Genomic DNA, 72089 nt, shown 5'->3' on the forward strand with positions numbered 1-72089 from the left:
TATTTACATAAAATTAAATAATACAGTATTACAAAAATGTGGATGGTGAGAGCACTCTATAGAACTTTACCCTTATTGCACATGAAACAAACACCACTCTTGTAGATCTAAAAACAAGGATAAAAAATATATAGGGTAATAAAGTAGCAGCTAAATATGTTAAAAACTGCAGATGGTTAAACTCACATGGTCATGAGCCACTTATAAAAGCTGGCTCAGAATAACAGCATATCAGATCAGCGTTTGTATACTCAGACTCCAAGCTGACTCCCCTCTGTGGTCCTTAATCCTTATTGCTTCAATTACTCCAGGATGCAATAAGTGATGAAACAAAAATTTATTGGGCACACTATAGGTAGCTGGATATAAGTAAATAAAAACAAACAATCTATTATAAAAAGTCCTCTGGACATAAATAAAACTCAACGCGTTTCAGCACACAGCCTTTATCAAGTGTTCATCTTCCTTCTTCTTTCTTGTTCGTTTAAATGCCCTCATTTGGCGCTCTTTTCATCCATGCATTTATTTATAGATTGTCATTCTAGTGTATTTTGTTACATATATATATATATATATATATATATATATATATATAAAACAAATTACAGTTAGAATGACATTACATATGTGTCTATAATTTTTTTTAAATTATTTTATTTATATGTTTTATTATTGAATTCATTTATTATTGTAATTATGCGTCTATAGATATATAAAACCTTATTCTAAGTCTATTTTAATACTAATATATGTAATTATATTAGTATAAAATACACTAATTAGGAAGTTACGTATATGATATATATATATATATATATATATAAAATTATGTTTTTTTGTGTAATAAAATATATATATATATATATATATATATATATATATATATATATATATATATAAATACTTGAAAAAATCAGCTTGCACTCACAGACTTGAAAAAGTGAAAAACAGGAATCTCTTTATTCAATAAAATGTCACACCATCGTCACACCAACGTTTCAGCCCTCGTTCAGGGCTTTCCTCAGTATGAACTGACAATACCACACTAACCTCTAAACTGTCTTATATACCCCATTAAAAAGATAACTCACCACAGGTGAAGTGTACCGGAGGGTCGGCGTCTCCCACAACCAAGTGTGCATGTGCCCGCGTCCAAGACCCGGAAGTATTGAATGCGAACGTGACAGGTTGCTATAGTTACCTTAAAGTGCCTAAACACACCATAGAGACACCGAACCGATCCCCAATAATATATAAAAGGAAACACCAAGTGCATAATCCAAAAGCACCACACTACTAAATGTCCTAAGTCCCACTTATCCACATGTAAAGAGAATCAAGCAGGTTAAATGGTCTTACATAGATCGCCTAAATGGCCAATGATATAAAGACTATTCATTAAAAAACAAATAAATCTATCGGTATAAAAATCCGAAAAGTACCAACCTGTGCCATATAGCCTGCAATAATGCCTAATATAAACTGCAATTAAAGACATATCATGCTAGAAGGAAATGATAACATACAAATTGAAACAAATGTTTCTAACATTAACATGCTACACAAGCCTATACATGTATATATGATAGTAGCAATAACGATAACATTGCCATCAAGTAATAGCAGTTTAGTCAGCTGAGACAATAAGTCAAAATAGTTACTCTATACATCAAATAGGACATACAAATTAGAACATAAAAAAGAACATAAAAATGGTGCCAACATTTTTTTTTTAATATAATTCATGGGATCAAACCCCTCAAAATATTGAGAAAAAAAAAAAGAAAAAAGTAAAAAATTAAAAAATTAAAAAAATAGAAAAAATAAATAAAATAACACTTCACTTATGGAGACGATGTTCCTCAAGCAGATGTTCAGATGCAAAATCCTTATATGAAGGGATGATACGATATAAGTTCATTTAGTCCATGTGGGGACATTGTATTTAGTTCAAAAATCCAAAAGGTATCTTTTCGTAACAACATGTTACTGCTGTCACCCCCCCTATGTGGCTGGGGTATGTGATCAATAGCCACAAATTTAAGTGTGGCCAGGGAATGACCAAACTCTAAAAAATGTTTCGCCACCGGTTTATCAGAGTGGCCATCACGGTAAGCAGTACGTATGTTGGACCTATGTCCCCTTATGGGCAAGTGATTTTATAAATAACAAACGGGGTCCGGCATGTTATTGTGTATCGTATATTGTAACGTTTGTTGCTGTGTGGATGATTGAAGGTGCGAGGCGGGACCATTACAACGATCCCCCCCCTTTGTCAGCAGGGCATATAACGATATTCGACCTACAATCAAAAGGCGTTGTCTTTTGGTAATGTTGTAATGTCCCTGATATTTGTGTTGCACAATCTGTGACGTCTCATACTGAACAGTGGAGAGATATGTTTTAAGATTGGCCTTATTCGTTTGTGGATCAAACAATAAATGGATTGTACTTAACGGCATATTCTTGTTCATCCCTGTTTGTGAATAAAAATATTTTAATCGCATAGTCCTTCCGAAACAGAAGCGCCCTTTGATTCTCCTGAAGTTCTACCTCCTGTGTGGTCGCTGTGTTCGGTAACCGGAGCTCATACGAACAGAGTTCTGTCCTCTGTATTGCTGTTTTCGGTAAGTGTTGTTCTCATGAACAGACTTCTGTTCTTCCTGTGTTTGGGAACTGGCATCCGTACAAATGGAGTTCTGACCGCAGTTTTGGTGAGTGGCGTTTGCACGAATAGAGGTGGCATTTTTATGAATGTGAGTGGTTGTCGTGGGTGGTTGAGCTGACTGCGCTGCCTGTGGGTTGCACTCCAACACAGCGTTCTCGTGGAGTGTGAGAGAGGTGCGGCGTGGGAGCGCAAGGTGAGTGTGGGAGTGAAGTCCTGATAGAGAGTCGCCTCTGGAGACTACCAGGACCAGGGCGAGAAGGAAGTTGGAGATGGATCCTATGGAGTAGCTGAAGAGCATTGACGTTACCTATAGGTTCCCAGGATCTCTCTTCTGGACTGTATACCTTCCAATGTATTAGATATTCAAGAATGTCCTGTACTTCATATTCGTGTTCTCCAGTGAAAATCATGGTAGATGGAGGGGGATGACCCAATCTGGGATGGTATTTTCTTTAAAAGGTTTGAGGAGTGATACATGGAAGGACAGATGGAAACACAGTGAAAAGGCTAATCCAAGTGAACTATGACAGGAAAGAAGATCTTCTTAATACGACATGGACCAATGTATTTAGGAACCAACTTCTTGGAAGGACAGGGTAGTTTTAGATATCGGATGGATACCCATATGACTTGATCAACTTGGTATTAAGGTGGTGTTCTTCTGTCACAGTCTGCATATGATTTATAGAGGCATTTACTATCTTGCAGTGTTTTTTGAGCACAAAGAAATCCTTGTGTTAATTGACTGACGTGAGTGGAGGCATCTGGAACAGTGGGTAAAAAAATACAGTCCTGGAAGGGATGTGGGTTGGAATCCGTAATTGAGCACGAAGGGAGAAGCATGTGTGGAGTCGTGTATATGCGTATTGTTTGCAAATTCTGCAGTAGTGAGGAGTTCTTTCCATTCGGTTAGCAGATGTGTTATGTAACACCAAAGATACGTTTCCAAGGTTTGATTTGTTTATTCAGTTTGCCTATTAGTATGAGAGTGGAAGGCAGTAGAAAGGTCAAGTGAGATATTGAGGGACTGACAGAAGCCTTTCCAGAAGTGGGATGTGAGTTGAGTTCCCCTGTCGCAGAGTATAGAAGGATTTCATGCAACCTGAAGACATGGTCATGAAAATAATTGGCTGTCTTTTTGGCAATGGAGAGACCATTTACTGGGATAAAATGGGCCATCTTGGTCAGGTGATTGACCGTAACCATTATGGTATTATATCAATGGGATTCGAGAAGATCAATGATGAAGTCAATGGTAAAATGATTGGTAGAGGTTGTAATAGACCTGTTGCTTTCATGGTTAGTGCCTTTGCTCTGGCACAGATGGTACAGGTACTCACATAGTCTATTACGTCCTGTCTAAGGGTAGCTCACCAGGCTATACCCAAGTTATATGTCTCCATAATAGTCACAAAAAGCTCTAGCTATGTCCTCTGTCGTGTCATGTTGAGTCCCATCTGCTGTTTTAATTTGTGCAACATATGTCTTTTGATGTTTGTCTTTTAGTGCTTTGGCCAATTCTTTCACATTTTTGTTAACATGTGCGTAAGTCAGGTTGACTGCTCTGTATGCTTTTACTATGAGGAGGCTGCACAGCTCCACTTTGAGCGCCGTTAGGTGTTTAGAGGCTTCCATTGAGGGATTAGATTTGTGATTCAACTCTGCTGTGTGAATAGCATTTGTAAGTGATTGGATCTGCGCTCCCTGCTCCTTTTTTATGCGCGCCCCCCCATTTGATCAGGATCCCTCAGGTTATGCCCTTGTGAGCCTCCCATACCCAGGAGTTCGCAGACCCCTTATTTTTTTTCCATAAAGTACAGGGGAAAATATTTTTGAGTCATCTAACAGGCATTTGTTTAAGTGCCAGGTGGTGCTGTTCTTACTAGTCCCTGTAATGGATAGCGTGAGGAATATTGGGGCATGGTAAGACCATGTGATAGGACCAATCAGCTATCTCTAAGCATCTGTAGGTGTCTGTCCCAGAAAGAACATATCCAATATAGCTGTGTGCTACCTGTGAATACTAGGTGAAATCCCTACCCTGGGGGGGGTGTGATCCCCCAACAGTCCACTAATTGCTTAGCATGGAGAGCCCTCTGAAGTAGCATTCATTGGTGCAGTTGTGTCTCTGTCAGCTGAGTGGTCCATCACAATATTCCAGTCGCACCCCATCACCACCACTCCTTCAGCAAATTTCTCTAGTTTCATTAGGCACGAGTTGATGAAGGGTTTTGGGTGCATATAAATTGACTAAAATTATCCTCCCTTTGAGGAATATATATCTCCCCTTGGGGTCTAGTTTACTTCCAGTGGACGTAAAGGCCATATGGGATGACAGCAGGATAGCAACTCCCCTAGACTTGCTTCCGTGGTAGTTGCCAAATTAGGATTGCCTAATCGTTTTAGATTTCAACTTGGGAGTCTGTACACCCCTAAAATGGGTTTCCTGCAGGAAAATTATATCCACCTTTTTGCCTCTCAATTTTGTTGGCCAGGACTGCGCGTTTCTAAGGAATGTTAAGTCCTCGGACATTCAAGGACATGAGTTTGGGTCACCCATTGTAGAATGGCCAGACATGTATGTGTGCAAAACTGATTGGACAATGTGGGGACCGGTACCCAGTGGAGGGGAAATTCAAACCAGGGTAACTATTTACATCAGGCATATGGATCATATGCATCGACAAGATGGTGTCAAGCCTGCTAAGGACCATTTGGACCCTGCAAGCTCCTTGTAACACCTCTTGGGGTCGTGTGGTCTAGAACTGTTAGGAAACTAGGCCTTCAGCTTATGATGTATAAATTATAGATCCATTAATACATATAAGACATTGTAACTTATCCTCAAATATTAACTAATTACTTTTGTAAGATAATCCCGGTTTTGCCGTGGTCAAGGCCCTTCTTGGCCCTTTGGTATATCATGGGCCGTGACCATGCAGAACTATATAAATGAAAGTAATAACAAACCTGACCAATCAGGTGATTGGACTTGCACCTTGGCACCATTGCAGTGGTTAACAGAGGATATAATGAGTTCCTTATGGCAATCAGGTCCCCGTGCTTTTTAGGTCTTCAGATAAATCCGTCCCAAAGGGGGTCTGTCATCTTTTCTTAGGGGTGCGCTGTAATTTCGCCCTCTGGGGCAGTTGCTTGCCTACTTCCGTAGCAAGTCCAGTCTTCCACAGTGTCCATTGGTAGACCCAGTGCTTGTTGAAATGCTGGGACATCTGTGGGAGAAGTGATTGAGTGTGTCTTTCCCTGACGGACAACCACTAGGGCAAAGGGATAATTCCAACAGAACTGTATGTTGCGCACTGTCAATGCTCTGGTTATTGGCTGCAGTGCTCTCCATGCAATTAGTGTGGATTGTGCTAGGTCTTGGAAGATCATTGCCTTGTGGTTGCCATATGTGATTTCTCTGAGCTGTCTAGCCTTTTGTAGGATTTCCTCCTTAAGGGGAAAATAGTGGAGGCGACAAATGTCCCTTGGCTTTTCATGTGGTAGGGCTCTCTGCACTGGCAGATCCAGGGGGGAGGGGGCAACGGAGCAATGGTTGTCCATCCCAGGTTCTCCACTGCCAGCTAATACAGGGCTGGCACTGTCCAAGCGCCAGCCCTGCAATGTGCCTTCAAGGACCGGAGGGGATCAGAGATCAGAGATCTCCCTCCCCAGGCTGCAGGCACCGTCTCTGGTCTCAGGATGTCATGAAGAAAAAGTTGGAATGAGGCAGGGGCATTGCAGAGACCATATGGCATCACTGTATATTCGTAGTGTCTGTATCGGAACCGAAAGGCAGTTTTCCATTCATGTCCTTCTCTGACACGAAGGAGATTATAGGCACCCCTTAAGTCCAGTTTGGTGTAGACTGAGGCTGTTTTGTAGTCTCTCGATTAGCTCAGGAATGAGAAGGAGTGGGTATTTGTTTTTGACTTCAACCTTGTTCAGCTCCCAGTAGTCCACACAGGGGCATAGACTACCATCCTTTTTCCCCACAAAAAAGATTCCGGCCCCTGCTGGGGAAGTGGAAGGTTGGATAAATCCTTTTGCCAAATTTTCATTGATGTACTCTTTCAGAGCAAGAAGTTATTTTTCGCCAAGGGGTATATTCTGCCAAATGGTATGGGGCCCCAGGTAACAACTATGGGGCAATTGTATTCCCTTCATGGTGGTAAAGTATGAACCCCCTTTTTGTCAATAATATCATCATAATCCTGGTACAACTTGGGAAGTAGAACCTCTTGACTTTCTTCATATCAATGTCCAATATGGATTGTATATAGCCCGTGGTCTGGTTGTTACGGAGGCATTGAGTGGTGCAGAGAGTGGAGGAGAAGGATAAGCTACCTGAGGTCCACTTGATAACCGGGTCATACTTGCATAATCAGGGAATACTAAGAATTACCGGGAATAGAGGCAAGGGGACAAGATCGAATACAGGTCCTCACGGTATGTTGTGAATGTCCACAGTGAAGGTATAAGTTTTCTCTCTTTCTACATTGTAATTCAGCAGGGGGTAGATGACCTTGAGTCAGTCCAATTCGCATTGGTTCTTTAGTCATGTGTAAAGCAGGGAGTGACTGGAACCTGAGAGGAGGAGCAAATGCCCTTACAGGCTGGGAGAGAGATAGGTTGCTCTCTCATGTCGTCTCTCATGTAGCCATCTGTCGAGCTGGATGGCCTGTTGCATAGAGTTTTTTAGCGAATCGCGAATACCAAAGTCGACAAAGTAATCTGAGAGAATCTGAGAGACCCAAGTGGAACTTTTTGATAAGTCTGATTTCATTCCACTGGGTATCTTTGGCATAGGGTTTGAAATCTGTGATGTATTCCTCTAGTGGTCTGCATCCTTGTCTTAATGCTCTGACTGCTGTCTGAGCAGTATCCTGTATGTTGGGATTGTCATACATAGAGGATACAATAGAGCCCCAGTTACAGATTCAAATGGGGAAAGCATTGGATTGGCTAAAATCTGCAAGGGGGCAGGACCAAATGCTGTTTTGGTCAATCAGCAGCACCTCATAGAGATGCATTGAATCAATGCATCTCTATGAGGAAAATTCAGCTAATTCAAGGGGACACTAAAAATTCAAGGGGACGCTAAACTGCAGAGCTGCCAACAGTGCATCACTGAGCCAGGAAGCACCTCCAGTGGCCATCTGAGGAGTGGCCACTTAGAGGTGTCCCTAGGGGCAATGTAAACACTGCCTTTTCTTTGAAATAAAATGCCTGCATATAATGATTATACTCACCAGAACAACTGCATTAAGCTGTAGTTGTTCTGGTGACTACAGTGTCCCTTTAAGTCAGGTTGGTCACTTGCTTCATTAGGATATTGAGCATTTCAGCCACGTCTGCGAGCTCCATTTTTGTTCTGTCGGGTTCACAGTTTAGGGGACGGAGCCCAAGATGCAGATGAGTGCTGAAGGCAATGAACCAAGTTCTCAGTACAAAAGGATCAGACGAAGAGAGTAGTCGGGGAAACCAAAGACCAGGACAGGTGGCACAGGTTTAGAAGTGATGATACAGGCAAGGGTCAAAATATGGATACAACAGGATAACCTTTGACAGCAAGACCAATTGTGTCAGGAACAAACAATTTAACATGTAGAGGTAGCGTTTACGTGGACAAAATTCTGCGCCCATATGTTGAGAAATTGCCGTCCTACCTTAGGGACACCAAAGACACTCTAAGTTGCATCACGGCAATCAGAGTGCCAGAGGGGGCCATCCTATGTAGCCTCGATGTGGAGGCACTATACTCCTCGATACCTCATACGGGGGGTATACAGCACATAGGATCGTTCCTCGAAACAAGAGGCTCTAGTCACTCATGTCATACCACCTTTGTCCTTGACCTTCTAAAGTTCATTCTGACCCACAATTTTTTCCTGTTCAACAACAAATTCTACCACCAGGTGCAGGGGACTGCGATGGGGATGTCTTGTGCCCCCTCCTATGCGAACCTGCACCTGGGTTGGTGGGAACAACATGTCGTTTATTCGGAACGTTTAAAACATTACATGGCCTTTGTCCACCTTTGGATAATCACCATCCCATTTAATATATGGTGTAAATCTTTTATGTTGACTAACGTATACTTTTACCAAAGTGTTGTATAGATGGTATTTGGTCCCATCTAGGCTAGCGAAAATTTCAGTATCTAATCCATCAAATTGTTGGCGCTGTTTCCAACTTGATGGTTCTATGCTCCACATTTGGTGGAAGTGTCCCAAAATTGAGTCTTTGTGGAATGCCACATTTGACTTAATTCATGGGATTGGTGGCCCCAGATTGGAGCACAAACCTGAAATCGCTCTTCTCCATATTTTGGATACTGAAATTAAGGAGTTTTATGAAATTATAATTATACATTGTTTACTAGCAACTAAAACTCTTATCGCAAGATCATGGAAAAATATTTTGATCCCTAATATTGACCAAGTTAAGGCCCAATTAATATACCAATTGGAGATGGAAAAAGGGATCCTACTTAACAACGACTACCCCAATGGGGATAAATTGACGTTTTATGTTAACCTTATTGACAGGATTAAAGGGCTGATGTGAAACCTGGTTATTGTTATGGGATTATCTATAGTCACTATGTATAATATAATAGTCGATAGCTGTTCCTGCGGTTATTGGCCATACTCTGTCTATACCCTGATCTTATAAGGAAAATAGTAAAATATGCTAAATATACTTATTTTCCTATCTCTGATATGGAAATATGGACAGGATTATTTAATGTTGCGTTTTTGATTAGCTATATATGTTTCCACATTAGCTATATATCTAGGTATGGGTTTCCTATAATAGAGAAGACCTGATATGTCAATAGTATAATTAAAGCCCATTCAAGACTCCAATTGGAGATGCTAAAAAGGCCTGTTTCTTATGAATAAATGCTGGTATTCTGTCGTTCTACTTTTAGCCTACTGACAGAAATAAAGGGCGGATATGATATTATAATAATTATTTGGGAAAACCCATAGTTTCGAAGTAAAATTGATTTAGGAATAGTCCTTCTTGGGATATCTGGCCACAATCTGATCAGGTTCCGATCATACACGGCCAACGGTAATGTTGGCTAATTAGTCATTTATACTTGAAATGGGAATTTGATCATGATAACTTAATGTTGTATTTCTGACCAGCTATAAAATTGTTTGTATGTATATGGGTTTTGGGACCCTTAAACTTGAAAAGATAGGTTATGTCATTAGTATATCTAAAATTCTGCACATATTTTTAGAGCTATATTCGAGATACAATTTGATGTCATTGGATATTCCCTTTGCCCTGTATTGTCTTCCGAGGGAGGTGGTTTTTTCTTTTCTGTACTACCTCCCACAGTGTTGTAATGTACTTTTTATGTTATTTATAAAAAATTAATAAAAAGATTCAAACAAAAAAAAATATGGATACAACAGGATAACCTTTGACAGCAAGACCAATTGTGTCAGGAACAAACAATTTAACATGTAGAGGTAGCGTTTACGTGGACAAAATTCTGCGCCCATATGTTGAGAAATTGCCGTCCTACCTTAGGGACACCAAAGACACTCTAAGTTGCATCACGGCAATCAGAGTGCCAGAGGGGGCCATCCTATGTAGCCTCGATGTGGAGGCACTATACTCCTCGATACCTCATACGGGGGGTATACAGCACATAGGATCGTTCCTCGAAACAAGAGGCTCTAGTCACTCATGTCATACCACCTTTGTCCTTGACCTTCTAAAGTTCATTCTGACCCACAATTTTTTCCTGTTCAACAACAAATTCTACCACCAGGTGCAGGGGACTGCGATGGGGATGTCTTGTGCCCCCTCCTATGCGAACCTGCACCTGGGTTGGTGGGAACAACATGTCGTTTATTCGGAACGTTTAAAACATTACATGGCCTTTGTCCACCTTTGGAAACGCTATATAGACGATATCTTGGTGATATGGACAGGTACTAAACAACTATTCATTGAATTTGTGGGGATTCTGAATCAAAATGACCTGAATTTACGTTTAACAATTGAAATTGGTACTTCCTCTTTGAACTTTCTAGACTGTACTTTCACCATTACGGACCAACTCGAGATCAAGACCTCCCTATATCGGAAACCCACGTCAACTAACAACATTAATTGGCGGAGTTACCACCCAATCCTCTTAAGAGGGGTATTCCAGTGGGGCAGTACTTGCGACTGAAAAGGAATTGCTCCTCTATGGATGATTTTATAGAGAAGGCAGCCTTATTAAGAGCAAGATTTAAAGCTAAGGGCTACCCGAACAGATGTCTGAAACAGGCATACCAAAGGGCACTCTTAAGCGAACGTGAGGTCCTCCTTGACAACAGTCCAAAACCATGCCCCCCCAAAACCATTAGGTGTGTGGCAAATTTTGATGCAGGGTGGGATACAGCTAAAAATATCCTGGCTAGATTCTGGCCATTACTTACTCAAGATAAGCATTTGAAAGATGTGATCCCCCCACGTGTCTCATTAACGGCAAAAAGAGGTAAAAATATAAAGGACATGTTGGTACCAAGTCATCTCTCAAAACGAAATGAAAACAAGCAGTGCTGGCTTAATGTATATGGCACCTATCAGTGTGGACGCTGTGTAGCCTGTCGCTACATAGATAGAGACTCTAAGTCCATAACTGACTCCTCTGGCACACATAGAATTCCAATAAAACAATTTTTTAATTGTAATTCAATGGGTGTAGTCTACCTCCTAACATGTAAATGTGGTAAAAAATACGTGGGGAAAACAATACGCCCCCTAAAAAGACAAATGATGGAACATATCCACTCAGTTTCATCTGACAGGGACACCCCTGTGGCTAGACATGCCAGAATACACCATGACGATACATCTAGATGCTTTAAATTTGCAGGGGTTGAAAAGGTCAATGTTGGGAAAAGAGGAGGTGATCTGGATCTGATCCTAAAAAGGCGTGAATGCTATTGGATTCAGACACTAGACACCCTATCCCCCAATGGCCTCAATGAAGGATTCACATTCACCCCCTTTATTGCATCATGATAATCCTTCGTATGGTTATATATATATTTTTGTTTGTCACCTTATAATTTATATAATTATTAGCACCACTATTTTATTATTATTTAATCCTGATTATTATCATTCTATGAACCTACTGACAGCCATTGTAGATTTTATCCCTGTTTAGGTTGTAGCATCACTGTAATGTCCATATCCTATCCTCAGGTCCAAAATGTACTTATAGGGGGTACTTAGGTCACATTTGAAATAAGTTGACAATATTTCTTTAAATGTAAAGCCACTGACTATTGAGCTATCCCCCTAAGGACCTGGGAACCATGGGGACTATTGGGGCATTGCATCTAAGAGCGATCTTAAGGATGATTATCATCACTTTGGGGCACCTATGAATAATTGGTGATCGGGTTTTACACAGCAGTCAAAGCCCATGGTAACGCAATACACTTGCGGTCCTGATCGGCACTTGGCTCCGCCTCTGTACCCTCAACCTTTTTTCAAGTGGTGCACTCTTACATGATTGACGGATCATTCACCAATCAAAAACAACCACGTCATTGGGATAAACGCCGCCTCTACTCACCGTTCATTGGCTGCAGAACATATTTAACACTAGTCCGTGGACAGTTCCACGTTGATAGCCTTTGAGAAAGGCGCTCTTTATAGCGCCGAAACGCGTTAGGCAGATTATGACTTTTTAACTCCACAGCACTGTTTTCACTTTCACATGGTTGGGGTGTGTTTCTGAGGGGGGGGAGATTGGGAGCCTGATCGGAGCGTTATGGAGGGAATTGAGAGCTTTACTTTGTTCAATCGACTATCTTAACTGAGGATGTACCTCATTACTAGTAGACAAGTATTTAGCTACTGTACAATATTGAGTTAGCCCTATCCTCTAGTGTAGCCGTTTCAACTGTGACGAGTATGCCTCCTTACCTTTAGCTAATACCTCCCTACTGAGGATTGATTCGATCTCAGCATTCTGTGGGGGTTCCTTATGCTATATGGGTTCTAGGAGTGACCTTCTATAGAGCCACTGTTTGTGTGCACCTATTTAGGCATTTTTTGAGAGCTTTCCTCTGTTCAAACGACTATCTTAACTATGGATGTACCTCATCACTAGTAGACAGCATTTAGCTACTTGGTATCATTGTGTTAACTTTATCCTCCAGTGTAGCCATTCCACTGTGATAAGTATGCCTCCTTACCTTTAGCTGATACCTCCCTACTGAGGATTGATTCGGTCTCAGCATTTTGTGGGGGTTCCTTATGCTATATGGGTTCTAGGAGTGATCTTCTATATAGCCACTGTTTGTGTGCACCTATTTAGGCATTATACATACCGACTATTTAAGCCTTTCCCTTGCTCCCTGAGCTATCTATTTATCCTCCCCCCTGTTCTTTGAGTGGGTTTATATATTTTTTACTCACCTTTTTTTCATTTTGTTCGTTTTATATTGTTCATGGTTCTGTATACCGATTAAAATATTTTTTATTTTCAATACTTTAGTGACAAACAATTCAGTTTTATATCTCATAAGTGTTCTCTGAGACATCCTGTCTTTAGTCTACACTTTTTTTCTTCCTTTTTCGTTAAACATTATAAGGGTTATCCCCTTTCGAGATATAAACTGGACACACTGAATCTATCCCTGTTCTAGGGATTTTTTCTCCCTTTTTCTTACAACAGGATAGTCACTGAAGGTCTTTTCACATTCAGGAGCACAGTACAACTGAGCAATGAGTAAAGAGTGTGGGAGGCTTCAATACGGAAAGTGGGGGGTCTTGTCTATTGAGGTTCCACCCTGGTCTCCACCTCCTGTACATTTAAAAGGCTCTGTGTCGGTGTGTGCACACCCTTTGGTTCTCCTGAAGTTCGCACATGGTAGCAGCGGCGTTCTCACAAACAGAGTACTATCTTGCTGTGCTCGGTAACTGGAGCCTGTACGAGCAGAGTTCTGTCCTCTGTATTGCTGTGTTCGGTAAGTGGTGTTCTCACAAACAGACTTCTGTTCTTGTTCGGGAACCGTCGTCTGTATGAAGTTCTGTCTGCAGTATTGGTGAGTGGCGTTTGCATGAATAGAGGTTGCGTTCGTATGAACGTGAGCTGTCGAAGTGGGTGGTAGAGCCGACTGTGCTGCCTGGGTGGTTGCGCCCCGACACGGCATTCTCGTGGAGTGAAAGAGACGCAGCGTGGAAGCGCGAGGCAGCGTGGGAGCGCGAATGTGAGAGTGAGGTCCTGATAGTTCAGATCAGATACTACTTATGTTTCCTTTTCTGTTTGGTTGTTTGCTATGCTATTATTTCATGTTTTATGTGTATTACTTTATATGCACGTATTTTCTTATTGCTGGAGATGGTTGTCCACATTGGCTTTCTTCTAGTTTTGTACCCTATTAACCTTTAATACCTTAATTGGAGAGTCACTGGGGCTTCCTATTCCCCTTTGGCTTGGAATTCTCCCTTGAGGTCCAGAGTGAGTGAAATCATGCTGCTCCACTTATCTTGACTCCTTACATAAGCATGCCCTTTTTTTTCATAACTCATGTACCTTACATTGAAACACCTCACACGGAACTACTGCTAGTGCAGCCATTGTGATTGCCCTAAGGCCTGCAACCAGCTGTGGCTCATCGGATGATGGACATCTCTGATCAAGGGACCAGGTCAGGAATCTTGTTCCTTCAACAACTTGACTTGGTCCAAGTCATACCAGCAGCACTGGGAGGAAGTGAGTTCAGGTCACTTCCTCCCAGTTTACAGAGAGAACTGCACAGGCTTGTAGAAGGCACAGAAAGGACTGATAAGGAAAAGAGAACCTGCACTAGCCCCAGACTCCCATCAGTCAGCAGCCAGATCCACAGGACCCCAAGGAAACCACACCCCTGCATCCAAAAGGTATGTTAAGAGGAGGGTGGCTAAAAATATGAAAAGTATAGCATCCATATGTGTATCAGTGTGCATGTGAATCTCTGTGTTTGTGTGTATCTGTGTTTGTGTGGCAGTGTATCTGTGCATACATCTGAGCATTCAAAAACCAACACTACACACAAATACATACCTACAGTTACAAATGACTTTATCAAAACATGCTTACATTCAAACACACAGACAATTCTCAAAAAGACAGCCCTACTCATCATTGTTACGAAATGATCCTTAGGACGTTCCTGAAATTGGGTTAATGCCATTCACATTCTACTGCAGTTCAGTGATGCACTTATAACGTAATTTTGAAATTTTAAATAAAACACATAATTGTAAAATACTTGCAGCTAATTTGTAAAGAAAGTCTACTAAGGGAAATAGGTAAACAATTACTGCCCTGTCTTTGCCAACTGTCCTCAAAGGTGGGATCAAGAGGGCAGGCAAGACAAGGAAGTGTGGTCAGGAGGTGGTGCCAGTTCCCACCAAAGGGCTTGTACCCAAATAGATTAATGAACCAAAGTAGCAGAGAAAAAGGAAAAATCCCCTAAGGGGTATTCCTGTGCTGGCAATGAAGCAACAATGACACTTAAAGTAACAATAACAATTGCCTACATGTCCTAGGGAGTATAGCGTGGATGTTAGAGGGAAAAGAAAAAATCAGAAAATCAAAATTATATAATGATAATAAGGGAACAAGAGTATTGCCTCGATGTGGTGCCCTCAGAAAATCAAAATTATATAATGATAGTAAGAGAGCAAGAGTATATTGCCTCGATATTGTGTCCTTTGTTACACTAATAGTAGTGATAAATCTTTATTGAATCTTTAATTGATAACAAAGAGACACGGGCTTATCCCTATATCCATATATAGCTGCAGGCAGGGGATACGGAAGACCCAGTAATTGTTGCTTTAGAGGAGAGATAGATTGCTCTCTATCTCAATATAGCAGACAAACCTATGGTATCTAGAGTGAGTTATTGCCAAGTGCTAGGCTAGTAGAGGAATGAAGTAGTGAAAATGAGAAAAAAATAATAAAATAAAAATATATAAATCTTCTACTAGAAAAACCTCTATGCTAGTCCCTAGTCTCCTGAAAACACCTTCGAGGGTGTTCTAAACTCAGTCTGAATCTGGGTATCTAAAGGAGCCACCTGCCTAATCAGCTTAAGCTTGCTCGCTAGGATTTAGCACTAAAAAATAATAAAGAATGGGTCTAGAAACCCATGGTGCAAGTAGATATTCTTGAGTGAATTAAGTGAATAAGTGCAGTAGTGAAGTGAGGAGAATAACGACGAGCTAATCGCCTGACGCGCGTTTCGGTGTGTAGCAACACCTTCGTCAGGGGCTGAGCAACTGTCCTGGCGAAAAACCGGGACTTTTAAATGCCCGTTAACCAATCGGGTCCAGGATTCCCCCCCTCGTCATCGGTGACGTGTACGGGATCTACCCGCGTCACGTATGACGTACCTATCACATGGTCCGGGGTGGCAACGGAGGAGGAGTCATTAAAAGGAAACGTCATATGATTGACGGGTTTGTAGTCTCTATTCGCCATAATCTGGCCAAAAGAGTAGTGACGAATCCCTTAGGCAGCTCCTTGCCACTTTTAAGTTTCTGCATTCTGACATGGATAAAAAATATATAGTATGATCGCTGTTAGAGGCATGGAGGTAGAACTATATGAGCCTCCTTCCAGGGTGGAATTGTCCACTACTATATTTAATTAAATGGCAGATCAGAAAAGCGCTTGTGCAGTATTAGTATTACATTTTTATGAAGATTTACTGTCATATTTGTCCCCTATCGAAGCCACTTTAAAGGTTATACACTATATATGGGTATTCAGTCCAATGCCTTTTTAAGGTAAATTCTGCATTGAATATGCTGGAGTGTATACTCTTGATATGTGACAACGTGTATAATTTAAGAAGAGTGGTTTATCTATGTGCAATAGAGATTTAGGGACATGTGTATTTATTATATAATCGTTCATATACTGTAAATTCTGTCAGCTGTTTATGTAACGTGGTATAATGGGAGGGTGGTTAATGCTTGGTTAGGCGGACAGATGCTCTATTAGTGATAAAGAAGTGCTTCATGTGAAAATAAAAAGATGATTACTATTTACAAGTGTCAACATTTATATTTAGAGATCATGTAATAAATGGGGAGTAGGTAAAACCTTCGTTCAGACCATTTGGCGACAGGGTTTGTAAGCGGTAAATCCAGTAACATTCCCGTTTCCTAATACGTTGGTCCCAATTGCCTTTCCTTTGGTCTTGTTTGATAAGTTCAATGCCTTGAAACCTTAGGACCGTGGGATCCCATCTATGTGCAGTTTTGACATGTCTAGAGACCGAGGTCTCTATGTGTCTTGTAGTTTTTACTGCATTCACGTGTTCAAGAATCCTTCTCCTGAAGGGGCGAAAGGTTTTTCCCACGTACTGCATTGGACATTGGCAGGTAACCAGATAGACCAAGCCCTTTGAACTGCAGTTGAAGAAGGATGGGGTGTCAACATTTTGATTTTTCGAGCTGTTTGTAAATGTTTTAGAGTCCTTTCTGATGAAATTACAAGCTTTGCATCTACCACATTTGTAGGTGCCTTTTAGGTTATTAGTCAGCCAATGTTGTGGCGCTATAGTCCTCTGGAAATGGCTGTGGACAAGGGAGTCTTTAAGATTCATGCCTCTCCTTGCCACTAGGGATACTTGTGGCGGTAAAACATCCCTTAGTTGTTCGTCCTGTTTCAACAGGGGCCAGAACCTGTGCATGATAGATCTCACGCAGTTCCATCCCGCATCATATGTGGCTACGCATCTGAGTTGTTTGTTGTCTGATTCCTTGGTTTTCCCATGTGGGGGAAGGGGGCGAGGGTTCTCATCTCTTATTAGACTCTCTCTGTCTGTTAAAAGGGCTCTATGGTAGGCCCTCTTCAGACATTTATTTGGGTACCCTTTTGACCTAAACATAATGCGTAAATCTCTGGCCTTTGATTTGAAGTCCTCAATGTCTGTGCAGTTGCGCCTAAGACGCAGATACTGTCCGATGGGGATCCCTTTCTTTTGGGGAGTAGGGTGATGACTCCTCCAGTTAAGTAAGCTATTTGTAGCTGTACTCTTCCTGAATAAGTTTGTTTTTATACTCCCATTGGGGTTCGGGATGAGTGTGAGGTCCAGAAAGGTTAGGGTGGGAATTCCCACCTCTGTAGTGAATCTGAGATTTAAATCATTTTGGTTGAGTGTCTGCACATACTGTTGGAACTGTTCCGAGGTGCCTGTCCATATAATTACAATGTCATCTATATACCTTTTCCAGTAATAGATGCATTGGGTCAGGTCACTAGGGGGGTAGTGAAGACTATCTTCTCTTCCCACCACCCCAGGTGCAGGTTGGCATAAGAGGGCGCACAAGACGTCCCCATAGCCGTACCCTGCACCTGGTGGTAGTATACTCCATCAAACAGGAAGAAGTTATGTGTCAGAATGAACTTGAGTAATTGAATTGTAAATTCGCTATGTTGGTCTAAGTGGGTACCTCTTTTCTGTAGAAAGTATCTGGTATGTTTCAAACCTAGGGAGTGAGGGATGGAGCTGTAGAGAGACTCTACGTCTAGACTACAGAACATAGAGTTTGGAGGCATCTGAATTTTAGCCAGTTCTGCTAGAGTTTGCCTTGTGTCTCTTAGGTAAGACGGGAGTTGAGTAACCAATGGTTTCAAGATTTGGTCCAGATACACACTTGCATTCTGGGTCAAATTATTGTTACCGGATACTATCGGTCTTCCAGTCAGGATGTTATGCTGTTTGTGTATCTTCGGTAAGCTATAGAACGTTGAGATACGTGGGCTGTCACCTAGGATGTAGTCGTATTCATTTTTAGAGATGAGATGATCATTCAACCCTTCTATTAAAATTATTCTTAGTTCCTCTTGGAATTTTGTGGTTGGGTCATGCTGTATGACCTTGTAAGTGCTCTCATCAGTTAATATTTTTTTAGTCATTTCTACATAATTTGGAGTGTCCATAATGACGACATTACCTCCCTTGTCAGAGGGTTTAATTGTAATTTCCTTGTTGTCTCTTAGCGATTTTAAGGCCCTTACTTCTGATGTGGATAGGTTGGAGTTGGGTTTAAAGTCTAGGTCAGTTGTGGTGATTTTGTCAATCTCATTGCTTACCAATTCGACAAAAGTCTCAATATATTTTGAGTCACCCAATTTCGGGCAATATTGACTTTTTTCCTCAAATTGGTGAGAGGATATATTGCTTGTTCACCTCTGTCATTTTCTTCTAGGAGTTCTGCTAATAGCATGGTCATTTTATAATCTCTCAAATCTAGACCTAGTGCCTTAGCTTTTTTCTCCTCAGAGAGGAGGTAATTTTTGTGTAGTAGGAGCTTTCGGGCAAATAGATGGACGTCTTTCACCCAAGTAAACTTATCAAAGCGTGGAGTGGGTATAAAAGATAGGCCTTTGCCCAATAAGTCTAATTCTGGTTGTGTCAACTTGTACTTTGATAAATTAACCACCTGATTTTTGTTCAGAATTGCTTCCTCCGATTGTATTGTCTTTTGGATCTTGTTAGTGGATGGGGGCAACTCTCCCCCTGTTTTTCTAAAAAAGTGACACCTTTCTTAAGGATTCCCCTGCTCTGATCGTCAGAGGTAGAGGCGGATGATTGAGAGTCCACTTCCGACTCGCTAGAATCGTATTCAGAGGTTGAGAATTGGTCTTTTTGGACCCTTCTCCTCTGGTATCTCCTATATACGTTGCCTGTTTTGAAGTCTTTGGTATCCCTCAAAAATTTGTGGTGTTTATGTTGTTTAATTAGGGATTGGAATTTTTCCAAATTATTTTGTAATTTGTTTTCATTTAAGCTATGAGTGCCCTTAGTGGATCAAGATATCATTAAAATTTAACTTTTACTAGTACGAAAAATATAAAAGAATTGGAGGAAAAAATAAAAAATAAAAAATATTGAAAATAACTTTTAGTGAATTTACAGTAAGTGTAAATGTATGTACAGCAAAACAAAACAAAAGAACCAAAAAATAAGTGCTAATCAAAATCTGTAAGCTCAGTGTGTGGTCCTTAGATCAACATGACTGCACTCTCTGAAGGATCCTGTTCACCACTCCTGTTATGACTGGTGCAGACTATATTGTGGGGTAGATCTATGCCATTGTGCATTATTCTTTCACCTTCAGTACACATTCGATTGTGATACTACCCCCTCCCTCTGTGTCTGCTGGCTATAACAGTTATTGTGGTTTAGTTTGGGCTATTTTAGCTCCATTTCTCATATGCAGTTGGTGGCAACATTCCACTCCGTTTACCAAGTAAATCATTACTGTTACTATTTCAGTTCTTACTGCAACTTTGTCTTGTTGCAAGCTAACTGCAACTTTGTTTTGTTGCAAGTTACTTATACCAGAGGTATCCTGAAAACTTATGAACAGGTCCTCTGTGTTTTTATGTATCTAATGTAGCTATATCTTTAGTGTATATTTGTACAGCACCTCATTTATGTATAATTTATCACTACAAAACTGCAACTTTGTCTTGTTGCAAGCTAACTGCAACTTTGTTTTGTTGCAAGTTACTTATACCAGAGGTATCCTGAAAACTTATGAACAGGTCATCTGTGTTTTTATGTATCTAATGTAGCTATATCTTTAGTGTACATTTGTTTAGCACCTCATTTATGTATAATTTATCACTTTAAAGAAGGAACCATATCTGCACTGTGACCATTGTAGACCTGTCAATAAGTATGCTGGATATCTTAACAGCGAGTATAGGTCTTTCTCTGCATAGGTCACAGGTTTGATTATCAGCACTTTCAGTGTTTGATTGTTTTTGTCTATTTGGTCGCTCACACGTTACACTGATTGCTATTGGACTATCAGTTGCATACAGCTACCATATCTTCTGTGTATATTTGTACAGCACTTCATTTAATTATGATTTATCACTAGAAAGATTAATCCTCATCTTGACTGTGATCGTTTAACAGGCCTGTCAAATACGCTGGACATTTTATCAGCGATTGAAGATCTCTCTTTACATAGGTCACAGTGCTGATTCATGCGCAGAAACTCGGCAGCAGCTGCCCATTAGACCCCAATTCAGTGTTCTCCGAATTGCACACTACTTGAAGTATCGAATGTCACCCACATTGCAATTTGGGGCAGATGTGCCGCGATACTATGTGCACAAATATACCATTATAATATAGGTATACGTGTATTCACCATCTAGCTTACAGATTTTGATTAGCACTTATTTTTTGGTTCTTTTCTTTTGTTTTGCTGTACATACATTTACACTTACTGTAAATTCACTAAAAGTTATTTTCAATATTTTTTCCTCCAATTGTTTTATATTTTTCGTACTATTAAAAGTTACATTTTAATGATATCTTGATCCACTAAGGGCACTCATAGCTTGTCTCCTCTTTCCTGTTACTACCCTGGTAGTCATTGTGGGTTAACCCCATCTTTTGAGTGTCTTTCCTGTAGCTTCCACCTTTTTTTCTTTTCTTCAAAATTCAACAGGGTTTCAATACCCACTCATAGGAAGCTTATTACATAACAACAATGACATCTTATCTTAGCAATGTCATTAATCCAGATCTCAGTACTAATGATATTAATAATGTGTTCTCCCTCGAACCCCTAATTAAACTTAACACTAATGCCATTAATGAAAGTTTTTTCGAAATACAGAATATGTATAAACAACAAATTAAGGGACATTGGGAGATCACTAGTTTACGGAAATATGTAGAGGACAGACTAGTCCCTAGAGGACTTAGGTCAGATATATCTAGACCAGATAAAGTGAAAACTGACACCCAAATAAAAGAGTGGAATGATATCCTTATTGATAGCTCTTTAAGACTAATGGAGTTTTTAATCAAACTCGAGGAATCTCATTTGGAAACCGTAAATCAGAATCTGCAGACAGAAATCAATAATATTAAAACATTTCAAACTCACGAGGATTTTAAACAAATGGAATCCAAATTGAACAATAATTTGGAAAATTTCAAAAAATACATCAGAGAGAAAAAACATCTCAAATATCAACGAGATCATAGAGACTTTAAGGAGGGAACTATCTTTAGACTGAAGAATACTAGGAAACGCTATAATAGCAGACAGAGTTCCACTTCAGGGGACACAGAGTGGTCCAATTCAGATCAGAGCCTAGAGAGGAAGGACAGATATTCGACCAGGAGTAGAAACCCTATACCAAGGAAAGGCATACTAAAACAAACAGAGAGAAATGTTTCATTTCCAGATCCACAGAATTATACCCCCTCAAATACTAATACTAACGTCTCCACTTTACTTACCTCTTCTCAACCTGGAGCCTCTTCTTCCTCGTCTTCTTTTTTAGAACAGGAGTGGCCTCTACCCCAGAGAGGCAGACTCAGGGACAGAAAAAGATGGGGGTACAAGACCAGCAAAGAAGGATACAAAAACCAATAAATCACGACAGTACTGATGAGAATCTTGTCATCAATCTGTCCACCTTCAAACTCACTAAGAAACATAATTCTCTCCTGAGCAAGGGCCTATCATTTGTTCCTTCCCCTACGACCAATATGTTTGACTGGGCGAAAGACACAAATCTTTTTGGACGCAAACTCGCCCTTAACATTATCCATACAAGACAGGAGCACAAACATGCCAGGGAATTGGGTATCACTCAGGAAGACTATCAACACGTTCAAACGATGATATCTCTCCTGGAGGAACAAAATGACAACCCACCCCTCACTACATGTAAACCCCCTTCATGGTACACCCCTAATTTTAAAGATGTATCAAATATAGATCTCTTTGTAAAAATGACTACCAAAGCCTTGGACTCCCTCCCCCCTCCTACAGAAGCTCCTAATAACCTAACCAAAGCCGAACGTGAAGCACTTAGAGAACTCAGTAAGAACAATGATGTGGTTATAAAACCTTCGGATAAAGGAGGAAATATAGTACTTATGGACCAAGATAAGTACATCGATATGTGTCTTGAACATCTTAAAGACAATACTCAATATCAAGTACTGCCTCAGGATCCTACAGCTACTTTCCTCACCGAATTAAAAATCTTGCTCACCCAAGCTTTGGAGGATGAACTAATCAAAAAGGAGGAATATCAATTTATGCTTCCGACCAACAATCCCACTATCTCAACCTTTTACTGTCTCCCCAAAGTTCATAAATCCCTAACTAACCCACCAGGGAGACCCATTGTCTCTGGGAACGACTCTTTAACTGAAAAAAATTGCAAATTTCTTGAACAACTCCTCCATCCATTTGTTACAAAACTTGAGTCGCATGTACAAGACACAAAACATACCTTGTTGATATTGGAAAACTTAGAGGTTCCACCCTACTCACTCCTTGCCAGTCTGGATGTGGTTTCATTGTACAATAACATCCCCCATGACAAGGGATTATATGCCACTTCCTACTTCTTACACAGATCTACTAAGTACAACCCCGAGCAAATTGAATTCATCTTAACTCTTTTGGAGTTCGTTTTAACACATAATTACTTTGTGTTCGACGGTTTGTACTACCTACAACTTCGCGGTACGGCTATGGGCACGGCTTGTGCCCCTAGCTACGCGAACTTATATTTGGGATGGTGGGAGGAGAACCTTTTCAAAGACACAACCACTAACCAATTTTCTCAATATATACACAAATGGTTGAGATATATTGATGATATTTTAATCTTTTGGACCGGTTCTTGTTCTAGCTTCTCTGACATGGTGAAGGTGCTAAACAACAACGATATTGGTTTACAACTGACACACGTCATTCATGAAACACAACTGGTATTTCTAGATCTCAGAATCTTACTGAACATGGATGGCACAATAGATACTGAGCTGTATAGGAAAAGCACTGCATCCAATAACCTTCTCCACTGGCGCAGTTTCCACCCTTACCGCCTGAAAGCTGGAATTCCATATGGACAGTATCTCCGAGCTAGGAGAAACTGTTCTAATGAAGTGTCATTTAAAGCCGAAGCAGATATTTTGAGGACACGCTTCAAGAGTAGAGGGTATCCCAATAAGATCCTCAAAAAGGCCTTTCAGAGGGCTCTCTCTCAAGACAGAAGTTCCAGCCTTCATTCTACTAAAGTCACCTCACCTAACCAATTGATTAGGTGTATAGGAACCTACGACAAGCAATGGCAACCTATCAAAGAGATATTTACTCGGCATTGGACAATCCTACAACATGACACTGACTTAAAACCAGAAGCAGTGGCATATCCCAACATCACGGCTCGTAGGTCAAAAAACCTCAGAGACTTTCTGGTACACAGTCATTTTGAGAGAAAAACACCGTCCAAGAACTGGCTCACTGCACCCGTGGGAATGTATAAATGTGGACGGTGCAAGGCATGTCCTTTCATAAACCAGTCCAAATTGATTAAGTGCACGAATACACAAAAATAATTTAAAATCAACCAGTTCATAAACTGCAGTACTACACGCGTCATATATGTCATCACATGCTCTTGCGGCATGCAATATATTGGAAAGACCTACCAAGAACTCAGGAGGCGCACTTTGCAACATGTGAATTCTGTTAAAAATCTACATCTGAGTACTCCAGTGGCCATGCATGTCAGAAATTTCCATGATGGAAACCCTAATCATCTATCTTTTCAGGTCTTGGAAAGAGTTAATTTAAACTCCAGGAAAGGCAACTTCAATCACATACTTCTTCGTAAAGAGTCCAGGTGGATTTATGAATTTAAAACTCTCACTCCAGGCGGTCTAAATGAAGAATTCAACTTCACTCCATTCATTCATTCACATTAGGATTCATTTAGTCAATAGAGCGTATGTATTTATTTTTGTATACTAATGCTCATGACAAGATTTGCCCCTTGTGACTAAGAATCCCTTATTAGATTACACATATGGTCTTATTTTTTATCTTAGTCTGGTTTTTCCTCTGTATTATTATTTTTTTCATCCCTTGATCAGCATTGAAGGGGTTAAAACCGATCTTTATAGCACTCCACGATCACAGGGATATAGACATTATATACACCATTTCTTAGTGTTTTTATTATGTCTTAAGTCCTCCATGGATATGTAATTGTCTCTACTTTTTGGTGTCATTTTCGCTCATAAGTTTGTGGCAGTTTATCAGTTTTCAACTGCAACATTTATCTATTCATATGTATTATCATATTCATTTGTTTCCTCTACAGACCCTACAGGGTTAATGATGATACTTATTCAATTAGTGAGCATCATCACTGACAATTAGTGACCGACCAATCAGAATCAGTGGGTCTCGTTTGAATCCACCTATCAGCTCTACCTATTACCTTTAAATAGCTGATACTCACCTCACATCGGTTCCCCTCTGATGAGTTGTGACGAAACGCGCGCGTCAGGGGCCATTGGATTCAGTGCAACAGCTCAGTGTGTGGTCCTTAGATCAACATGACTGCACTCTCTGAAGGATCCTGTTCACCACTCCTGTTATGACTGGTGCAGACTATATTGTGGGGTAGATCTATGCCATTGTGCATTATTCTTTCACCTTCAGTACACATTCGATTGTGATACTACCCCCTCCCTCTGTGTCTGCTGGCTATAACAGTTATTGTGGTTTAGTTTGGGCTATTTTAGCTCCATTTCTCATATGCAGTTGGTGGCAACATTCCACTCCGTTTACCAAGTAAATCATTACTGTTACTATTTCAGTTCTTACTGCAACTTTGTCTTGTTGCAAGCTAACTGCAACTTTGTTTTGTTGCAAGTTACTTATACCAGAGGTATCCTGAAAACTTATGAACAGGTCCTCTGTGTTTTTATGTATCTAATGTAGCTATATCTTTAGTGTACATTTGTTTAGCACCTCATTTATGTATAATTTATCACTTTAAAGAAGGAACCATATCTGCACTGTGACCATTGTAGACCTGTCAATAAGTATGCTGGATATCTTAACAGCGAGTATAGGTCTTTCTCTGCATAGGTCACAGGTTTGATTATCAGCACTTTCAGTGTTTGATTGTTTTTGTCTATTTGGTCGCTCACACGTTACACTGATTGCTATTGGACTATCAGTTGCATACAGCTACCATATCTTCTGTGTATATTTGTACAGCACTTCATTTAATTATGATTTATCACTAGAAAGATTAATCCTCATCTTGACTGTGATCGTTTAACAGGCCTGTCAAATACGCTGGACATTTTATCAGCGATTGAAGATCTCTCTTTACATAGGTCACAGGGCTGATTCATGCGCAGAAACTCGGCAGCAGCTGCCCATTAGACCCCAATTCAGTGTTCTCTGAATTGCACACTACTTGAAGTATCGAATGTCACCCACATTGCAATTTGGGGCAGATGTGCCGCGATACTATGTGCACAAATATACCATTATTATATAGGTATACGTGTATTCACCATCTAGCTTACAGATTTTGATTAGCACTTATTTTTTGGTTCTTTTCTTTTGTTTTGCTGTACATACATTTACACTTACTGTAAATTCACTAAAAGTTATTTTCAATATTTTTTATTTTTTATTTTTTCCTCCAATTGTTTTATATTTTTCGTACTATTAAAAGTTAAATTTTAATGATATCTTGATCCACTAAGGGCACTCATAGCTTGTCTCCTCTTTCCTGTTACTACCCTGGTAGTCATTGTGGGTTAACCCCATCTTTTGAGTGTCTTTCCTGTAGCTTCCACCTTTTTTTCTTGTTTTCATTTAAGTTAAAGGTTGGGTCCAGTTTAAATTGTTGTACCCGGTCTACCTCTTTTTCCACCTTTTTCTCTATCTCCTTTAATTTTTTATTTTCGTATTTACAAATTATTTCCATGAATTTAGCAGAGCATTGTCCTGCGGCCTCCTCCCATTCTTTTATGAAGTCTTCCTCTTCTATATGTGTATTTGGTGTTGTTGGAACTCTTAGACCCCTGGGAATTAGCCCTTTTTTTTAGGTAATTTTCTAAGGATGCTATCTCCCAGCTTGTCCTAATTTGTTGTTTATACAACTGGGTTAAGCTGTTGAAGCCTGCCGTAATGGAGTAATTGGACTCATCTGGTGGTAAGGTAGCTTCAGAGAAAATTAAATCTGCATCTTGACACCACTTAGACGCGTTTGGTAAGTTAGAAAGAAAACCTGCCATTTAAATCTTTAAAATAATGGATCTCTAATTACTGACCGATAGCACAATGGGTCTTGAACCCTAAAATGGATTATAGGTAAACAGTTACTGCCCTGTCTTTGCCAACTGTCCTCAAAGGTGGGATCAAGAGGGCAGGGAAGACAAGGAAGTATGGTCAGGAGGTGGTGCCAGTTCCCACCAAAGGGCTTGTACCCAAATAGATTAATGAACCAAAGTAGCAGAGAAAAAGGAAAAATCCCCTAAGGGGTATTCCTGTGCTGGCAATGAAGCAACAGTGACACTTAAAGTAACAATAACAATTGCCTACATGTCCTAGGGAGTATAGCGTGGATGTTAGAGGGAAAAGAAAAAAATCAGAAAATCAAAATTATATAATGATAATAAGGGAACAAGAGTATTGCCTCGATGTGGTGCCCTCAGAAAATCAAAATTATATAATGATAGTAAGAGAGCAAGAGTATATTGCCTCAATATTGTGTCCTTTGTTACACTAATAGTAGTGATAAATCTTTATTGAATCTTTAATTGATAACAAAGAGACACGGGCTTATCCCTATATCCATATATAGCTGCAGGCAGGGGATACGGAAGACCCAGTATACTGACAGAATTTACAGTATATGAACGATTATATAATAAATACACATGTCCCTAAATCTCTATTGCACATAGATAAACCACTCTTCTTAAATTATACACGTTGTCACATATCAAGAGTATACACTCCAGCATATTCAATGCAGAATTTACCTTAAAAAGGCATTGGACTGAATACCCATATATAGTGTATAACCTTTAAAGTGGCTTCGATAGGGGACAAATATGACAGTAAATCTTCATAAAAATGTAATACTAATACTGCACAAGCGCTTTTCTGATCTGCCATTTAATTAAATATAGTAGTGGACAATTCCACCCTGGAAGGAGGCTCATATAGTTCTACCTCCATGCCTCTAACAGCGATCATACTATATATTTTTTATCCATGTCAGAATGCAGAAACTTAAAAGTGGCAAGGAGCTGCCTAAGGGATTCGTCACTACTCTTTTAGCCAGATTATGGCGAATAGAGACTACAAACCCGTCAATCATATGACGTTTCCTTTTAATGACTCCTCCTCCGTTGCCACCCCGGACCATGTGATAGGTACGTCATACGTGACGCGGGTAGATCCCGTACACGTCACCGATGACGAGGGGGGGAATCCTGGACCCGATTGGTTAACGGGCATTTAAAAGTCCCGGTTTTTCGCCAGGACAGTTGCTCAGCCCCTGACGAAGGTGTTGCTACACACCGAAACGCGCGTCAGGCGATTAGCTCGTCGTTATTCTCCTCACTTCACTACTGCACTTATTCACTTAATGCACTCAAGAATATCTACTTGCACCATGGGTTTCTAGACCCATTCTTTATTATTTTTTAGTGCTAAATCCTAGCGAGCAAGCTTAAGCTGATTAGGCAGGTGGCTCCTTTAGATACCCAGATTCAGACTGAGTTTAGAACACCCTCGAAGGTGTTTTCAGGAGACTAGGGACTAGCATAGAGGTTTTTCTAGTAGAAGATTTATATATTTTTATTTTATTATTTTTTTCTCATTTTCACTACTTCATTCCTCTACTAGCCTAGCACTTGGCAATAACTCACTCTAGATACCATAGGTTTGTCTGCTATATTGAGATAGAGAGCAATCTATCTCTCCTCTAAAGCAACAATTACTGGGTCTTCCGTATCCCCTGCCTGCAGCTATATATGGATATAGGGATAAGCCCGTGTCTCTTTGTTATCAATTAAAGATTCAATAAAGATTTATCACTACTATTAGTGTAACAAAGGACACAATATCGAGGCAATATACTCTTGCTCTCTTACTATCATTATATAATTTTGATTTTCTGAGGGCACCACATCGAGGCAATACTCTTGTTCCCTTATTATCATTATATAATTTTGATTTTCTGATTTTTTTCTTTTCCCTCTAACATCCACGCTATACTCCCTAGGACATGTAGGCAATTGTTATTGTTACTTTAAGTGTCATTGTTGCTTCATTGCCAGCACAGGAATACCCCTTAGGGGATTTTTCCTTTTTCTCTGCTACTTTGGTTTACTAAGGGAAATGACAGTGAAGACTTGCTACAAATGTGCAACAAACAAATTAAGCTTACACCTCTTGCAAGAGACTGGTAACTCCTCTCCAAAGTTGCATGCTTTCTTGGTTCTCCACTTTGTACGCAATTCTAAATATTAGTATTCCCTACTTTAGTACACCATTAACTTTGAAACATAAATACCTTTAGAAATGATAACTTAATTTTATCTCGTATATCAATCCCAAATGAACACAAGTGCATTAACTAATGTATTGCATGCAAATAAGATAAGGTTACTCAGCAAATCTACACTCAGATTAGTACATTACATTTTAAATGTCTCAAGTCCATTTTCACTCAAACAGGGTTCTCAACTAAAGGGACCTTTTTGGGGAATTCAAAGTAAATTTCCATTTAACCCCTTAAGGACACATGACCTGTCATGATTCCCTTTGATTCACAAAGTTTGGTCCTTAAGGTTTTTTTTAAAGGCTAAATTTATTGAATAATTTGTGAGTTGCAAATACATAACTTACAGTTAAACATCGAGCAATTTTGAAAAACAAAATTGCTAATTTTCCTTCTATTTGGTATTTAATTTTTTTGTTTTATGCGCGAGTATGCAGGTGTTTATTGAGATGCAAAGAAACTTTGCAAGCATTTGGTAGCGCATCACAGATGGATCGTCATAAATGTGTTTTGTAAAACAGTTAGAACATCTAATGATTTAGCAAGCTATGCAAAATAAAGTAGAACCGGTTGTGACCTATGGCAATCCCACAAAACTGAAGATATTCTTTATTTGAAAGAAGTTTTTTCCATTATTAGTATACTATACTTCCATGTGTATCAATATACTGTTTCTACAATTGGTTCCGCATTGTTTTAAGCTTAACTTGTGTTTAAAACTGACCACATGAAGATTATGGCCGTAGTAGTAGTAGAAAAAAGTAGAAAGATAATGGCTGTAGTATTTTTAGTTATTTTTCTAATAGTTTTAAAACTATTGAATTCTGTAACCGCATTTTAAGAATCTATAGAACATTTTACAGATACAGACTTAATTCTAACCACAATCGATATTTCAGGATATTTGGTATACATTTTTGAGTTTCCTAGTGGGTTTGTCATTATTTTTATTTTGATCCCAGTCAATACAACTTTCTCTTTTCAATATTGTTTGTGACAATGTGCACAGTAACAATATGTTAACAATTTAAAGGGATTCTCCAGTGCCAGGAAAACATATTAGTTTTCCTGGCACTACAAATACCTACAGTGCCACTCTCCCTCCCACCACTCAACTCATGTTGCTGAAGGGGTTAAAACCTCTTCAGTGACTTACCAGAGTCCAGCGCCGATGTCCCTCGGTGCTGGGTCAGGGTCCCCCTACTCTCCTCGGCGGAGGAGACCTAATGTGCATGCTTTCCTATGGGGATTTCGGCGACGCTGGAGGTCCTCACATAGCGTGAGGACATACAGCATTGCTTAAAACACTTTTCGTGTTCTAAGAACACGGAAGTCCCTCTAGTGGCTGTCTGATAGACAGCCACTAGAGGAGGACTTAACCCTGCAAGGTAATTATTGCAGTTTATAAAAACCGCATTAATTACACTTGCAGGGTTAAGGGTGGTGGGAGTTGGCACCCAGACCACTCCAATGGGCAGAAGTGGTCTGGGTGCCTGAAGTGTCCCTTTAATAGTTCAGTGTCATTTCTATTCACAGGTGCTATACACTTTTCAAAAGAGTGCTTTCCTTTGTGGGAAAAATATTCATCCTCATTTCTTACACATACTTTTTTCAGTGTGTTATATCAACATGCACAAGCTGCTTTACATTGTCAAATGATATATAGCCAATTATGATGTAATACCAGGTTCCATAACATCTGATGTATTTAAAAAGAAAACATGTTAATTTAAGATTACTAAAAGGTTAAATACATCAAGAGTTTTATTCTCACCTGATGGTCACAATTTAGAAGAAATATTTAGACAGAAATGTTATCAACGATGGAGTTTGGTGATGGAGATTTAATTTCATTTGTGTTAATTGTATTCTATGTGTCCATGGTGTACAATACACTACTTGTTCTTACTAGAGGAAAGTCCTGATCTAAACCTAAAAAGAAAAAGGATTTGGAATATTATACATAATTCTATTATACATGAGCTTCTGGCAAAAATACCTCTAATGAGACAGAAAGGGAATATTTTTTATATACACCCCTATATACTTGTTTCCCTTCAGTGGCCATTGGAGTAACTAAATGACCTCCATTTTTTAAATATACACAGGGATTAAGGAGAGAGTGCAGGTTATTTTTTTTCTTTGGTTTTTACTATATGTATTAGCTGATGTGTACTGTAGTTTTTGCTGCCGCCCAGGAGTGATGGGAGTGAGCGCAGGACTTTTCTTTTTGTATTTGTACTCACTTTTTGTATCTCACAGCTAGGTTACAATGCTGCCGCCCATCCCATGTGTTCCCTATTAAGGGTTAATAAGTATATAGGGGTGTATATAAAAAAGACTCCTTTCTGTCTCATTAGAGATATTTTTGCCAGAAGCTCAAGGAAGCAAGGTAAAGGGTCAGAGTAGGACCCATCTAGGCGTTGACGTTGGCAGGCGGGCATTCCCTCCAGTGGCCATTGGAGTAACTAAATGACCTCCATTTGTTTAAATATACATAGGGATTAAGGAGAGAGCGCAGGTAACTTTTTTTCTTTGGTAATTGTTCTCTGTTAATTGTAATCAATTACATATATGGCCTGTCATCTCCCAGGTCAAGCTAAAATGTACTTATCCTCTGTTTCTATTTCCTCCTAGCTTCTTCCATCTTCCACTCTATCCATCCACAGAGCATTGTCATCTCAGCAAGCAATATTAATTCCTGGAGCCAAACGTTAAGGTGTTTAACATCTTGGTTGCCATACTAAGTTTCTTGCTTTAAATATTCTATGGTGAGAAACAAGCATTTGTTCAAGATACCCTACAAGGGTTTTTTTTCTTTTTCTTTCTGTTATTCTTAAGGTTATTTGCATTATATTCATATCTTCCCTGGTTGTTAACTTGCTATAGATTGTTGGAGGATTGGAAGGGTTTATTATCCCATATTGTCTCTTGTAAAGCCAACATACTATAATATAGCTTGTCAGTTGGTGATGGCTAATTATTTGTATTTTCATATTTTTACTACAGATTTACTGTAACATACTGTACAAATATTTCTGTCATTTAATGCCACAGTGTGACAGTAAAATAGTATGTTAATAAACATTTTGCTGGTGTTGGGAATTCATTTTTTTTTTTATTAAATGGGATAAATTTATGAAAGCATAATGTGCTGTAATTCATATTTGTATAGGGTCATTTCATTAGTTGGCATACAACTTGAGCATTTCACATTTATGAATAATTCATAAATGTAAAAGCTGTAATTGCTACCTTGATGAATTGAAATGTACTTTACAATAGATAATATATAGATCTAAACAGGTATGCTAAAGTTTTTCATTTTAATATTTATCGCTTACATTATGTATTGATTTACCAATTTAAGTAAATATAGGCAATTCTAAAATCTATTTGTTTAATTGAAATACAAAACTGAAGTCTAGTTCATTCCTACAGTTATCGTAATAAACTATGTTGTTCTATTTTCCTAAATGCTTAATACTGATTTCAGGCTTCTAATAGCTGATTCCATCCTTTGATAGTGGCAAACTATCATTAAAGCAGTTCATGGCAAGGTGCACAGCATTACTTATTGGAAGCACAGTCTGCAAATCGAAAAGCAATTAACACTCTGGTTTTCAATAATTGCCCACAGCATGAAAGGCTTCCAATATTAAGTTTCCACTGAGCTTAATCATAGTATACTTTAAATACTGATGTATCCTCAGGATCTCTGGACACTGGTACACGTGAGATATAATTGTCCGAATTTACAATCTATTTAAAAACAAAATATGTATTTCTCATCGCTACAGGTAGTTTTGAAGTATATTTTATTTCATTAGCTTCTGTAAAGAAATAATTATTGTTAACAATATCCATGTTTTTGAACTTGCCATTGATCAACAAAGTATCTATAATCTTAATTACCTAACCTAGCTATGTGGTATGTACACAGCATAACTATGAATAATATTTGTATTTATATAGTTATTTATAGTACTTGTGTAATAATTACCTCTGATGGCTGGCTAGTGCTCCAACATATTCATGTTTTCACTCTCTCTTCATATCCTACTGCCCAGAGAGATAGATTAAATGGAGAGCAAGTAGATCAGATAATCTCCACAGCAGGCCAGCTTTCTTTAAGACTAGATAAAAAATACAAAAATAAGTGCTCTCTATCTGTGAGTAAGCTACAATCCCCACCTAGGGATGTAATGGACCCAAATATAGCAGCAGCAAGATGGAGTAGGAAGTAGGACTAAGGTAGACTGGATATATATATATAAAAATGTATATACTTTATTGTAACAAATATTTAAAAGTGAAGTAAAAAATATATAAAATACCAGTCAAAGTAAAAAAAAATCTGTAGTTCTTCCTCACTTAACGCGTTTCGCCGTGGCTTTTTCAAAAGTGAATACTTGCTGCAGGGGGTCCTCGCGGTTATAAATCTTCTGTAATTGTAGAAATGAATTCCGGTGTGTATAGCGTGTCACTTCCGGTTCCGTCGTGATGACGCGGGCGGAAGTCCTTCAGGCGCTATTTTGGATATGGGCAAAAAGTCTGTGAGTGCCCAAAAGACGGCACAATAGTATACAGATGGAAATTATATGTTAGATAGGTTTCTTCACATAGATAATGATAGATGTTATACCAGCATAGGGGTTTAAACATAAAGTATTTAGAAAAAAGGCATTGAAATATTCCATGTGGGTAATTATTATTAGGCAGATGTCTGAATATCGGTCTTAATATAATAATTTAAATAATTTGGATAAAGTTATGGAAATAAATCACAGTTGTGGAGGTGTGCTCATTATTGACAATACCAAGTATATATTAAAGAATAATAGTGTAAAAGAGTGCAATAAAAATACATAAATATAAAAATAAGAACATTAAAATACTTAATAAATTATAAAAAATGGATCAAATCAAATTCTAGATTAAGCCCATTAGGATGGAGGGTGTCTAATTGGTAAACCCATTCCATTTCTAGTTTTCCAATATTTTTCATAATATCGCCTCCTCTCCAATGTGGCTTGTATTTTGCAATCCCTAGAAATTGTAAAAGTCTTTATTGTGTTGTAAAAAATGTGCAGATACCGAGTGATTTTTATAGCCCTTTACAATATTGCGAACACTGCTGCGAACACATATAATTTCCATCTGTATACTATTGTGCCGTCTTTTGGGCACTCACAGACTTTTTGCCCTTATCCAAAATGGCGCCTGAAGGACTTCCGTCCGCGTCATCACGACGAAACCGGAAGTGCCACGCTATACACACCGGAATTCATTTCTACAATTATAGAAGATTTATAACCGCGAGGACCCCCTGCAGCAAGTATTCACTTTTGAAAAAGCCACAGCGAAACGCGTTAAGTGAGGAAGAACTACGAACTTTTTTTTACTTTGACTGGTATTTTATATATTTGTTAGTTCACTTTTAAATATTTGTTACAATAAAGTATATACATTTTTATATATATCCAGTCTACCTTAGTCCTACTTCCTACTCCATCTTGCTGCTGCTATATTTGGGTCCATTACATCCCTAGGTGGGGATTGTTCCACCTGAAGCTGTTTACACTAGAGCAGGTCCATTGCTCTAGTATATGTAAGTAGGATCTTTTCTAATTGCGCTTTATATACATTTACAATCTATACCATTGGTTTCTTTTTATTTTTCGTCCTATATATTACGAAAATCCATATCTATAAGTCCACCTAGAAGACTGCATACCAAGAAATCCGTAGACGGGGATTATTCCCTCCAGGCCCCTGAAATTGAGCTTATAAAGCTCTCCAAAGTGTGAGTGAGAATTATATATTCCTTCATCATCCACTTCATTGTCAAAATATATTGCACTATTATTGTATTTTGTTTTTTCTTTTAAGCTATACCACCGAGAAGTATCTTCCATTACGTATGTAATATATATATTCTTTATACTGCTAGCGCTGTTCACCTTTATTCTATATATCTTTCTTTAAGACTAGCAGTTGTCTGTTATTTTTGCTGTGTCAGCTGCTAAATAAATGAAGTTCCAGCAATTTGCATTATGGCACTGCAGGAAAGAGGAGACAAGCTATGAAACGACATCGTGTCCTTTTAGCATAGAACACTCTGCCATTGAATGGGATGTCAATGATGAGGTGGTTACTGGAGCAGACAACAGACCACAATTTAATTTGCTCAACCATGCTACAAATAATCTATGGTAGAGAGTGAACTAATGGGTATATTCGGGTCTAAAGATACTAACCTGTTCATGGGGCTGGTAGTCCTAGGAAAGTGTTAAAAAATGTTGGGAAGAAGGAAGCCAAATGAACTGCAAACAAGTTAAGTGACCTGTCTCCAAAGCAACTTTTCTAGGGATAGCCTTTGCCTCCCTAATTCACTCCACTTTAAATGGAAAGCAGTTCGGAAAACTGAAAAATGTAACCCTGGGTAGAATAGGAGGTACTACCTGGATTGTGGGGGGGGGGGGAGGGGAGGGGGGGAGTGCATTGTGGGACTTGGTTAGGCATGGTTTTTATACAAGGCTTTTATGTCAAAGTCTTCTTTTCTGTAAAGAAGTATATTATGTATCACTAGTTGCTAAGCAAGTGTACTTGAACATTTAAATGGAATGCTACTTCTACACATATCCACATGTATAATTAATAATCAAGAAACGTAAAAGGTTACGGCAACATTTCAAAAAAAAATAATCAAAAAAAATCTGTATAGTACCCAATTGGGCATTAGTTAAGAGGTGCCCCTCCACCTTATTATGTTAAAAAACCCTGAAACGTAAAGTTAAAACTTACTTGGAATCCAGTGCCAAACGAGGATCTTCCACATACCATCCTGATATCACATCCTGTCACTCACTTCTTCTCAATGGTACACTCAAATGCTTCTCATAGAGATGAAAGACTGCACATACAGATTTCACAAAACAATCTGCAGATTTTACAAATATCATTAGTTTTATATGTGTTACGTCTCTAAAACACTCTCACATGTTATAGAACGAACTGCCTCACATACACAACAATATTCACAAGTCAAGATTTTGTGGTGTTTTTGAACATTACAGAATTAAATATAAGTCTTGCCTATTTCAGTTATTATACACTGAGATTTCCAGAATGGTTTTGTCTTTGAGACCATATGGCAGCCCATGAATTACCATTTGCAAAAGTAGCCAACCCAAGGTATTCAAAATGGATTATGTACATTCACAAACACTGGACATTTTTTACACTTTAATTTGATGCTACACAAATAAAGTTATTTTTATTTTTTCCTATTAACTAAAGACATACGGGTGACCATTTTTCTCTGAATTTCAAGTTGTAAATTGGTTCCAGCATGGTGTACCAAGGCATTAGAATGAAAGATTCATTTGTAAACAATGGGATAACAGTAAGTGCCCTCATATCTACATTTGATTAATATAATATAAATATGAATATGAATAAAAGTGGGGAAAAAAGTGTCCATCTATCTAGAATTTTTTCCCAATTGTTATTTTTTCATCAACCTAAAAATATACAGGGAAAGGGACTGAAAAGTTATTATGGATGTGGTAGTCTTATTAATCATATTGTTTCATGTGTGCAAATTCAGAAGCATGCCAGATTGCATCTGTCCATGAATGTATCTACCGTACCTTACTGAATTTAATATCATATAATCAATTGTAACAGTTGTGCTCTGTGTTGCATAGTGTGCATGATTTTTTTTTTATGTAATCAATTTTTTTCCCTATACCGTCCTGTTTTATAGCAATGCAAATGGATTGGTTTTATTTGGTAGCCTAGAAACATTATGATTCAAAGGATAATATTTGTCCTGGGAGCTCCAAATTAAATTTCACATCAAAATAGAACAGTTAGATGTTTAAAATGCCTCATTTACATTGTTCCTATACAATATTCAGGACAATTCAAGGTCATAATCAAAGACTATATATTATTTTTTTGTAGAAGTTATATATTCGCTGTTTTATTTAGATATTTTAAAGTACAATTAAATGAATACATTTATTTAAATGCAAATAAAATGGTGTGTTACTAATACTAACCTATATATGAAATTCTTAAAGGGTCACTACAACTTCCATGACCACTTTTGCTTTTAGAGTTTTAGACAAGAGTCCTCCATACCTATCCACAGGGGCTGATCATTGCTTGCAAGAACTTGCAGGGTTTGCACCTATGTAATAGGTGTTTGCAGATGTCATAAAACTTTGTAAAATAATAAAATGTGAGCAGGATATTGCTTTGCTGCAGAGGGATTTGGATAGATTGGGGGACTGGGCACTAAAATGGCAGCTGAAATTTAAAGGGAGACTATAGTCACCCAGACCACTTCAGCTCAATGAAGTAGCCTGGGTGCCAGGTCCCTCAGGGTTTAACCCTTCACATGTAAACATAGCAGTTTCAGAGAAATTGCTATGTTTACATAGCAGGGTTAATCCAACCTCTAGTGGCTGTCTTCCTCTCAGAGAAGAAATTATAACATTATACAAATATATTCGAGGCCAGTACAAACCATTATCTGGTAATCTATTCTATTCATTATCTGGTATTCTATGCATTTAGGCTGGAAGAAAAGAGATTTAATCTAAGGCAAAGAAAAGTTTTTTTTTACAGTAAGAGCAATAAGGGTATGGAATTCTCTGCCGGAAGAGGTGGGTTTTATCGGAGTCTATACAGATGTTTAAACTGCAATTGGATAAATACTTCCAAAAACAAAACATACAGAAATATAACTTCTAATTAGTGGGGTAATAGCTGCTTGATCCGAGGAGATATCCAACTGCTATTTTGGGGTCAAGAAGGAATTTTTTCCTAGTTTGTTGCAAAATTGGAAGCACTTCAAACTAGTTTTTTTTGCCTTCTTTTGGATCAACAGCAAAAACATATGTGAGGAAGGCTGAACTTGATGGATGCAAGTCTCTTTTCAGCTATGTAACTATGTAAATGCTTGTAGAACTTTAAAGAGATAGTATAGCCACCAAAAATACTTTAGCTTAATAAAGCAGTTTTTGTGTATAGAGTTGATACTCGGAAAATTAGTATATCATGCAAACGTTAATTTATTTCAGTAATGCAACGTAAAAGGAGAAACTATTATATGAGATAGATGCATTACATGCAAAACAAGATAGTTCAAGCCATGATTTTTCATTAGTGCAACGATTATGGCTTACAGCTCATGAGAACACCAAATCCACAATCTCAGTAAATTAGAATATTGTGAAAAGGTGCAATATGCTAGGCTCACAGTGTCCCACTCTTATCAGCTAAGTAAGCATAACACCTGCAAAGGGTTTCTGAGCCTTTAAATGGTCTCTCAGTCTGGTTCAGTAGGAATCACAATCATGTAGCTAGTAGGCTTGGGGGATGGGTTGAGGGGAGTCCGGGGCACTTAGTTTGCAATATTTTGGCAGGCCCGCATTTTGCAGGGCTTGCTGACCATTGCGCGCGAGCGGCAGCCATCTTGGATCTTGTGATTATCGCGAGATTCATGGCTGACATTTCCTTGCTCTATTCCATATCTGGAATCGCACGATTCGGATTTTAGGTGACCTGCTGGATTCTTACACATTCAACTTGGAGATCAACTAAAGGTACCTCATTAAGACTGGATTGCTACTGTACCTGTCAGCTCACAATTGATACAGGATTCCTAACAGTACTAAGGAAATGGTTGGATTCTCCCTGGAAACTGAGTGTATTTTATACTGCCTGAGTGCATGCACTATCGCCATTAACAGGGAGATATATATACTGTACAAATATTACTGTGGGTCTCCTCTGGGTCTTCATGGCACACCACCTGGGGTGACCCCCACTGATTTCCATGTCTTTCCAATATTGTGCAAAATACTAATGTGGGTGTCCCTTGGTTATCACAGCACACCACCTGGGGTGCACCCCAGCTAATTATATGCGGGATCTGCTGTGGCAGATTTTTAATGGACTAGTTTACTATTTTTTATTTTATTTATAAAATATTTTACCAGGAAAGATACAATGAGATTTCTCTCATTTTCAAGTATGTCCTGGGTCCACAAAACATTGCATTGATACATTAGGGTACAATAAAATTAAAAAAACAATATTAATACACAATATATACAACATTTAACATAAAACAGGTAGGGAATATAGAATCAACCATAACACGTGCATTCTGTTTTGAGGTATGTAGAGAGGGATCTCTTAAAGGACTTTAGGCTTTGGGAAGATTATAAAGTGTGCGGAAGGTCATTCCACAATTGTGGCACTTTGTAGTAGAAGGAGGATCAGGCTGCTTTTTTCTTTTGTATTGAGGTAGACTAAATAAAGTGCTGGTACTGGATCGAAGGTTATAGGAGGTGGGAACAGCCGAGGAGAGCATTAAACTCAGGTAGGATGGGAGCTTCCCAGAAAAGCTCTTAAACACAAGGCTTGAATGATGAAGGGTGCGTCTGGATTCCAGCGACAGCCAGTTTAGTTCTTTTAGCATGTCACAATGGTGGGTCCTGTAATTACATTGTAGCACAAATCGGCAGAACGAGTTATACAATGTATTGAATTTATTAATGTGGGATTGCGGTGCAGGTGCATATACTACATCCCCATAATCAATGACTGGCATCAACATTTGCTGTACAATCTCTTCCTTTACTGTAGGGCTTAGGCAGGATTTGTTTCAGTACAGGGCACCTAGTTTTGAATAAAGTTTGGATGCAAGTTTTTCTATGTGGAGGACAAAAGATATATAGGGGTCTAATAACATACCCAGGTATTTGAAAGAGTGGACTGCGGTCAGTGTGCTATTTGAATTAGTTTTGATGGATAGGTGGGAATTGTGTAATTTGTGTAATTTCGGTACTGTTCCAAAGATCATTGTGACAGTTTTGTCAGTGTTTAGGAAGAGTTTGTTTTTTGCAATCCACTTTTCTACCTCTCTAAACTGGTCTTGGAACACAGCCTCAAGCTGCGGTAGATCAGATTTGCTTGCATAGATTACTGTGTCGTCTGCGTACATGTGTACATTTCAGGATTTGCAGACATTAGGCAGATCATTTATAAATAATGTAAATAGTAGGGGGCCGAGAATGGAAACTTGGGGAACACCACACGTGACTGGGAGAGGGAATCGCTGTCAGAAATCAGGGCCGGCGCCACCTGTAAGGCGACCTAGGCAGCCGCCTAGGGCGCAACTTACCAGGGGGCGCCGGATCCCTGCACCCGGTGTTGCTCCTCATGCTGCGCCGCCTGAGCGCTCTTGCAAGCCTCAGGCGGCGCAGCACTGCAGCATGGAGGGCGGCCGGGTTTGAGTGACCGGCAGGAGGGAAGCGCAGAGCGCTCCCTTCTGCCGGTCTCTCCATGTAGCGTGGCCGGGCGGCGCGGAACGCGGGACAGGAACCTTTGTTTCCTGTACCCGGCCGCCGGCGGACTGACAGGAAGTGCTCACTCAGTGAGCGCTTCCCTTCAGTCTGCCGGCGGCCGGGCACAGGAAACAAAGGTTCCTGTCCCGCGTTCCGCCCCGCCCGGCCACGCTACATGGAGAGACCGGCAGGAGGGAGCGCTCTCCCGCGTTCCGCCCCGCCCGGCCACGCTACATGGAGAGACCAGCAGGAGGGAGCGCTCTGCGCTTCCCTCCTGCCGGTCACTCAAACCCGGCCGCCCTCCATGCTGCAGTGCTGCGCCGCCTGAGGCTTGCAAGAGCGCTCAGGTGGCGCAGCATGAGGAGCGACACCGGGTGCAGGGATCCGGCGCCCCCTGGTAAGTTGCGCCCTAGACGGCTGCCTAGGTCGCCTTACAGGTGGCGCCGGCCCTGATTTCTGACAGCGACTCCCTCCCTCTCCCAGTCACGTGTGGTGTTCCCCAAGTTTCCATTCTCGGCCCCCTACTATTTACATTATTTATAAATGATCTGCCTAATGTCTGCATTAGGCCACGCTACAAAGGCAGGAGGGGAGGGTAAGGACCACTAGGGGGGGATAAGGACCACTAGGGGTGGGAGGGAAAGGACCACTAGGGGTGGGAGGGGGGGGTAAAGGACCACTAGGGGTGGGAGGGGGGGAAAGACCACTAGGGGTGGGAGGGAGGGAGGGGGGAAAAGGACGCTAGGGGTGGGAGGGGGGGAAAGGACCACTAGCTGTGGGAGGGAGGGAAGGGGGAAGGACCACTAGGGGTGGGAGGGAGGGGGGGGGGAAAGGACCACTTGGGGTGGGAGGGAGGGGGGGAAAGGACCACTAGGGGTGGGAGGGAGGGGGATAAGGACCACTAGGGGTGGGATAGAGGGGGGTATAAGGACCACTAGGGGAGGAGGGGAGATAAGGACCACTAGGGGAGGGGGGATAAGGACCACTAGGGGAGGGGGGATAAGGACCACTAGGGGAGGGGGGATAAGGACCACTAGGGGTGGGAGGGGGATCACGACCAGTAGGAGGGAGAGAGGGGATATAAGGACCACTAAGGGGGGGTAAGGACCACGAGGGGGGGTAAGGACCACTAGGGGAGGGGGAGGTGGGAGTGAGAAGACCACCAAGGGGGAACTGCAGATGGACAGGGGGCCAAGGGAGAGCACTAAGGGACAGAAGGGGAGAACATGGGGGGACAAAAGGGAAGGGGAAATCAATAATTGACAGGAGGGGAGAGCACTTTGAATTTTACAAATAAATAAATAAAGAGCTGCTCCCCTCTCAGTCCCTATCCTACCCCACAAACCCTCTCTTTTACACTACACACATACACAATGCACCCCCCCACATACACATACACACATAGGCACTACTCTCGCAGTCTTCCAAAGTTTGGGTATGTATCCAGACACCAAGGATTCATTAATTAGGGTTGCGACAGGTTTAGCAATTGCCAGCGCACTGAGCTTCAACAGAATTGCTGAGATTTGATCAGGTCCAGACTGTTTTTTTCATTTTTAGATTATTAAGGTGTTTTTTTAATTACACTAATAGGTACAGGTCTAAAAATGAACTTGTCTATATTGGGTCCTTGCAAATTTAGTGGGGCCTGATCCACATTTGTAGTTTCATGATGTGTGTCGTTTATTAGCTTGGTAATCAGAGCAGTGGAGCATCCGACAAAATAATTGTTCAAGGCATTTGCTACATCTAAGGGAAGTTGCAGGGTTTGGTTATCTACTTTGACAGTGGAGTGTTGGGAGTGGATTGGGGGACTTTGTAAGTTATTTATGACTTTCCAAAGGTTTCTAGGGTTTGATAGGTTATTGTTCAGATTTTCACAGAAATATTGGGCCTTGGCCAATTTTGTTTGTTTTGTGCATATATTTCGCCATTATCTATATGCACAGTGATAATTCATAGAGTCAGTACGCTTGAACTTTGACCACAAAGAATACCGAAATTGGTACATTTGGATGAGGTCAGCTGTGATCCAGTTCATATGTGGTCCTTTTACTCTCACCTTACGCAGCAGGGCATGCAAATTCCAAACTTGTTGGAGTTCAGACTGAAAGAATTCAACTGCACAGTCTAGATCTGGGATAAGGTTTAATCTGTGCCATGGGAGGTTCTTGTCATTAAGAAAGGATTCAAGAATTAATTTTTTTGAAGGACCTGGTGATTTTAACCTTGGGAGAGGATTTAGTAGCATTTATTTTGCGCACGCAGTACACTAAACAGTAATCACTGAATCTGTTAGGGAGAACACCGGCCTCCTGGATTCTATCAGGAGAAGTGGAGAGAATCCAATCGAGCAGGGTATGGTTATGGCTTTTAATGTTTATGCGAGTTGGGGAGGAGATTAATTGCGTTAGCTGCAAAGTTTTAAACCGCGAGCAAGAACTATTATTTTTAGGATTCAGCCAATCAATATTAAAATCTCCAAAGACCAACAGTTCACTTTTTGGGTTTTAAGCTATGGTTTTACTAAGGAGATGGGCTATGTCAGATAGGGAATGAACTGGAGCTCGGTGGGCTAGGTGGGAGCTAGGTGGGCGGTAGATTCCTGCAACAATTATTGATTTACTGGACGGGATCTCAAATTGTGCCAGAAAGGAAATCAAAGGTGGCAGGAGGGCTAAAGTTTTGTAATGGAGTAAACTTTATGGAATTATCCTATGTGGTACTGACGTGCCTCCGCCTAATATGTGCACTTCATATTGCTCATATCTGAATGAGGTTCAGCTCTGCGTAGAGCTCTGGTGAACCCAGTACAACAGGGGAGTTCCTGGGTCTCCCGCTCCTACGAGACATTCAGATCTCAGCTACCTCTCAAGGGTATTACACTTGGTTATCAGGAGAGAGAGAGCCCTCCCTCATTGGCACACAATATTATGCAATCACAGGCAATTCTGGGCCACTATACCCTGGGGAAGCCCCAGTTGTACCAGGAGGCTGGCACCCCTATGTGATTGTATAAAACAATAGGGGATGATCTGCTAAATCAAAATAAACAAAATATCATAGCATATAACTGTGTGAGTTAAGTGAACCATAGGTGTAATAACAAATGGCCACTCACACTTTCCCAGATGTAATAAAGCCTTGAATAAAAATTTGTTGTCGGGGTCAGCTTGGTTATTCCATCACATTTCTCCCATTAACGGATTAGCTCAGGAAAGAATAGAAATAAAATTGAAGTAGACTATCCGGAGTATAAAAGAAAAAAATAATAATTTACATTCAAGTTAAAAACAATCTGTGTCACCACTAGGCGTCCTACGTGTTTCATCCACTATCAGGAATTCCTCAGGGACTTGTGTGGTGTTGTAACAGTAGTAATCCAAATAAACAAATACAAAATTGTTTTATATATTGTATTGAAGACAAGAGGAGGTCTTTGGGGAAACCTGTGGATACTTTACCTTTTTCTGCTAAATATTCACTATTATTGTTTCACTGTGGTTTGTGCACAATTTTGTCTGTTTTTGTTGTATTGCTATATTTCACCCCTATGTGATTTCCCTGCCCCCGCTGACTGTCACTGTCTCGCACACAGGACAGAACCAGATCATGGAAGACACACCGCAACCGACCCAAGACTTCCAAGCTATGATTAATGCCATGGTGGCGGCCTCGGTGGAGAAAGCTCTGCTATGAGCTCTACCCCAATGTAGAAGCAGGCTCATCAGACTTGGCGGAGGCCTCGGGATCAGAAATGTCAAAATCCAAGCTCCATTGGAAGGGATCAAGCTCCCGGCCTCTAGTATCAAGGGCAAAGCACCTGTCAAATGGCCCAAGTGAGCAGAATCACGGGAACCTGTCTGCCTGTAGCGGTACTTACCCTTTCCAGGGGCCGGCCGGGGTCCTCTGTTCAAGCCGTGCGCGGTCCTGCTGCTGCACGAGCCGCGCACGGCTCATCTGCCGTCTGTGACAGGAAGGCGGGCAGTGACCGCGAGAAGCAGTCACGTGTCCCGCCTGACTCTAAGAGCACGCCGTGGGTATTAAAGGGACAGTGGGAGCCTAAATTGGCAAAGGCCTCCCATTGGTCCCTGTCATGCCACACTCCCCATACAATTACCTTTTGGGGGCGTGGATATGACAGGGGCCAATCAAAATAGATGTTTAGGTATATATACTCACCTTTTTCCCTTGTTCCTTGCCCTATCGTGGTTTCTGTTTCAGTTCCCTTTAGCGCTTGGTGTGTTCAGTTGTGTTCCTTCATACTTGACCTTGGCTTTGTTTCTGACTACGTTATCTCTTTATCCTTATCTGTTCTGTTTGCCGGCTTGCTGTTTACTGTGTACCAGACCCCGGCTAGTCTTAGTTTACGCTGTCTCTTTGTGCCCTTGAACTCGGATTGCTCCTGACTCTGTACTCCTCTCATATACGTCGAGCCCGGACATTCTAAGGTCCGGTAGACGTATCTCCCCTCTGTGTTGTCTTCTGTTGAGTTGAATCCTGCGTGTTGGGGTATATTTTCGTTACACCGCCCACGGCCTGCTTCCTGCGACGAGGAGGACTATGGTCCACCAAGTAACCTTAACATTTTGGACAAATGGCGCGAAGACTGGCAAGGACGAAAGACACAAGGTTTCCCTGAGTGGCCCTAAAACTAGGGTGACTGAGGATGGTATCTTCTTGAACGAGCAAGAAATACCACTCTTTGACCCTTGTACCATTTGCTACCCTTGATCATCAGAATGGACCCTTCGTGACCACCTGGCTCGATTTGTACACTATTGGCTATGCTAGCCACTAGAGAAAGAAGTTCGAGCATGGCTGAAAGCCAGGCCGCTCCTGCTGGACAAGGTGGCCTTCACCCAGGAATTTGATGTTATGGTGGTGGTCTTTATGTCCCGCTCTGGACAGGACCCAAGCAAGGGCGCTGAGAAAGCAAGACAAACTACTAAACTTGCTCGTCCCTATTGCAAAGATTCTCTACTTTGCAGATTTAGCACTCTCCCAAGGCATCCAACTCGACCCACATGCTATCTGTGAATGGGCTCAGTGGTCCATATGCCTACTGGGCAATACCATTGTGGCACTATGCACTGAACGTAGCAGATCAGTCTTGCTCCGTATAGACAACAAGATGTTAGAACTTGGATCTAAAGAACTCTGCCCAGAAGCTAGAGGCCTACTGTCTGTCAAAACCTTCATAGCCAAACTCAAGAGGCACATGAGCCTGTTTACCACCTTAAATAAGGCACACGCATCCCTGAAGCAGGTCTTATGTGCCCCACCTGTACGAGGTGTTTTTGAGAGGGCTGGTCGGCAAAGGAGCCGAGCCACCAGCAGCTTCTGGTCAACAGGCTCCAAAACATACTTCCAATCATCCAACTTCTTTCCAGCCATGACTCAAATGACAATATCTTGGCGGTGCAATACATCAACCGCCTGGGCGGGGCCAGATGCCAGGCTCTCAAAGAGGCCACGAAGGACATATAAAAGGTTTGTCTATCTCGCAATATCACGCTTCGGGCGGAATACCTACCGGGAATTACCAACCTGATGGCGGATTGGTTCTCACGCCATTGGCGAGACAACATCAATTGGAAACTCAACTACTCGGTATTCCAGGAATTGAATCATTGGAAGAACCCATTACTTCTAGATCTATTTGCTTCCCAGACCAACCACCAACTTCTGAACTACTACAGCTGGCTCCCAGATCCGAATTGCAAAGCAGTGGACACATTCCTAAAAACATGGCCGAGTCACGGGGCATATGCGTTTCCCCCGTTCTCCATTATAGTGAGAGTGCTCTGTCATGCACGAACCCACAAAGTATCTCTACTTCTCATAACTCCACTTTGGCATGGTTTCCGGACTTATTGGAGATGTCCCACGATGCTCTGCTTCTCCTACCAACATTCCCTCTACTTCTGACAGGACCACGGGGAGAACCTTACCCCCTCGTGCTAAATTAGAAGCCCGAACCTAGTGGCCTGGACAATTTCAGGGGATCCTGGTCAGTTCATGGCCTATCGCAATCGCTAAGGATCTTTTATAGGATTCATGGGCTCCTGGCACCAAGAAATTCTATATTTCCGTATGGTCTGCCTGGAGTAGTTGGTATCTAGAGAGGGATTCTGATCCCTTTACTGCTCCTGTCCCATTAATCCTCAACTACCTCTCACATCTGTTTTTGTTAGGTCGGTCATACCGATCCCTCAATGTGGTCAGATCTGCTATTTCAGCGGTACACGTTCCTATGCAGGGCATTCCGGTGGGACCCATTGGTTTGTCGAGATATCCAGCACTGGAATATTCACGGCTGTGGATATTTTGCTTCCTTAGAGATTGGCCGGATAACTCGTACCTCTCACTGAGACAACTTTCGGCCAAACTTACCCTCTTGCTGTGTCTCATCTCTTTTCGTTGCGTGGCGGACATCAGGGTGTTTGATGTCGACGATTTCTCCTTCACTCCAGAGGTGGTTACTTTTATGATCTCCCACCATACTAAGTCAGACTCCTCTTCATTTTTTTTACCCATTCTTCCTAGCAGACTATGTGTGGTTAAGACGTTAATGCGATATGCCGAAATCTCAGCTCCTCTCCGAACCTCTTGGGCAGGTCAACTTTTGATTTCAAATGTTAAGCCTCATGGATCAGTGTCTACTACAATACTGGCCAGATGGGTCCACTGGCTTTTATCGTTAACCGGCGTTGAACCATGCTTTGGGGCCCACTAGGTTAGGGGTGCGACCACTTCACAAGCTTTCTCAGCAGGAGCCATTCTTGCTGACGTTGTGCGGGTTGGACGCAAGAGAGTACATTCAGGATGTTTTATTTTCGTCAGACTTCTTATGCCTCCTTTGCTTCGATTAATTCTTAGCATTAAAAATGCAAATATGAAGCCTCCTGTCATGTGGTAAAATTGTAGATTATGCTAATGTAGTGCACCTATATTCTTAATTTTAGTACTGACAGGAGGCGATTATTACCCTCCCTACTTTTCCCTCCCGAATTGTAGGTCATTATGGTTTTTTTTTTCCTCTGGTTAAACTTTATAGGATTATGTATCTCATTTATATAGATTTGATGATTAATTGAATGAATGCGTTCTCTTTTCTATCATGACATGCATAATAGATGTTCCAATGATTTTGGTGTTTGGTTCTCTTAAAGGGACAGACTCACCTTTCAGTTTTTTGCATGAAGGGTTCATACCTGGATTTGGGATAACCTTGTTTGATTGAACTTTTAACTTATGTCGCTTGTCACGTTTTCTGTGTTTTTTTACCTGTTTAATATTTGCTACAAAGAAAGAGGAAGTGATGAGACTGTCAGGGCCTTTTATGTATCACCTGACTTTTTTCTGATTGGTTGTTCTGTTTCTGTGCTACTGGAGATTTTCAGTAAAGAGAGATATGCAAATGTTTGCCTCCTGTTATTACTAGAATTAAGATTATAGTTACACTATGTTAGCATAATCTACAATTTTCTGCCATTAAGGGGTTAAATAACCTTTGTTTCTACTGATGCAGCCCTAGCCACAACTCCTCTGGTTGTGCCTAACACAGCCAGTAAAACAATCTGATGTAACTTACTTTCAAAGTGCTCCTGCTGTGCAAATTGAACTTTATTTACATCCTGCATGGTCTAGCAAGCTATTAAGAGAGCAGAAGATAAGAAGTTCTTAATTAAACAGAATTTGCAATGAAGGAAGTGTAAACATTAGATGACTCCTTACAGAAAGTGTTTAGGAAGGCTGTGTAGCCCTAGAGGAGTGACTAGGGCTACATAAACACAGTGATTACACTCCTAATTAGCAGAGAAATAAGCAGTAAGAGTGCAGGTGCATGGTCTATACACCAAAAAAACGCTTAAGCTAGTTATTTTGGTGAATATAGTGTCCCTTTAACTTTGGAAGTCCAACTCCTCCCTCATAACTATGTATCTATAGAGCTAGGATGTTCATTGTCATTGTATATTACAAGCGAGAAGAAGAAAGTGACAACATAACACCCCATGGTTGATAAACTGCATGGAACACAGAGATGGAGGAAATCCAAGGGTTAAAATCTGCATTAACAAACCGTTGTATAACACTCTTCTAGATAACTTTCTAAATTTATTTTTCTTCAAATCTGTGTCTTTGAAATTAATCCAGAGTCCAGACAATACTAGAATTAGGTCAGGGCACTCTCACAGAGAAAAGGGACTGAAGTATTAATCCAATTATATCCTCTTACTGTGTTAAATTCAGCTGGCCATGGGTTGTATAATATTAATGGGTTGTAATATTAATCCATATGGCTGCTTTGCACTACTACTTGTAAGATACTGCTATTTCATTTAATCCACAGTCAACTAGCAGATAGTGAAAGAAACAAGATGTATATTACTGCATGTATGTTTTGTCCTTGTATGTGAGTCCCCTTATAATGAAGGCTGCTTTGCTTAATAACAATAAACCTCCTTAATTTAATCCAAACTCAGGAACACAATATGTCTGGCTGGGTGTTTCCTTGTTCTAATGCAGGCAGTTCAGCTCACTCTGTGCTGTTAATAGCTGAGCTATATACTTGCGGTGATAGGATGTCTTTTAGCTTGTCTTCTCATGTATCATTCTACAAAAAAAAAAATTGGTGCAAAAATGATAAATATTTAAGCGTTCAAAATAACAACATATTAATAAGATTAAAAAAAACAAAAAACCTTATCAACACCTTTCGAATGCATTCAAGTTATAGTGGTGATCATAGACAATAAATGGATAATTTCATAATATAAAAAACACATGCTAATAATAATGCTACTCTGTAAATCTTTTCACCCTTGAATCAACTCTTCTTTCAAACTGAAAACATATTAATGCATTTTCATGATGCAAAGAACAATTATATTTTATAGCTACGAATGGCATTATTACCAATCAGTCAGATGCAGGCCTCTTGCATTATTCATTCAACAAGAAAATGCTGCTTGTATTTTCTTGCAAATTATAATTAGCAATTAGAAAATCATATATGAAAACATGATTTCCATTTATGCCATTTATATTTCTTGTTAAATAAAATATAAGAAACAGGTTCATGCTTTGTAATTCGTACAGATTACAGTTGATTTAAAGGGATACCATAGTGCTTGGAATACAAATCTGTATTCCTAGCAATATAGTTCCCTTTGCCTCCCCCAACATCATCCGACGGGAAATTGCGAGGGTTGTGAGCACATTAGTCCTTCCCAGGGCCGGCGCCACCTGTAAGGCGACCTAGGCAGCCGCCTAGGGCGCAACTTACCAGGGGGCGCCGGATCCCTGCACCCGGTGTCGCTCCTCATGCTGCGCCGCCTGAGCGCTCTTGCAAGCCTCAGGCGGCGCAGCATCGCAGCATGGAGGGCGGCCGGGTTTGAGTGACCGGCAGGAGGGAAGCGCAGAGCGCTCCCTTCTGCCGGTCTCTCCATGTAGCGTGGCCGGGCGGCGCGGAACGCGGGACAGGAACCTTTGTTTCCTGTACCCGGCCGCCGGCGGACTGACAGGAAGTGCTCACTCAGTGAGCACTTCCCTTCAGTCTGCCGGCGGCCGGGCACAGGAAACAAAGGTTCCTGTCCCGCGTTCCGCCCCGCCCGGCCACGCTACATGGAGAGACCGGCAGGAGGGAGCGCTCTGCGCTTCCCTCCTGCCGGTCACTCAAACCCGGCCGCCCTCCATGCTGCAGTGCTGCGCCGCCTGAGGCTTGCAAGAGCGCTCAGGTGGTGCAGCATGAGGAGCGACACCGGGTGCAGGGATCCGGCGCTCCCTGGTAAGTTGCGCCCTAGACGGCTGCCTAGGTCGCCTTACAGGTGGAGCCGGCCCTGATTTCTGACAGCGACTCCCTCCCTCTCCCAGTCACGTGTGGTGTTCCCCAAGTTTCCATTCTCGGCCCCCTACTATTTACATTATTTATAAATGATCTGCCTAATGTCTGCATTAGGCCACGCTACAAAGGCAGGAGGGGAGGGTAAGGACCACTAGGGGGGGATAAGGACCACTAGGGGTGGGAGGGAAAGGACCACTAGGGGTGGGAGGGGGGGGTAAAGGACCACTAGGGGTGGGAGGGGGGGAAAGACCACTAGGGGTGGGAGGGAGGGAGGGGGGAAAAGGACGCTAGGGGTGGGAGGGGGGGGAAAGGACCACTAGGGGTGGGAGGGAGGGAGGGGGGAAGGACCACTAGGGGTGGGAGGGAGGGGGGGGAAAGGACCACTTGGGGTGGGAGGGGGGGGGGAAAGGACCACTAGGGGTGGGAGGGAGGGGGGGAAAGGACCACTAGGGGTGGGAGGGAAGGGGGGGAAATGACCACTAGGGGTTGGAGGGGGGGAAAGGACCACTAGGGGTGGGAGGGAGGGGGATAAGGACCACTAGGGGTGGGAGAGAGGGGGGTATAAGGACCACTAGGGGAGGAGGGGAGATAAGGACCACTAGGGGAGGGGGGATAAGGACCACTAGGGGAGGGGGGATAAGGACCACTAGGGGTGGGAGGGGGATAAGGACCACTAGGGGGGAGAGAGGGGATATAAGGACCACTAAGGGGGGGGGTAAGGACCACGAGGGGGGGTAAGGACCACTAGGGGAGGGGGAGGTGGGAGTGAGAAGACCACCAAGGGGGAACTGCAGATGGACAGGGGGCCAAGGGAGAGCACTAAGGGACAGAAGGGGAGAACATGGGGGACAAAAGGGAAGGGGAAATCAATAATTGACAGGAGGGGAGAGCACTTTGAATTTTACAAATAAATAAATAAAGAGCTGCTCCCCTCTCAGTCCCTATCCTACCCCACAAACCCTCTCTTTTACACTACACACATACACAATGCACCCCCCCCCCACATACACATACACACACACACACAGAAACATACAATGCATTCCTACTCACACACAGACACACCCGAAACACACAATGCATCCCTTACGTTCACACAAACACTCATTCTCTTAGACACAGAAACTACATTACATACACAGAAACAAACTTTGCACCCCTTACACACACACACACACACACACACACACACACAGAAACATACAATGCATTCCTTATACGCAAACACACTGCATCCCCTATAAACACACTACATCCCTTACACAAATTGCACACATAAAACATCCCCAACTCATGGATGGGCCATGTAGGTGGTCTTATGGGTGAGCATTGTAGGCATACTCACGGTCAAGCTCTGGGGGCCCAGACCTTAAGCTGTGTAAGGGGCCCTAAAAAATGGAGCTGTTTCCTGTTCATTAATTGTTGTGAGCACTGTTAAAAACAGTCTCCATAGAGCCTCTTCTACACCAGACCTGTGGAGCCAGACTGAGCCCATCATCAGCCTCTTGTCCTCATCTGGTGGTAAGTAGGCAATCCAATATATTATTAGTGGCACTAATTTCTAATTTACCTCACATTAAATGGATACTATAGTCACCAGAAGCACTACAGCATAATGTAGTGGTTCTGGTGTCTATAACCTGTGCCTGTAGGCTTTTTAATGTAAACACACTGTCTTTTCAGATAAAAGACACTTTGTGAAGACTGGCGTTGGCCCATATGGCAGAGCATATGGGCGGGGCATTGTGATGTCACATGGTGGGCCGGACATATGGGGGGGAGGGGGCGGCAAACATTTTTTTGCCTAGGGCGGAAAAAATCCTTGCACCGGCCCTGGTCCTTCCATATTGGAAAGCATTGATTCAATTGACGCTGGAGGTCCTCATGCAGAGCATAAGGTTGTCCAGCTTCAGTTAGGCAACCAAAAGTTGGTTAAAATCCCGGAAGCGCTTCTAGTGGCTGCCTGATAGAAAGCCACTGCAAAAACTGCAGTGCTTTACATTGCAGGACTAAGTGTGACAGGGACACTGCACCCAGACCACTTAAATGAGCTGAATGGTCTTGGTGCCTATAATGTCCTTTAATGAAATAATAACCTTAACTAAATATATTCTATTTTTTTATCCCATTAGTATATTTATTGAGCTAATATTGAAAGCAAGGGTACTAGGTTACAAAAAAATCAATATTCAAATTTAACGTGCCTTTATAAATTATTACCTAGCACATCAACTCACTTAACTGCAAACCTTGGTATTATCACAAGTGTTATTTGTCACCAGTTTTTATTATATGTGTGCAATTCTAGTAAATGACTAGGCCCCTTTAAGTGACAACGTGACAGCTAAAACAGATACAAGAAATCATTGTGATTAATGTAATTCTGAGAAAATGAACTTTTGCTTGTCACAGTGAGTAAAACTCAGCATACATTAGATAGTCAATGTGACAACCAGGATTGGGGTGATTTGTATAATTTACACTTTATGGGTTTTCTTGTAATGAAAAGGATTACAATAGTAATAGTAATGAGCCCAACCTCCCCCCACCCACACAACTCTGAGGGATGCTAAAAGGTGATGTCATAAAGAAGGAAGGAAAAGAAAAACAAAGGAATAGCTACCTCAACAACCAATGACAGTCTACATTGTCATAACAATATAATATTTAAGAATAATTTCCACTAATTTATTACTGCTGTATATTTTGTAACTTCTAATATGAAAAAAGAAATTATTCTGTGTTTGCACAGAAGATTTAGTGACCTCATTATGATAAAAGCAAATAAAAAATGGAAAATTTACTTTCTATTCAAATGAACAGTTAGAGGTAAGAATGATTCTTCCTAATTTAGCTTCAGACATGGGTGTATAACTGACTTACAAGCCACCACTATAGAGATGGTAAGGAAGGCAGTTTCAAAAGAAAGGTTAGTAAGGAAATTAGAAATAAAATTCAAGACTTGACACGGATTTGAGGACTAAAAGTGGTAAACATAGCAAGTTCCAAAAGCAAATATGTTGGAAAATCGCAAAAACTTTTTTTGCACATATCTGGCACTTACGACTATTGACCTTTTTACACGCTCTTTTGAACTACTTAGAGGACTACCAGGCACTTTTCACATTTACCACATTATAAAGCATTACTCATTTGACACTTAAACGTGGAAAACAGTGTTTGAATTTTTTGGACACTTACATCGTTTACCACTTTTAGTCTTCATTTATTGGATGAGAGTCAACTATAGCATTCCGAGTTTTTAACGTTAAAACCATAATATAATTTTTCACATCTACACTCATATCCACTTTGGTTTGGAGTACAACTATGGCAAATACATGATTTGGAAGAGCACAGACAGTCTATATAAGGTCTTAGAGCTGTACATGCATATCAGAACAAAACCCAAGCCATGAGGTCAAAGGACATGCCTGCAGAGCTCAAAAATATAATGTTGTGGAAAAACATTAGAAAAAAAAAAACATTCTGCTGTCTTGAAAGTTTCCAAGAGCACAGCGGCTCCATAATTCATAAATATAAGAGGTTTGGAAAAAGCAGCTCTCTTTAACCCCTTAAGGACCAAACTTCTGGAATAAAAGGGAATCATGACATGTCGCACATGTCATGTGTCCTTAAGGGGTTAAAGAGCTGGCTGCCAGGTCGGGAGTGGGGAAGTTCTTGGTAAGGGAAGTCATGAAGAAACCAATGGTCACTCTGGGATCATGTTTGGAGATGGGAAAACCTGTGGAAGGACAACCCTCACTGCAACACTGTAGGAAATCTTGCCTTTATGGCAGACTGGCCAGACTGAGACCTTTACTCATTGCAATGCACATAAACATGATCGAAACTTGCAAAAAAAAAAAAAAAAAACTTAAAGGACTCTAAGACAGTGAGAAAAAATATTGTCATATCTGAAGAAATTGTTATTCCCTAAACTAATTTGCACACCATAAAATTCTAGAGGCAGAAATATAAGGATAATACTAGAATTTAATGTTATTGGTAATGTCTAAAACATTAGCTTTGATTTAATAAGCTTACCAAATGATTCACTACTGTTAGAAAAACCTTTGCAAATGATTTATCTCCAGAATTTATTATAGACTTCAATGGTGAGTTCAGCAGATAACTGGAAAGTTTTCAAACAGTATTGAATCATTTGGAAAGCTTATTACATCGAGGCCATTGTTTCTAATGATATTATTAGATTAGGCTGAGAAGAGGTCACTCATCCCAGAAAGACATCTCTGTCAAAATTGTAGAAAAACAAATAAAGCTAGCCGTGAACCTTACCTATATAGTAGAACCCTTCTTTTTTTTTTTAAAGAAAATTCATACTTTCACAGTTCACAATCCTGATTTTATTACAACACTACAGACTCATATTATGTTTTTACTTTCTTTATAATACGCTAAGGAACACAGAAAATGTGTTAAAAAGAACTTTAGTAATGGTAAAAACAACACTAACTTGTTACTCCAAAAATACAATTATTTGCATTATTTGTTAGCTGCTCGCATAGATAAGTGTGATTTAGGAGGAAATATTTTGTATATGGTCTTTTATATAGTCTATATAAAATATATATAAAAAAAAATATGCACTGCAAATTTTCCAGCTACCAAGTCAAAGTAAAAAACAAAAATATTATTTCAACTTTATTATTTAAAATGTACCTATTAGTTAATTGGAAGTATGAATTAAATAATATAAATAAATAGATAATTTCTTCTGTCCAGCATAACACAAAATCCCAGTGTGATGTATTGTATACATTTTCGCTATTTCCTGCAAAGGCCAATGACATGGTGAATTACGCATGCTCAGTGTGAGCATTTAACTGGCAAAACTGGCTGTTATGGTGACTGCTTACACTGGTTGTTATGGTGACTGCTTTGATTGGTCAGTAGCTTTGCCAGCAGATGCTTTTGGAAACCAGTCTGTAATTTGTAGCCTCTACTAACTGCTGGTAGTTGTAAATAATGACAACTTATGGCAGAAATGTATTGACAAGGTTGGAAACCTGTGTTTCCAGCCCTATGTATCTGCATGCAATAAAGAAGCCACAGGCACTAAGCACTGTGGCATATATGTATTGTGGCAATAAAGTAGTTAATCTGTTTTGTCTGGGATTTGAATGTGAGGAATTTTACATCTTGTGGTAGTTGGTCAGTTAAACAGGTATCTGGGCAGAATTGATGACACAACTGTTTTGGGGGGCTGGAGCTGGCCTGGGATTGGTTGAAAGTTGCAAGCAGAAAGAGAGCGGGAAACTGGAACAGTATAAAAATAAGCAGCACAAGTTTAATCCTGTCAGAGTGGACTGAAGCAGGGACGTTGCAGATGGACACCCCCCCCCCCCTTTACTTTATTTAATTGTATTGTCGTGGTGTTATAAAGCATTGGGGCAAAAGTCATCCTCAGGGTCAAGTTCTGAGGAAGGATATGGTGGTAAATGGTTTTGTGGTGGAAGCTCGGTAGAAATTAAATTTAGTAGGCTGAGATTTCCACGTGGCATATGTGTAAATGTTGGTGTATCAGTTAGTCAGTTACACGTAGCTAAGATACAATCAACACTGTACTGAGCAAGTGCAGGAATGCAGAAACTGAAAACACTTCCCCTCCTCCATTGTTCTGGGTGAGCCATGTGGTCTAACAGGTAAGAGAAGTTAGGCTTTGTTCAGCTGATTGGGTAAAGAGTATATGTGGGTAGAGTTAACTATAGGAGGAGCTATATGTCTATATCATGCATTTACACAGTCAGTTCTGGGCTCAGATCTTTTGGTATTTTGGTGACATTAGTCCCTCTGACGCCCGGTCGGTGAATCGATTAAAGAATCTCTTCCTTCCTGAAGAAACCTGTGTCCACTTCTCTGTGCTTGGCTTCCGTCAGTTTCTCCGGTATCATTTGGTGCAATTGGCCGGGAAGCTCATCGTTCAACGGTAGCTGAGACGGTCTATCTTTGCCCACGCTCCCTACGGCTGCACCCCTGAACTTCTGCGTGGACCTCCTTTCGTCTCGGCGCCACTGGTCTGTTGTCCAGGAGATCATCGGCCTCTACGTAGTAAGTGCTGGGGTGCCCCCGTCGATGAGTGTGAACCCAGGTTCAGGAACGAGGAGGTAAGACGACTACTGTTTTAGACGGTGGACCCACTAGGGGTATTGGATACCGATTGTGCGGTAGGCCCATAAGAGGTTATTTGTGTATGGAATCTGCCCCCTCCAGTGGAGGGAAGGAGCGAAGGCGCACCTCTCAATTAAACGCCCTGTAGTCAGCCTGTTTAATTTTGGTTTGGAGTCAGGCAGGGTTCTGTGTAAATAGCCCAAGCCGGACACCGGTGTCTTGTCTAGACTAGCATTCTAGGGTGTATATTACGTTCGCTAGGTCGGAGGGACCGGGAGACTAAGCGGCGTCTGTGTAAATTCGGTCCGCTAGATTTCAACCTATCTTGGCTAAGTGGGAAGGCGTGTAAATTTGGAACCCACTAAATTTTTGATAGAGTATATAGACTAAGAGGGTTCTGTGTAAATTCCGCCCTCTAGTTCGTTAAATGTGGTGCTTGGGCAGCGTGGCTAACCAAAACGGATGTAAATTGTTTTAGGTAGTCCATCCAGGTACTGGCCAATAAATTAGTTGGGAATTGTAAATGTGTTAAAGATTGTTGTAGTAGAGTGTTTATCTTGCCAGATAGCATGAGCTCTGCAGTCTAGCGAGAGTGTGAATAGGGTGTAACTGTATTATAGCGCACGGTACCATAACCATGTATAATAACTACTGATATTGTAAATAACTACTAATAACTATAGTCTATGTTGTATGTTTTTTTTTTTTTTTTTTTATTCTTTATTTTGGTTGTGCATATAGGAAAAAATACAGACAGGCTTACTATATGTCACATTAGCATGAGCAAGCATCAATAAAACATGTTTAAAGCATTAAGTGACATATGAGGAACATGCACGTTTTTATAGTATATGTTTAAACAAAAACAGGTTTAACATTAGTAAGTCAGGCGTTACTGAGTGGTTAATGTTACATGCTTACAATATAAGAGTGTAATAAAGGTCGTGTATCTTGAGATGGTGCCAGGCAGGCAGGCTTATTAACATGAGAGTGGCATGTGGAAGGCCGTCAGGTGACATGACCCTTGTATGTAGCGCAGCATTATGTGATTGGAAGAGCATTGTTATAAGGGTGCCAAGTCTAAAAGGAAAGGAGAAACATGCAGGCAGTGTGGATGTCTGAAGTGTATATAGGGTGAGATATCCCTGAAAAACTGCCAGGCAGGCAGGCTTGGTCCCGTTAAGTGACAGGCCTTTTGAGAGCATGTGTGTCATATGTGGTGTGATATTACCCCAGTCAATAGTATTGTGAGATTGCCAATTAAGTAATCATTTTTTCAAACCATGAGTTCTTCTTTAAAGTTCTTCATTGTGGTGATTCACTATATATGGGGCTGCATTGTGGCCTGGACAGTGTCCCTTGTGGCAGAGGTTATGAGCCTCTGTGAGTCCTGGCATGCGTGTGCTCTGTCAGCCTATGCCCAGCACAGGGAATAAAGTTAGGGGTGCTTGGCAGCTCTGCTGGTACAAACTTTGGTGCAGTTTCGCTGATTGCGATGGTTGGCTCGACCACCTGTTGCTGTGAGGGCTTATTCGGGAGATGCAGGTGAGTGCAGTCCCCATCGGATATTCCGGGGCTTTCTGTGGCATCAGGCGTGTACGGAGCCGTGTGTAGGGCATGCTTGTGGTTGATCGCGTCGTGAGTCTCGGCTTTGTGCTTTGTCTGTGGGAAGCTGGTGGGCCGCATCCGGTTATCATCGTTGCCCAGCGTGGCCTTGCCTGTTGATGTGCCGGCGGGAAAGGTCTCCTTCTCGGGCGCCATTTTGTGGGTCTCATCAGGCGGGGGCTGTGGCTAGCAGGTGCAGGTTCTCCGGTGGGTGAGTGTACCTGTTCTGTGGGCTGCCGCTCCCTGGCTTCCAGCTTCTCCCAGAAGGCGTCGAATAGGGCGTCAAGTTTGCTGTGGATGCTTTGCCTTTCTGTAGGGCTGTTGCGGTCCCATGTGGCGTTCGCCATTATGTGGGCCCGTGTTGTGATGCGCTGCTTGTGGGGTGCCGCTATTGGTACTCGTTGTTGCCTTGCCGCCTGGGGGGATTGGACCGCATTCACCCCTGCTGGTCCTGAGGGGGGGGAGCGGGTAGTCAGTTGCTCGGTAACTCCGGCGCAGAGGCGAGGAGAGCGGCCGTCTCCCCCCACCTCCATGCACCGTAGGCCGCAGCCTATTGCCTCTGTTGTTCGATTATGGGCGACCCTCAAGTTTGATATCGGGTGAGTTGCCAGGGGGCCCCCGACATGGGTAGCGTACCCCGGTTTCATTGCAGGCTTGATAACCCCGAGTATCTCCCTTAGGTTCAGCTGGTTTGGCGGGAGCTCCTCCGCCATGCGACTGTTCTTCTTGCAGGTCAGGCCCCGCCCCCTATGTTGTATGTTTAACACCATAACCACTACTAATTGAACTGTGACTTTAACCCCTTCAGGACGGAGTCAATAGTACACATTCTGATCAAAACAAAACGTAAACAAAAACTGGAATTTGCGCTATATGTCTGTTCAACCGTAATTCACCTCTTTCATATTAAATGCACCCACACTTATTATATATCATTTTGTTAAGGAGAAACAGGGCTTTCCTTTCATGTAAAATATTTGTATATGAAACAATTTATTATGAATAAAATAAAAAAAAACTGAGAAATTTTAATTTTTAAAATTTGTAGTTCCGCCTCACATTTTAGCTGTAAATGTCATAATACTGTTAGGTTTTACTGCAACAAAATGCACATATTTGTAATCAGCGATGTCTCACGAGTACAACAGTACCCCCCATTAACAGGTTTTATGGTGTTTTGGAAAGTTACAGGGTCAAATATAGAACGTTCCATTTTCAAATTGAAATTTGCCAGATTAGTAATGTTACCTTTGAGACGGTGTGGTAGCCCAGGAATGAGAATTACCCCCATAATGGCATACCATTTGAAAAAGTAGACAACCCAAGGTATTGTTTGTATGTTTAGTCTTTTTTAGTAGCCACTTAGTCACAAACACTGGCCAAAGTTAGCGTTCATATTTGTTTTTGTGTGAAAAAAGCAAAAAACTAATATATGGCTAAGTGTTTGTGACTAAGTGGCTACTAAAAATGACTGTACATACCCCATTTGCAATACCTTGGGTTGTCTACTTTTGCAAATGGTATGCCATCATGGGGGTAATTCTTATTCCTGGGCTACCATACGGTCTCAAAAGCAACATAACTAATCTGGCAAATTTCAATGTCAAAAAAATGAAATGCAAGCCTTATATGTGACTCTCTAACTTTCCAAAACACCATAAAACCTGTACTGGGGTACTGTTATTCTCGGGAGATTTCACTAAACACAAATATTAGTGTTTTAAAACAGTAAAACATATTACAACAATAATATAGTCCATAAAAGTGCCGTTTGCAAAAAACGTCACTTTTACTTAAAATATCATCGTTGTAATACAATTTACCAGTTTTAAACACTAATATTTGAGTTCAGCAAAGTCTCCCGAATAAACAGTACCCCCTATACAGGTTTTATGGTGTCTTGGAGAGTTACAGGGTCTAATATAGTGCTTGTGAATTAAATTCTCTGCACTTTCTCCCTGTGTTGTCAGGCATGTCAATCAAATTTTAATTAATCAAATGACATAATTATGTTAAAAAATTACTTAAATATACACGTAGAATTTTAATATATATGCATTTATAGGTATATAAATTCTACGTGTATACTAATGTAATCTTTTATGTAATTATATGTATTTATCTCTATATATATATATATATATATATATTTGCGGTTATTTGTATTTTATATATAGATAGATATATAGAATGTCATTCTAAGTGTATTCTGTTTCCAATATATATATATATTAATAACAAAATACAGTTAGAATGAAATTACATATGAATATATAATTTATTTTACATTTTGTTTCAATATTTTAGTTATTTATTTAATTATTGTATTTATTATTGTAATTATACGTATATATATATAATATATATATATATATATATATATAGATCTATTATATATATAATATATACATATTATATATGTAACGTCATTCTAAGTGTATTTTAATACTAATATATATACTAATATTAATATTAAAATACATTACGTATGACGTTACATATATAATATGTAAATATATTATATATATAAATGGAACATATGGGGGGGGGGGGGGCTTGCACTCACCTAAACATGCTTAAATGGGGTGCTGCTGGGGGCCATATTATACAATAAACAATACACAAGATCCAGCGCACTCTCCTATCTACTAAACAGCAACTTCAATGTTGACAGATTTTATTAGTTTTTAAAAGGTTTTTTTTAAAAACACCTTATCAAGGCAAAAAATAATGGGGATTTAGTTACATTATATGATCATACATTGCATAAGCCCGCCACAACGTCAATGTACCCCATCTTTGGCAGGTCCTACTCTCACAGTCTAATGTCTGCTCTTATGAGATTAAAAAAACAATATTTACAAGAAGGTAGACCTAGGTGGATAAGAGGAACCTCCTCATCCCCACACTAAGTCGACCCAATAGAAGACCCCTCCCTTCGGTAATGCTTCGCTATAAAACTTAACGTTTATTATAATTAATTAAAATAATTGATTGATTAAAGTATATAAGTGCAAATACCAATACAGAACAAAAAGGTGAAAAAAAAAAAAAAAAAAAAGAAAGGTAGAAAAAAGTATAAAATAATAATGGGGAGAGCCACAGAATGTGGTAGGTGTGTGGCCTGCCCATACATGTCAAAAGACTCTAAAGTTCTCCCAGACTTGATCGACCAATCAACATGTCAGATTAAACAATTTTTCAATTGTAATACGAAGGGGATTATATACCTACTGATATGTGTGTGTGGCCTCAGATATGTGGGGAAAACTATTCGCCCCTTTAAGAGGCGAGTTATGGAACACATACATTCAGTTAAGAATTTCCGAGATACCCCAGTCTCTAGACATGTTAGAAATGAACATCAGGGTGACACACGAGGGATCAAGTTTGCAGGTATCGAGAAGGTCCAGTTGGGGCGCAGAGGTGGCGACCTGGACCGTACTCTTCTCAAAAGAGAATGCTATTGGATTTATAAATTCAATACACTGGCCCCTAATGGATTAAATGAAGGGTTTACATTCACGCCCTTCATTGAAAAATAAAAATGAGTTTCACAGTAGATAATATTCAACATCAGTAGTAATGCAAAACTACTTAAAACTGTATATATATATATAATAATTTGTGTAAATACTTTTGTTATTTGCGTGCTTAAATTTGTTTTTTAAATGTCCCTCGGCCCCCCTAATCACATGAATGCACAAGTGGTTAAATATGTAGGGAAACTATGCTAAGGAATAAATTTGACCTTCTGTACATCTATATATACATATACATACATAGATTAGTATGTACAGTAGGTTTTTTCAGGCCCTGTCCCTTTAAGTAACCAGGACTTAGTTTTATAACTCCTAGACAAGCATAACATGGATCCCCAAATCACTCCTACATACGTATATTTAGACAAGTGTGCATAGATCTTTAGGTCCTGCCCCTTTAAAGAAGGACTTGGACCATGCAAATCCATCTGTTACTTATGTACCACACTTGCAAATATATGTATACATATACTTTTTTACCACTGATACTTCAGTAATGTACATAAGTGTACAGACAAAGGGACTATCTCCCCTAATCAGTAAAGTTACATTAAGTCTGCATAAAAAGGATAATTAGCTGGATCGGCTAGACGAAGAATGGATACAGACTAACTTTAGTCTGATCCATTTGATCAAATATGGACACAGATCATTACTTTGTTCAAAATCAATTGAATGTTTAGTTGATAGCGCACCTGGGAGGTCCTTAGAACTCCTGTCAATCATCCGGTGACGTTCACAAGGGGGCGGCGTTTACTTGAACGGGATTTTTTGGCGCGAACAGTTTGGACACACCCACTGTTCTTGGACCCGGTATACCTGTATAAAAGAGCCGCACGAGGGACTGGCGGACACTATACCTCTGACGAAGGCGCATAAAGTCGCTGAAACGCGCGTTAGGTTAATTTAGTCAGGAGCAGCCACGGAATTTAGATTCCAGCGAGAAACAGTTTTAGCAATCTGGGGACTGAGAATGTGAATTGCATAGAGAGGAGTTTTGTATGCTTTACTCTGTTCCTGTGATCTGGGGGTTTGGGAGGGGAATCCCTTGAGACAAGGGGCCTCCTTTGTTCTAGCTCGATCGTTTAGCTTTCTATAACCTGTTTATCAATCTAGCTCTATTGCCTCTTAGTGGCAACAAGATTCATGTTTAACATCCCACAATACAGGGATTCAAGAAGCAATTGAGGAACCATGTGTATTTGATACAACATCCCACACAGGGATCTAAGAGTAATTTAGCAACAATGTATACTAGACTCTATTTGCTACTATAGTGGTAGTACACTGGGTCTTTATACCTACTTGGAGCTCCTCTCTTTACATCTCACCCTATCTGGCTATTGAACCTATTTGCTGGAATTCTATCTGGGGTGCCTTTTGGTAGGACTACATATATTATAGATTGTGGTCCATACCCTCAGTTATTAATTCTGTGGCTCTCCCCATTATTATTTTATACTTTTTTCTACCTTTTTTTTTTTTTCACCTTTTTGTTCTGTATTGGTATTTGCACTTATATACTTTAATCAATCAATTATTTTAATTAATTATAATAAACGTTAAGTTTTATAGCGAAGCATTACCGAAGGGAGGGGTCTTCTATTGGGTCGACTTAGTGTGGGGATGAGGAGGTTCCTCTTATCCACCTAGGTCTACCTTCTTGTAAATATTGTTTTTCTCTCACGTATGTAAGGGTTACCCCCTTTCTTGGATCCCCCTGACACACTTGGAGGCCGGTTGACTTTGTCACTGACTTCTTTTCTCCTTTCTTTTGTCTTATGAGATTAACCCACTTACTTGGGGGGAAAAATTCCATCTGAGGCTCTCTGCAGTACAAGACTAAATAGGGACCTGAGATGAGGCACCTGTGACAGGGAGGGGTGCAAAACCAAGGAGCTGGCTAGACTCCCAAATATATATATGGAACATATGGGGGGGGGGGGGGGGGCTTGCACTCACCTAAACATGCTTAAATGGGGTGCTGCTGGGGGCCATATTATACAATAAACAATACACAAGATCCAGCGCACTCTCCTATCTACTAAACAGCAACTTCAATGTTGACAGATTTTATTAGTTTTTAAAAGGTTTTTTTTAAAAACACCTTATCTAGGCAAAAAATAATGGGGATTTAGTTACATTATATGATCATACATTGCATAAGCCTGCCACAACGTCAATGTACCCCATCTTTGGCAGGTCCTACTCTCACAGTCTAATGTCTGCTCTTATGAGATTAACCCACTTACTTGGGGAAAAAAAAGATGGGGTACAAAGATGGGGTACATTGACGTTGTGGCAGGCTTATGCAATGTATGATCATATAATGTAACTAAATCCCCATTATTTTTTGCCTAGATAAGGTGTTTTTAAAAAAAACCTTTTAAAAACTAATAAAATCTGTCAACATTGAAGTTGCTGTTTAGTAGATAGGAGAGTGCGCTGGATCTTGTGTATTGTTTATTATATATATATATATATATATATATATATATATATATATATATATATATATATATATATATATATATATATATATATATATATATATATAAAAAGGCATTTAATTTATTTTATAACATTTTAATATTTTTTTTTACACTACCTACCAGCAGGGGGACTGTCTAATATTTTAGACAGTCCCCCTGCTGGCAGATCCATAGCCAGCTATAAGGGGCCATGTGATCGCTCTTTGAGAGCGATCACATGGCCCCCGGGGGCCTCATTTGCCGGAGAGGATCGCGGCAGAGGTGAGTACACAGTACCTCCTGGGGCTGCAAGCCGTTACGGCGTTCTATGCCGCCGCAACGGCTTTAAAGCCCTTTAAAGCCGCGACGGCATAGAACGCCGTAATGGCGTTAAGGGGTTAAATTGTACTCTAACCAATGCTAACCGTACTATAACTACTGTTTGTAAAGACGATGTTACTGGGGTATGTTATAGACGGGTAATTCAGATATAGGGAATTATAGCGTGGGTGACTGTATAGTTTCGCCAAAGGGCACAGTATTAGTTATTTAGTGACTGGTGTAACAGCTGTGTGTATACGGGAATTCCCTGTATGTTTTGTTGTATGAGTTTGACCTAGTAACTGTGCCACATGGTGCTGTTGCCAAGGAAACGAGTGTGACTGTTGGAGGTGTGTTTGTTGTGTTTCTTTGAATTAGACGCTCCGTTGCGCCGCATTCAAAGATTGTTGATCCCTTAGAATGTATGCTAAATAACTTTAAAAAGGGATATAATGTGTTTGATTTTGGGGTTAAAATTGGCTCCAAATCACCTGACTACCTTATGTAGTAGAGAATGGCCTCTGTGGTAATCTGTCTTGATTTAAATCTAGTGCAGCGTGTACATGTGGCTGTATCTATTATGCTTGAATTCTATGACCAGTTTCCATATTTTGACTGTTTAAAATAGTTTGTTACTAGATGGTTACCAAAACTGGTTTGTCCATCCCCAATGGAATCTGACCCATCTGACCATCCCTCAACTAAATTCTTTAGCAAGAACTGGTGCAGCTGGTATGTCCACCTGTGCTCTATTGACCCTGGCTCTCAAATGCCTGTCCCCTTGCTTTAAGCCCTCCTATTTCTGTGCCTACCAACCCCGCGAACTGGTTCTTTGTACCCTGAGGCTTTTTTTTGGTGGAAGGGTATTTTAGTGTTTTTTTATTATTGTTCAGTTTTATTATTAGTAGTCAAAATTGTGAGGAGAATTCTTAACAGTAACTGAGTCCACTGAATCAGATCATTCTCAGCAATTACAAAATACCATAATCACTGAAAACACCATAACCACTGACAATACCATAACCACTGACAATACCATAACCACTGATAATACCATAACCACTGATAATACCATAACCACTGAAAACACCATAACCACTGATAATACCATAACCACTGAAAACACCATAACCACTGACATAGCACTATAATTACTGAGCCTTGTGTGCCTTTAGTAACAGTAAATTAGTTTTGAAATACAACTGGATGAAATGGTCAATGGTATAGGACGCTGGAATACACTTTTACCATTTTTGGTTACTGGTCAGGCTCCTCCTAGCCCTGTCCGAAACATTTTGTTAACCGAGTTACTGACCAGAAAAATTAATTTATCCATTTCCACCTACCTCACCACTCCCTGACCGGAACCTATGACTAAACAACCCTATCTAAGTCCAACCCTAACCTGACAAATGACCGGTGCCCTCCAACTTTGACATTTACAAATGCCACTGCAGCTTACCCCTGGTCCACCACACATTGATATTAATGGTCAATTACAGTTGGCAGACCCTGTATTTGTTTATGTCCCATTCACCATGACTGATCTGTTTAATTGGAAGACCCAAAATTCCTTTACGAAAGCCGACGAGTCACCTAGTGCTTTCTATGAGAGATTGCTGGAGTCATATAGATTATATACTCCTTTTAATCCAGAGGCCCCTGAAAACTCTCGAATGAACAACTCAGCATTTGTCAGCCAGACCCAAGGTGATATCAAAAGTAAATTGCTAAAGTTAAAGGGATTTGTAGGAATGTCCATATCACAGTTAATGGAAATTGCAAGTCAGGTGTATATGAACAGGGAGATTGAAACAAAGGAGGAGGAAGAACGTAAAATGAGGATGAAGGCAGATATGCTAGCTGTAGCTATCATAAGTGTAGAGAGACAGGGAAGGGAGGTGAATAGAGGAGTTGAGAATAGGCTGAGTAAGGGAGGAAGTAGGAATCACTGTGCGTATTGTAGAGAGGAAGGATAATGGAAAAGTGACTGCCCACAGAGGGAATATAAAGCAAGTTATAGATAAGACAAGAGAGAAGGTTACGAGATGGTTACAGAGGTGGCTATAGAGAAAGTCTTGGAGGGAATGACAGTAGTAACAGAGGAGGTGTTCAGGGAAGTAGATACTATTCCCCTACCCAGAGATTAAGGGATAGAGAAGATAGAGATTTTGTCGGTCTGGCTGACACTGTCATGGAAGACTATTGATACCGACTGGGCTCCATCCCCCTTTAGCCGAGTGCAGCCTATGGTCGATGTATCAATAGAGGGAAAGAGGAGCTCTTTCATGATTGACACTGGTGCTGAGTACTCTGTGGTAACTAACCTAGTTGCTCCTCCTTCAGGAAGACTATAACTATGATAGGAGCTACTGGGAAAAGCGCTGCTAGACCAATTCTCAGGAGTCATACTTGTATTCTAGGAGGCCATTTTGTTAAGCACCAGTTCCTATATATGCTGGAGTGTCCAGTTCAGCTTCTAGGACGAGATCTATTATCAAAGCTTCAAGCCCAGATAACTTTTAAACCCAACGGATCAACGTCTCTGAAGTTTAATAGATCACCAGGCATAATATCAGTATCGGTGCAAAGGGAAGAAGAATGGCACTTCTACTCTATAATAAATACAGACCCTAAGAGTGATGAATCTTTATTTGACATTTCAAGAATATGGACAGAGAATAATCCTCCAGGACTTGCTCGCAATATTCCACCAATACACATTGAATTAAAGCTTGGAGCGTATCCTGTTAGCCTTAGTTAGTATTATATATTATAGAGGGCTAAGAAAAATATACAAACCTATGTGGATAAGTATGTAAAGTATGACATCCTAAAATTCTGTACCTCCCCTTGGAACACTCCATTATTACCTGTTCAGAAGCTGGGATCAGATGAGTATCATCCTGTACAAGATCTAAAAGCAGTTAATAATGCAGTAGTCAATATACACCCAGTGGTACCCATCCCCTATAATCTGCTTGCTTTAATACCAGGTGGGGCAACCTACTATACCTTCCTAGACCTCAAAGATGCTTTCTTTTGTTTCTGGGGTATTGCTGAAAAATTATGTATGGGCATCCACCTTCCATACTTGGTAACTTAAGGGGGGATTTGAGTCAGTTGGGAGAAGGAATTACCCGGCAGCAGGTTGTAGAGTTGGGTAAAACTATGGAGGAGGTACAGAAATGGGTACAAGATAGATTACCTGTGAATATTTATCCACCTGTTCATTCTTACCATCCAGGGGATCAAGTGTGGATAAAAGAATGGAACACTGTTCCATTAGGTTCCAAGTGGAGAGGTCCCTATGTTGTTCTTTTATCTACCCCAACAGTTGTAAAGGTTGTAGAAGTGACTCCGTGGATTCATCACTCTAGGGTAAAAAAAACAGCGGCAGATTCCTGACAAGCTACCATAGATCCAGAGAATCCTTGCAAGATCCGGTTGAAGCGTGTGACCCAGTTGGATTAAAAGTGTTTTTTGTGAAGAGAATATTGTTAAAAGGGAACATCAACAAAGATCTACAAGTAGGTGTTTTGATGGCCACAATAAAGCCTGACCTCCTACCAACGTTAAGCCAGAGGAAAAACCTCTGTGAAGAAAAGTGAGGATCAGGAAGGACTCCATTCCCTGCAGCCCTCACACCCTGGAAGCTGAGGTGCCATCGCATGGTCGAAGAGCTAGGAAGAAGATGTCAGGAGTGATGTGTTTGATAATGTGTATATTTGTGTTTTTTAATTATTCAGGAAGGTAGAGGTACCGACACACCAGGCTGTGAGGTTTGCATTAAGACTACGAAAACAGGCAATCATATTTCCCAGACCCTTATTTGGCATTCACAATATGAGTGTAAAGGTCATGTATCTAAGTGTAGATACTTGAGTATAGATTATAGTGTATGCCATCTAAGAGCAGGAGAACCTAGGTGTTTTAGTCCAGAGTATCAACCCCGTACAATTTGGTTGACTATTCGGAATGGAGATTCACAGGGGACCCTGATAAATAAGACCATACTAGAAACCGTACATTCTTCAGGTGTTCTGCTATTTGATGCATGTAAGGTGATATCAGGTGGTAGGAAACCGTGGAATGTATGTGGTGATCTTAAATGGGAAAGAACATATGGGTCTAATGATAAATATATTTGCCCCAGTAGTAAGTACAAATATATGGATCCAAAGTGCCCAAATAAAGATATAATTATTGTCCGTATTGGTCCTGTGTAGGGTGGGAAACTTGGGGACAGACAGTAGATAAGGATATGATCGTCACTAAGTTGCCTACCAAGCCATATTGTAAGTCTAGGGAGTGTAACCCAATCCATATACTTATCAATGACCCAGAATGATTCATAGATAGGTTTGGGAACTTATTTGGGTTCCAGATATATGGAACAGGTTTGGATCTTGGGACAATATTATTTATATGAATAGAGACCGATACTGTAGCAACCCAGACTCATCAGGTCTTTCATTCCTTCTATGATGAGATGAGTGTGGAAAATAAGATCCCCCATAATGCGAAAAACTTATTTATAGATCTAGCCGAAAGCATTGCTGGTAGTCTTAATGTAACCAACTGCTATGTGTGTGGAGGTACTAACATGGGAGACCAATGGCCCTGGGAAGCAAAGGAGGTAATGTATTCCGGTTTTGAGACAGTTGAACAGTTAATATCTTCTCAGACTGATTATCAAGTGAGTGTTAGAGGTAAATCTGAGTGGCGATTAAAGACCTCCATTATAGGTTATGTTTGCATAGCAAGGAAAAGAATAATGTTTAATACATCTGTAGGAGAATTGACTTGTCTAGGGCAAAAAGCTTATAATGATAGTACATAAGATACAACTTGGTGGTCACCTTCAAATGTCTCAGAAAAACCTAATCCGTTTGCAATTTATACCAATTTAAAGCATGTGTGGTTTGACCTATCTGCTACAACTAGTTGGAAAGCCCCGGCAAATTTGTACTGGATCTGTGGTAAGAAAGCCTATTCGGAGTTACCACAGGACTGGGAAGGGGCATGTGTATTAGGTATGCTCAAACCATCCTTCTTCTTGTTGCCAATTGAAACAGGAGAGACCTTGGGAGTTAAGGTTTATGATGTGAATCATAAAAAGAAGCTAGCTTCCTTGAATGTAGGTAGCTGGGAAGATAATGAGTGGCACTGGCTACCTTAGCGCGCTTCATTGCCAATAGGAGGGATGTAATATGTGAGGGAACTGGTTAACAGCCAAACTGTATGCCCATGAAGTGTTATTGTATTCTAATACAGGGATTCAAGCCTCATTCTACCATTAGGCAATTATGGATTCCTCTGTAAAGCACATAGCCTTCTTACCAGGTAAACCAGTTGGGCTGTTGATAAAGTCCTCCATTCACTTCCAGTGCAAATAGAAGGAGGTGTATGTGGAAAGTTCAATCTCAGCAACTGTTGTCTGCACATAGATGATGAAGGGCAGGCAGTGGCTGATCTCACAAGCCATATGGCTAAACTGACGCATGTACCAACTTAAGCCTGGAACGGGTACAATTCTAGTAGTTGGTTTGGAAGTAGGTACGAGCAGCTTGGAGGGATCAAGACATTGGTAGGAGGAGTCATGTTGATTATAGTGTTGTGTCTCTTTCTACCATGTTTGGTTCCATTGGTAATTAGGTCCATACAGAGTGTCATAGAGAGCACGACAGAAAGGAAAACAACTGCGCATGTAATGGCTGTTTGCAAGTATGAACCCTTAGCCCAGAGAGAATATATTCAGGATGAGGAGTGCTGAAGGAATTTGTAATGATGCTAAGATGCTTACGAGGTCTGTTCTGATTCATGGCAACCTGAGGTGTAAGCAAACTATGGTTAAGTGATGCATCTGGAATTATTATATATATCAGAAGCATCAAATGGGGGAATGTGGTGGAAGCTCGGTAGGAATTTAATTTAGTAGGCTGAGATTTCCACGTGGCATATGTGTAAATGTTGGTGTATCAGTTAGTCAGTTACACGTAGCTAAGATACAATCAACACTGTACTGAGCAAGTGCAGGAATGCAGAAACTGAAAACACTTCCCCTCCTTTATTGTTCTGGGTGAGCCATGTGGTCTAACAGGTAAGGTAAGTTAGGCTTTGTTCAGCTGATTGGGTAATGAGTATATGTGGGTAGAGTTAACTATAGGAGGAGCTATATGTCTATATCATGCATTTACATAGTCAGTTCTGGGCTCAGATCTTGTTGTATTTTGGTGACATTAGTCCCTCTGAGCCCCGGTCGGTGAATCAAATAAAGAATCTCTTCCTTCCTGAAGAAACCTGTGTCCACTTCTCTTTGCTTGGCTTCCATCAGTTTCTCCGGTATCCGTTTTAAATAAAAGTTGAAAGTTTTAAATAAAACGCGGTCAGGTTAGTTATGACTAACTGGCTATTGGTGGTTAATAAAGTTAAAAGTTTTGAAAGTTGGTGAACCATATGTTATATGGTTATGGTTACAAAGTTATGGTTACTAAGTTATGGTTGCATGCCCCTTGAGCTTTGAATAAACACCACGGCCAAGCCCATTGAAAAGTAATTAAACGTTGTCTGTGGTTATTGTGTGTCTTGTTTTATGTATACGAATATTGCCTACTATACATATAGCAACATGCATAATGTGAAACCCGCTTTGTTCACTTTTTTGAGATACTCATTACTTGAGCATAACAGCACGATCTTGGAATGTGCAATAATTCTTCATTAGCTGTCCTCATGGACCAAAGGGCAGCCAGGAGAGAAACTGAAATATAGTGTTTTCTTATTGGTATGCCTAGAGTATGTAGAGTACATATAAGTTTGTATTTAATTTTTTTTTTTTTTTTTTTAAAGATGAGTTTTCTTGTAAGAACAATGTTTATGATACCAGCTTAACAATTGGAAAGAAAAATGACCATTGTCTTTGTACAGCTTTAGTTTTTATGAATCTTGTAGCATGCTGTACTCTACACTTTTAGCTTTACCAGGTGCAGGTCTAATCATATGTACTATGTTCCTAGTAAAGGGCTATTAGAGCAGTTCACAGGTTTCCTGCTGTACTGGAAAATAATGTATGAAACCTTTACGGAAATAACATTTCCCACAACAATATCCAGATGTTTATATATCTCAAGTAGGAAATATAATTTTATAATGAAATTTTCCATTTGAATGATATTATTTCTATTTTACCAGATAATTAGCAATTAAAAAAACAACAGCATGAGATCATGAAAGAAGCTTTCATTGAAGCAGTGCTGCAATATAATGGCAGCTGCTGTTTGTATTATCTCCATTCATCTGTTTTATCAGTCTAGGAGCTACTGAGAAGCTTTAGCCAGATATATTACAAAAATGGGCATTTGCCACATACTGTTATATACTAATCCAGTATATAGTGTAAATCTTTGGATTGCCTGTAGTTTTGCATGACGTGTAGTAAGTATTATTTATTAATGATCTAGTCTAATTAAACTAGTTGTAATTTTAATACCTCATTGCTTCAGTAATTTTACACTCAGATAATTCTACATGTTGTAATTTAGAAACATTGTGAGAGACTCAATATTTCATTATTTCTTAATTATTTCTTTCTATCAAGTAATTGAAGCATGATTACTCATCTTTATTTTTTACATGCAGTAAAGTTTAATGTAAGATGAATAATATTTACTAAGAAAAATTGTATCTATAGTTTTAAATAAAAA

Source organism: Pelobates fuscus, chromosome 4 (assembly GCF_036172605.1).
Source record: "Pelobates fuscus isolate aPelFus1 chromosome 4, aPelFus1.pri, whole genome shotgun sequence".
Lineage (NCBI taxonomy): Eukaryota > Metazoa > Chordata > Amphibia > Anura > Pelobatidae > Pelobates > Pelobates fuscus.